The 72,089-nt window shown below is 40.7% G+C and overlaps 1 protein-coding gene across 1 annotated transcript; it reads left to right on the top strand.

Moving 5' to 3' along the window:
- Nucleotides 1–24,215: 24,215 nt before the first annotated feature.
- On the top strand, nucleotides 24,216–52,162 carry KIAA1210 (KIAA1210 ortholog). The gene is made up of 11 exons (XM_009587422.1): nucleotides 24,216–24,282; nucleotides 29,249–29,417; nucleotides 34,053–34,182; nucleotides 36,687–36,845; nucleotides 37,896–37,962; nucleotides 41,866–42,053; nucleotides 43,126–43,228; nucleotides 44,309–45,907; nucleotides 46,669–46,832; nucleotides 47,511–47,616; nucleotides 52,005–52,162. The coding sequence occupies exons 1-11, from the start codon at nucleotides 24,216–24,218 to the stop codon at nucleotides 52,160–52,162; spliced, it is 2,910 nt and encodes a 969-aa protein (XP_009585717.1).
- Nucleotides 52,163–72,089: the final 19,927 nt, after the last annotated feature.

Raw genomic sequence — 72,089 nt, 5'->3', positions numbered from 1 at the left:
CAGTGGTTATTCTGCAATATTCAATGGCATTTCTTTTGGGTGTTTTTTACTAACATCCCATTATATTTAGCAACTACATAAGAATTCATGGTGAGAAAACTTTGCACAATCTAGGAAAAAAATCCAGAAGTCTTATTAGCATTTAACATTTGTACTTGGTTACAGTTGCCGTCGTGAAATATTAAATCTCATCTGCAGTGAGAAAATATTACAGTATAGGTATTGAGTAATCAAGAAAGCAGTGCAAATCCATCTTGTAATTTAGCTCACCAAACTTTAGTTGCTTTTAAATACTATCTAGTCTTCTGTTCCTCCTCAGTAGATGGAGGGCTTGCTTAGTATTTTCATGACAAAGGGAGCTCTCTAAGTGCAGAACAAGCATAGCTAATCTTTAGACTTCACACTAGTCTATCTCCAGGCAATATATAGAGTCCCTTGAGGACTCAATTAGTACTCAATTAGTGTCAATGCCAGACCGTATCAGCTATATTAGCTTGTATGTTATATCCAAAGGAGCTGTTTCATGAGAGGGTCTGCGTTTGTGTTCTTGCATAGGTGCTGATAAAACCTGTAGAAGGGTTAAGTGACTTTTCAGCTACATGGCGCATGGTGACAACTACTCCTCTTCCTGTTCGAACCTGCAGCATCAGCTGGTGTTTCACTGTATGGAAACTACCTAGATGGAAGGAACTGCTTAGTAGCAAGGATTCAATACCTGAAGACAATACTAGTGGATCTCAAGTATGTTCTGTTTAAAGGCTAGCAATAGGGGCCAGAGCGGTGGGGCTGAGAGTGGCATTTATCCTAGGAAAGCTGTAGGGATCCCCTAATACCTGTGGTAAAGCAGAAAGATACTAAAGCAATGGACTTAAGTTTGTCATGACTCTTAACTGTAGCTTTTTCAGATACCGCTGATCCTGGGATAATAGATAGACCTATCAGCTAAGTGCATTACTTAAGTGTATGCCCAGCTCTGTGGTTGCACTGTTTGAAATGGGAAGGACCAAGCAGAGATCCAGTTTAAGCATTTGATTATGTGACTTAGTGACACAGAACTGTAGTTTATTCAACAGTTTTAGGTAAAATTCTTCTGCAATTAGCTTATTTCCTGCCTCTGGATGTTTATTAGATATTTTCCCTTCCCCTTATGATGGGAACAGCTCCAGCATATTTAAGAGACAATAGGGAACACACTGGGATATTTAAAGATTCCCAGAACTTGAATCCGAGTAATGCGTTCGGCTGCTGTGTAAGGACTCTGCTGTGTTATGGGTCTGTTCTGGTGAAATTGGCTCAGTATGAGGTATTTTTTATTATGTGATGATTTTAAAACTCTGGACAGGCTGGGCCAAATCATGTAGTGCAGTCATTGATTTCTAATTTAACTCAGTATTTTGATGCCAGTGATCCTGTAAGAGTTCCCACGGCTGAAGGCTGGCTGGTAAACGTGAAGTTATCTTGGATATTTATAGGGTGCCTATTCTTGTAGGGTCTTTCTGGCTGCCCTTATTGAGCAAGGGAGGACGGGGAAAGACTCTAAAACACAGTTCCAGGCACCAGGAACTTTGGGTTCAGTTGCAGTTTATGGTTTCTGGAATAGTCACTGAACTACTCTGCCTCAGTTCTCCCAGCTGTATCTGCAGTACAGAGTAATACTATATTCTGTGCAGAGGGACACGTCTGGTGCTTGTGGTTAATCTTGCAGGTACCAAGTGGTAGGAGTAAATTTATTATTACTCAATACTTTCTACTTATTTTGCAGTTTGTGGAATGAATCAGGTACTGTATTCCTGCCTTGATACAGAGGAAAGCTAATGAAGAAAGCGAGATGTTACCATTGCCTACTAATTTGAATTAAATGTCAAGAGTATGCAGTTTCGACTTTTATTTTTCTGTTCATTTCCCCTTGGAGCAATAAAGCCTGCAGGCAGGACATTCTGGGACCTCACTGCCCTTCTCTGAAGGTTAATGGTCACTTTATCTTTAGTCTTGTGTTTGCAGGCACTGGAGTCAGACAGCCTTTTCCCCAGAACTGCGCTTCCGTGATTTCCTGTATTATTACTTCAGCTGACAGCCAGTGAGATGGTATCAGAGATGACCTTCGCTTTTGAATTTTTATTTCAGTCGCAGTTGAAATTCAGGATGTTGATGGGTTTAGGAGTATTATTCCAGATGTGTGAGTCCCTGGTTCTCCTCTTGCTTATACCTGTACAAACAAATCAGGAGTAATTCTGTCGAAGAGGTGGGCCTACATTAGTGCAAAACTAATATACATGGGAAGTCATTAAACTTGATTGCTATTCACAGCACAAGCATTAGTGGCAATGTTGGTCTGATCTGTCTCCAAGGGAGCTTGGCAAGAGTGTTGCAAGGACATTGACTGGATCTATCCCTAGAGGGGAATTTGGGAAGAATGGGGTGTAGAAAACTCAATTCATTATTCACATCATCTCAGGATATTTGTTTAGACTCAGTAACTGTTACCTCTGATGTTCGACATCTAGACTAGGCACTGGTCCATGTGCCTGTAGCTACATACTGTGTTCTCACATTTCTTTCCAGATGGTCTTGTATATTGGTGCCTGCCTGGACACCGAGAAGGAAAAGTTGTGTTGTTGGAACTTAATATTTTTTAACATGGTATTTTCTTAAGTCAGAATGTGTAGAAATAGAGCTCTTTTGTTCAGCTTCTGTACTACCCCCCTTTAGATAAAAGAACCACAGTTTCCCAGTATATAAAATATTGACCGTGCTAGTATTTTCACAGGAAATACCAAGCTCTTCCACTGTGTCAAAAATAATCTGCTTTTCATTCAGACTCATTAAAATCTTAGATTTTAGATTTATGATCTTGGATGAAAAAAGCGGGTACGTGAGAGGCATGCATCCTGGCTATATTGTCTATATATACAGGAATGCGGTTACTTTCTTTATAAATAAATGCCATATTTATATGCAAATCAATCCTTGTAGATTTGTAAAATGTCGAACAAACACTTCTATCTCTTTATCTGTATTGTTTGTTTGGCAATTGATATTTTCTGACACTGAAGTCTGAGGTTACATCTGTGATCCTGCTGCAAATCTTGGGGAAATTACCTTTTGAATGGCACATAGCCTTCATCTTCAGATAATCCAGGAAGAGTTCACATTTGACTGTGGGGACACAAAGGACGGATTTAGCATACCAGTATCTTTTTGGCCATATTTTAGAATTCAGTAATGCACTGGATAGCCCATACTGAAGTTTATCTTCACTGCTTCCTCAGAGGTGAAGACAGCGTGTTTGTGGTAAACTGCAAGAAACGATTTAGACTCAGAATTACCAAACATTGGAATCAAAGAGGTTATATGTATTGCTGCTTTCTTTGAAATATTCTTTCTATTGAAGGAGCTTGCAGGAAGTCCTCTAACAGGAAATAAGAACAACAAAAATCCCCCAAATCCCACACATTGTACACAAAGTGTAAAAATAGACCTAATTAGAACAACACACAGTAATTAGACTCCAGAGCAAGTATCATGGCAAATTCTTCAGGCTTATATGCGTGAATAAAAAGCTGATATAGTATAGTTAGAGGTCCCTGACTACAATCTCTACTTTCAGTTTCAGAGATAGGCTTTGACCCTCATTTTCCACCTAATATTAATCACAGATGCATGTATAAACTCTGCGAGGCAGAAATCCTCTTATCTCCACTTCTTCATTTTCTGCAGAGTACTGTGTTTGATTCCAACCCTGTTTGTTTAAAGCTCTGATACTGTAGCTTTTAACAGTGATGCATATTTAGTTGTTTCTTTAATATTGAAGGGTTTTCACTGAAAATTTCCAAGTCAGGCCCATTTGCCAGCCTGGGAATCTCACTTGTAAGAAAGCTGAATCCATTTCTGCTTCAGGAAAGTGTTTCCTGAGGGTCACATTTATGTTAGCATACAGGTGAACAATCCACATGACAAATGCAGAGAGAATTGTGGTATAGGAAGAGTGACTTGCAGTGTTACGGTTAGATTTCTGTGCAGGGTTTATTCCAGGTTATAATGGAAGGAGTGCTTCACATGCAATTCAGCTGGAACGCCACATTTTTATAAATACTTGGGCAAGATCAAGTGCAGCATAAAATCTAGTCTGAAAGTTCTCAATTAACCTAGGCTTCATTGCTCAATGGTAAAGACACGAGAACTGGAAGCTAGACTTGGATTCTGATGGATTTGCTCCAAATACCTCATCTGATGTCCAAACACTGACAGGGTTTTTCAGAGTCCACAAATGAATAGAAAATGTCAGTTGTTTGGGCGTATGCAGCCCTGCCCTAGAAGGAGAGGAGGGTCTGTGCAGCTGCATAGCTTCAACTGCATTACAGGATGCAGGAGGGCACGTGGTGCTCAGGCTGACAGTAGCTGGGAAAGGTGAAGGGAAGCAAAATAACTGAAAAGTGCAAAATGTTATTGGGGGTACAAATGCAACATGTATGTAAGAAATACACAGAATCTTCATTATATAAAATTCAAGTGCATATAGATCAGTGTCTGACAGCTCACCCCATCGCAATGGTGATTTCTCACCTGATTTCTCACCTGATAGACACTGTGTTTTTCACAAGAATGCAGTCAAAATGTCACTTTGTCACAGTCACTAGGAGAGAGGGGAGTGGACTGGATTTTGGTAGAGGCTAAAGGCTAAAAATGAGAGACCAAAGTCTGCCTTTTTAACAAGAAATCAGCTCAGAGACACCAAAATATACAGGAAATCTGAAATGCTGTGGTCTGTCAGTTTGCTGTAGGATTTCTACTCCTACCCCTACATTTGTTTGGTGAAAAATTCACATGAAACTTTTGTCCCTTTCTGAAAATAAGTAAAAAAAAATATAAATCAAACATCCATGTTTAAACACAGTTTGTGAATCATGGGATTTCCTAACAGTGTGACATCTGGTCCATCGTTGCTGCTTTCCTGTGTATGTGTCTTGACTGCATGCAAGCCAGCTTTGAATGGACATTTTGTGAAGTGTGAAGTGTTCACTATCTGAAAGCAGGGGAGGCAAGGACATGGTTAGCCCTTAGAGATCTAGTTGCAAGAGACTGCAAGAAAAGCAGTAGATCTGTCGGACACGAAACATATTTTGAATTGCTGGTTGTGTGTGTAGCTCCTAACACCTCTGCTGTCAGGCTGCTGGCATGTACCCTGTGTACGTGTATATGTGTAGGAAGTGACTGTGGAAACATGCCAGTGTTTTTTTAGCTCACATTGAGTTTCCCCCATTGGATTCCTAGTTGCTGTTGGTTACTTACGTTGAAGAGGCCTTTTTTGCAATGACACAGATGAAAGTGCATGTGAAACAAATAACTCGCTGATTTTAGGAGATATATTTTGGTGCAAGCATTTCTCAATGATTGGGTTGCCGGGCCTTGCTCAGACTTGCCTCCCTTATTCCCTTTGGAGAAATTAAGAAACTTGTTGGGAAGTTTACCAGGCACTGGGAGCTCTGCTGCTACCTCTTCATTGCTGCCGGTACCACTGCGGGAGGGCAGCTTGCCACCTGGACGGCTTGTTCTGCCTGCAGACTCAGAAGATGAAGTGAGGCGGATTTGGATGTGCAGTGATCACAGGGGGGTGGTGCAATGTTGGGCTGTTGAGGGAAAGCAGTAACAGTGAGTTTGAAGAAGTCAGTGGGGAAGGACATAATTTTCAAATGAAAGTGGGCCTAGACTGGACTATTTCAATCAAGTCAAGCCACAAACTTTAGAGGAAATCCAGATGTGATTCAACTTCCAGGTGTTTAAACTTGCTGTCTTCCCTATCTTTAAAGAACCATCTTTACTTTGCCAAAGTCTGTATTCTATGGTTATTTGGTGTTCATCTACTTTCCAAGCTGAAAACAGCTTTAGTTAATTAACTGGCAGTACAGCAGCCCATTCGCTTTAGCCCTTGACAAGTGAAGAGCTAATGTCAGCGCAGCGACTGTTTGGCTCTCAGACTTGGGTACAGTACATAACTGCTTACTTGCACTGATTTACCTGTGGATGTAGAGCCGTGATGTTTATCAACATCTAAGATTTCAGATCTGTACCCAAAAAGCTCAGTGTGTAGATATTTGGAGCTGTGCTAGTGATAAAGAGGCAGAGCAGTGAATAATAAATGCTACCATGAAGTGGCTTGGAGACTGATATGAAGATAGAGAATCAAAAAGGATTAAATCCTGAGGTGGAGTAATTATTTTTAATGACTGTTTACTAGTCTGTGCTTCTTGGAAAGTAAGGGGGTTTCTAGATGGTGCAATGTGTGTTGCTAAACTGCCAGTTCCTGGGAACAGGACTATATTTGACCTAAATGGAACTCAACAGATGAAGATTTACATGTTCAAGTAAGTAACTTCAAGACAAAAATACGTGAAAGAAAAAATAATAATGAAAGGAAACATTCTGAAGGCAAACCATCTGAGGAGGTTAGGAGACAGGGAATCTGCTTCATGTTAGCAAAAAATCTGATCTTTTGAAGCTTGTGGGCCATATTCTACACCAGTTGATGAAATTCTTCCAAAGCCATCAGGTTTACACCCTTTCACTGGCTTCGATCTTCCTTGCTTTTAAATACAAATGCAAATTTCTCATGAGGTCTCCTTAATTTCTTACTATAAATGTTTCCATTGGCAGCATTTTCTGAACAAAATGCCAGGCAGATTTCAGATGCAATCCTATGTCCAAGATTTTGCACATTAAGCCAGTCAGAAGATTTCTCCAGTAATCTCCAGGAATTCCTTCTTGGTGGTTGTTACCCAATAACCGGAGCCTTGATTTTGACTTTTTTTTTCTGTGGGCTTTCTCTGATGGGTGGAGACTAATGCTCTCTAGCTAGCCTTTTTCTGTTAGGATTAGGAGTTCAGCACAAAGTCATCATGACAAATGCAGTAATTCAGGACAACAGCAAAACTCATTTGGGTAAAACTTCAACTAGTGTTACTGTATTTTTGCTTCTTTGTCTTTTCCCAAGAGAGAGAAAGTATATCTGCTAGAGATCAGGTTTGATTTGCAGTCCTTCTGTGGATGGCATTCAAGTTGGCTGCTTGTAGAGGCTTTCTCTTTCCTGCTAAGTGGGAAACTAGACTACAATATGATTTGGTTCCTGTTTGTTATGGCCCCTGCTCTTGCTGTCATTTATTATTGGTGTTATGGCTCTCCTTTGTGTAGGGGGCTTTATAGAAAATAGAGAAATGGAGTTGTCCGTTCATAGATTTCAAAGTTCTGCACCATTATGAAACTGCTGTAGCTGAGTCAGTTATGGGACTCCTCACCAGAGGTGCATTTCTCAAACTTTATATCTCTCTTATGGGAAAGGTGTTAAAATAAAATATTTTCTTCCTAGTATTCCAGAAGAACTGCTCCACCTTAGATCTGGTCTTGCTACTCAACGCCTTTAAGAGAAACTCATATAGAAATACTCATATAATACTGGCTTGCCAGACCCAACTATTCAAATATTATGTACTAGCTGAGAAATACAAATAAATGTGGTTTTCTTCTGATCTTTTAGGAATGAGTGTAAATCTTTCCTTTGCAATTATGAGAGTTATGAACTTACTACGTTTAAATATGCATGCATTTTTTTTAATCAAGAGCTGAGATTCTTACCAAGACATGGGACTCCAGGAACAGGCCAACACTTTGTTACTGGCTGCTGATACTCCCTAGTTGTGTGCAGGCAGCACAAGCAATGTCTTGCCTCACCTCTCTGCTCTTACCTCAGTTGAGGTCATTAACATGATGCAGATTCATTTCCATGTGAATTTAATGCAATGTAATGTCAGAAATGTGTGCAGCTATGTTGTCCCCAGGGCTTGGGTCACCCCTGTGAATGAAGCTGCTTGAGGTTTATGTTCCCCAGCTTTAAACCATAGCCATTTTCCTCCTTCCACACCCAGTGAGGGCCTCCTTAGTTGTGGTAGTGAGTAACAGCTGTTGGTGTATTGTCAGAAGGCATCACCAGGCAGTATTTTTCTCATATAGGTGTGCTGGCTACTTTAAACTCCAGAGCTTTTTGCCTGACCTTGCAATATTGCAGGGATGTATTTTTTTTATGTTAATGTGCAGAATAGCTTGTTAGAAGAGATCGTGATTTACAGTAAGATGGGATAATGCCTGTTCTGGAAGGTCCCGTGCACCCCTTATATGCTGGAGAATGACTACAGTTTTTAGTGGTTATTTCAAAGATGTTGCAAGTATTTTCTGTAGCCTTTCTCTGTCTGAAAAATAACAATAACAATTAATCTCCTCAGGGCTTCTTCACATCCTAATTACAACCAAACCTCTCATTAGTCCCACAGGGAGACAGAATCAAATGCCATATGGTATTTTACACTTAGGATGCTGTGCTTACCAAGAGCTGGAAGGAGACAGGAAAAGGGGGAGTTAACAATTCATAACCATTTATGGAACAGGCACAGCCCTCCTTGGACCCAGTTCAGCAGAGTCTGAGGGCCTCAGATCAGGAACTTTATCTGGCTAGTAATTGCATCGGCATGCTGGCTTTCTTGTGTGCGTGTGTGGGCATTCGGTGAGCAGGATACAAAGCTGCAGAATCTTTGTGCTGGCATCCACACACAAGGATGAATTAAATGCACACACGCCTCCTGGGAAGGACCATGGCTGGATTCTACGGTTGCCTGAAAAGTAAAAAGTAAGTGCCATACTGAGCCCTCCCCTCCACCTTTCCAAAGTGAGCTGAATCTAGTGGGTACTTTGGAATTCTGTCTTTGTTGTATTTCAGCAGCAGCACTGAACAAAATGCTTATGCCTTGAGAAGTACCATTCTGAGCACAAAAGTGCAAAAAATCAATCCTGTTGATTTTCACCAAATTGGTGAAAATTGGTCATGTTTTTTTCCTTCGGATGTATAAACATGAAATATTGAAAAAGGAATTAAGAACCTTTTCCTGTCTAATTATAGCAAGAGGAAAAATGTCCTCTTCCTTATTGATTAGCTATATTGTTTATATATTAATACATAAAAATGAGAAATACAGAAATGCACATTGGCTTTTAAAAAATGTTCAGCTAGAAATCTGGCAGTAAATGCTCTTTGAGAACTTGATGTGCTCAGTTTTTGTATGAGCAACCTGAGGTTTGTTTCTGTAATCGCTCCCCGTTGAGAGATTTGGTTGTATGTAAGATAAATACTTTTTATTGCTTCACTGACATACTCTGTTGGAGCAGACTATAAAGGGATAAGAGAATGGGACAATGCATGTTAGTATTTGTGCTTTAAATCACCATGAAGATACATTCTGTTTTTCCTTTGACATTCTCCCTGCTAAGGAATGGAACAAAATTTTCTTCTGCAAAAACTGAGCAGTGGTTTTTGATAATGTTTTGCATCAGCAGACTGTAGAGGGCTCTATTCTTGCATACAGTATGGGATTACAGAAAGTGAAAACGCACAGTGAAAGGCAAGCAGAGTTGTATCTTGAGGCTTAAGATGTGAATGCTGACAGTTAAATGTATGGGTAAGTCCTGGTTAGTGGAGGGGAAAAAAATAGTTCAAAAGTGAAGCTGGCAATTCACTCCCTCTCCTTTTCCGTTGCCTAAAAGTTGTATCCCTCATAGCAACAGTTTGTCTCACATTACTCTGGTGGAAATGTGCATTTTCAAAAGCACACAATTCCTATTGGATTTCAGTTAGCATTTCCATCCCATATTGACTCCTTTCCTCCTTTGAAATTTGTAACAGTGTCTATGAGAGGCAATTAATATTTGGAAAGTAAGTCTGCCTTAGATAAAGGAGGAGGATGCGATCAGAACTAGCAAAAGGGCTGAGCGAGTCCTGATGAAGGTAGGAGGATTGGCACTTGAATTGACAAAAAAAATCAGTTTACATTGTTTGATTTATGCTAAGTTGGTTTTCCCCCAAATCCTCCAGCATCTAATGCAGTTAAAACAAACTTGGAAGTCTGAGAGAGGCTATAAAGGCTGGGCAGATGAAGCTTCTTTCATGTGGCATACGATCTCTTCTTCCCTGGTGTATCACCACCTGATTTATGAGGAACAGGGTTTTTTTTCTTCAACAAATCTTCTTTCTTGTTACTCTTCAGTTATGTCTCTACACTTGATATATATACAGATTATATTCCGCAACCTGTTATTTCAGCCCTGTGATGTGTTCCCAAATGGATTAGTGCAACTATTTATACTTTGCAGTCTTTACAAATTTTATATGCTGTTTTGGCTATGATTATTGGCAGTTAAAATGAGTCTAAGACACCAATTGCAGTAACAGTGATGTTTTTAGCCTGAGATTAATTTTGGATGAAATTTGTTGGGAGTTTGATGTGAAGTGTTTGTCTTTCTGGACAAATGGGTCATTGGAACAGCTTCCCCAAATCCTCATGTGGTCATTCAGCCTGTAGGAGTTGGTTTGCTTTCTGAATGAAAGCTATTTTGTAATGAAATTACTTTTATGTTTTAAACAATTGGCTTGGGTACCAGTAGGGATTTAGCCAAAGCGGCATAGAGCTCAGTGCAGGCCATGAAACCTGCCACTGACACTGGGGAAGGGGTCCATCCAGGGCTTTGAGCTGCTGGGTCCAGCTAAAGCACCTGGGCTGTTTTAAAAGCTGCTTTGGGTAGCGCTCTCCTGTGCTGCTGTCACATTTGCCTTCACTCCTCCACATTTTGCAAGGGGAAGCAAAGGCTCTGCCTTGGTACGCTGCGATAAAGTATGGCTGAATCTGATCTTTCTGCAGAGTGTCCTGCTTTGTTAATGTTCTTTCATGAGATGTCACATTAAAAAAAAAAAGCCCAAAGCCTAATCCAGATAATTCTTCGTCACAGCCCCAATCTTGGCTGCTATTCCACTGAAATAAAAGTTGTACATTGCTTTCATATTTCTCTTTAGCCAACATCTGCAACCTGAATGATCTTAAACTGTTCTTCCAGTAAGTTTGTAGCTCATCATCCTTGTTGCAAAGTTTCCTGTGCTTGTCAGAAAAAAATATTAGATCTGGACAGATATGATGAAGTTTTCTAAAGCCTGTGGAGGAGTCTTTTCATATGTCTTTCAGTTTCTGGTGCTAGCCAAGTACATAGTTATGAGCTGAAAATGTGGTTGCTTGAATAGTAAGGTTCACTAATGGTCAACGCAAACTGCCAGTTTCCAAAGACAAATACAGTGTCTTAGAAGCTATATAAAATATTTGGCTGAAGGCTTTGCGTGCCAGCTCAGAACTGCTTTCTATAATAGACTATAAGGAAATGTGTTTAACTGGTCTGTACTTAATGTGGTCACTTGGGATTTCATAGTGCCTTTCACAAGCAATCCCAGAATTATGGACATATTTCAATTTGAATGTCTTCTGCTATGTCAAGCTCTGCACTCCCAGTGGGATATTGTATTCTTTTCTTATAGCCCAAAATCTTCAAAAAATGCTGATGTGCACTCTTACCCTGCAAACAAGTTCAGCATTTGGGTAAAGCAAGTTGATCAAGGGATGCATCAGTATAATTTTCAATATATTTTTAGATTGTTTGAGATGAAAGTCATTGCAAATGTAAAACGATGTTATGACCATGAAATCGAGTAAAATGAATTTTCTGGGTTAGGTGCTGTTGCTCTGTTGCTGTAGCTTGCATTGTTGCCTGTTCAGATGAGTGTCAGGAAAAGATTTTGGTGTTTACTGGGATTATTGCAAAGATGGTATAGTGCTGTCTACCCGATGGATAACCAACTAAGCTGACATCTCTGTTCACTGCCTCCTGCAGTCTTGCTCCAAGCCCTCTTGTTGGAGAGGCTCATAGGGGACAGTGGAAGGAGTGCCAGAAGTCCCTTCATCCTTGGTGCATAATACACTTTTTACAGCTTTTGTATCTGTGTGGGGCCCTTAGAGCCTTTGGTTCCCCATCCACAGCAAGCAGCTGCTGTTTTAGCTTGGACACTAGCAAGTGAATTGGAAGTGGTTTAAATCTCCACCAACTGCTACTGAAGTAGCAACTTGGCACTGTGGGGAACGGGGTAGTGTAAAACTGTTGGCTCTTCTCTGTCAGCAGCTCATTCGCCTCCTGTGGCCTCTCTCACTTTTTGAAGATCGCCGTGGGGTCTAAGTAGCTGTGTTTACTGACTGTCCGCAGTACCCGACGCTTTGCTCTTTGGCACAACTTTAGACATGGAGTCAGGACTCACAGGCTGTTTAAAGTGAGACACTGAGTTCCCTGGCTATCCCTGCCTGTGGCGTGCCCCAGCATACCTGGGCTCAGCTCGGCTCAGCAGTGGTCTGTAGGCTCAGTGGGGCTGGCAGCTGTCAGGAGGACGTGCGGCTTTGGAGTCAGCATGTGCTGCCTGGGAGCTGTGGCAGAGCTAGTGCTGCGGTCCCATGCTGATCTGGGGGGTCTCTCTGTGTGGCTGATGAATTCTGGTGAGGTGAAATGCTTCCCATGAACACTTTGGTATCCTGAAATATGTTTGTTTACCTGTCTTTATTGTATACCACTTTAACACAGTATTTCCCAACAAGGGCAAGAACCACTCAGTAAGTTTTTCAGTGTTTTTTTGGAGATGAAAACATCTGAGGATGAAGGGTGGTTCCTGCCCAGCAAAGCAAGTTCACCAGTGCAGGAACAATCCCTGGATCCACACAGGGGTGACAATACCGGGTTTCAAGAAATGGCTTTCGGAGGGTGCAAGAGGCAAAGTATTGAACAGGAGAAGGGATGTGCTTTTGTGGAAAGTGGAGAGCTCTCCCATCTGGGCCCAAGTCAGAGAGAGTGAGCTGAGGTGAAAGGACTTCCCGGGCATCGTGAGTCAGGGGAATCTTTCAATACACAACCTATGAGCATGTTCCTGTACATGGCAATTATACAGAGTATTTGGAGATTTGTGAGCATTTTGTCTTCAGCCCACAGGGATCATTCAGTGCTATGCCTGGTATTAAATGTGTGCAGGCTTAAGTCCTGTTTTCACTCAATAATAGTAGAGAGGGTGAACAAAAGCAGTCAGGAGGTGACAGAGCCATGGCACTGCAGGCAGTTGAGCACAGTTAGTACAATGGTGCTGTATTATTAACAAAATGATCAACAATTTATCTTTGTTGATTCATTCCATTTGACTCATCTCTGTGCAAGAAGTTCAGTTCTGGCTTAATACACCAGTGAGTCACTCCACGTCTCCCATTCCTCCTCGTTTTGTTCGTGCTTCTCTCTGGATGGTGTTTGTTTTAGCAGCCACAGTGATGCAGTGCATTTGCTGGCTGTAGGCAGAGGAATTCCAAGCAGGCATGCCCATTTGTTTGGTTTCAGCAGAGCAGCCCTTTCCCTATCACCAAGGTGCTGAGTATTTGACAGATGTGTACCTCTAATGCTGCCTGACCTACTTCTCTTGCACTGGAGCAGAAGCTTCTTGGTTTGGGACAGTCTGTTTCTCACTCTCCTGCACCATTTGGCTGTCAGGTTTTTTGTCTCCATTATTTTGCCAGACTGAGCCAAGAAAACATCTTATCATAGTTTTGCCTTGTGTTCTCTTCTTATACAGAAACTTCTGCTGCTCAAAGTGTCTAGCTTTGTACCCTTACAGCCAACTGGAGAGATTAATTTGTCATTTCCTCCTTGTGCAGAGGTCTAGAAAGTTTAATAGCTGTGATGTGAAGGCCTAGAATTGGCTTTAGAAGCTGAAATCTGGCTATAGATACATGGGAGAAAGATGTAGTAGGTCCAAGCTGTACTTCCAGTAGATAACCTACCTGAGATGGCTTAGGACAGCTAGAGCTGATTACCAGCCAAACTTGGGAAAATCGGAGATAAGTCTGTCTGTGGGGAAACAGGAAAAAACCCCCAAGGTAATTCCAAGGTTGATTTCCGCCCTCCCCCAAATTTCTGCTAAGGGTTGCTGCTGGAAGAAAACAGTTGAGCACAAGGTGCTCTACTCTACCGTGATCCAAGCTTATAGTTCTGTGTTAAACCTGTTGTAGTTTCAAGGTTGGTAAAACTATTATGGATCAAGGAGTTTTAAGCAGTATTTTGAATACAGCAGATACTAACTGCAGACTTTTTGATTTTTTTTTTTTTTTTTTAATCTTGTTGTTATATTATTCATAATTCTTTGTATCAAGATAGCAGGTGGCCCTCCAAGGCTCCATTGTGGGAGTCACTGTTTAAACAAAAAAAAAAGTCGGTTAGCTAATATCCTGTCTGATTTTGCTTACAGATGCTGAGCTGTCACAGTTCGTCACTGCGTTAAGTCAGGGTTGGGCTAGTAGCTCAACATTTCCAACACAATATACATGAAAAAGCTGAGACCTGGGCCACACACATCATTATTAATTTTTTAACTGTATCATTGTACCGGTCTGTGCTGCTGCATTCATATAGGTGTACAGGTACCAAGGTATTCTGTGGCCTGTTGTATCCTGTCACCATGCTATAGCACATTGGTATCTTTGTGACTGTTAGAGGGGATTGTAGCACTCTCAGTCAGAGCAGGGTAACTTGGCTGTGCAGACAAAGCTGCCTGATTTTGCTTTTTAACCATCCAGCCAGAGCTAAGGCGGCATTCCAGCTTCAAATTTTTGTGGTCGTTGTTTCTTTTGGCCTCCGAGTTTCAAGGATCTGGTGCTAATTAGTGAACTAAATGTTTGACTTTTATTCATGATGAATTCGTTTATGCTTATTCATTCTCAGAAATATGTAACTGTGTGCTTTTGCCAGGGCTTGTAAGTATCACACATCTAACAACGCAGTTCTGATCCACACAGTAGTTCGGATGCAAATGGGATGTATTTGAATGCTCTAGCTCAGAATTACGATGCAGACATCATGTTAATCATCAAGCTATCTGTGTACATGGGAAAATACAGATCTAACAGAGGTGCAGAGGAATTGTTTGCTGGTTCACTCTAGCAGTCAAACTGCTTTCCATCATCTCAGTTTAGTGAAAAAAATGTTCCAGAAGTTGAAATTTCATTGCTTTCCTCCAAAAAATGCAAATTGTCTTATTGCTTCTTTTCTTGCAGCTTTGGCCTGTGAAGACCTTACAGAATGTCTGTCCCCATCTGATTCCCCCCACCCCCCTTGCCTACTTGTCAGTACCCAATCTTGCAGTCCTTGTGGTCTTTGGTGTCACCCTCCTGGGTTTTTCTACTGTCATGTACCCTTTGTGCTCCCTGATGCTACCATACCACCTTCTTCAAAACACAGTTGAATACAGCTTGATATTCTCTTGGTGCAAAACAGCATTAGCTCATATAATCTTATTTTAGATGATCCTATTTTAGAGAGGTATTTGTGTCTGGAATCCCGGAGAAGTAGGATCTCTTTTTAGTGGTTGCTAAAGAGAAACGTCAGTAAGTGCCCTTGGGACAGAAATGGCTCAGGGACTGCTTTAAGCACATGCATGATCTCCCTTGGCTCTAACTATTCTCCATATGCTTCAAGACCGAGTGTACTTCAGAAGCTGCCTAAGTTGAGGCTCCAGAGAGAGCAGCCAGGAGAGAAGAGCAGGGACAGCAGCAGGTTTCCTTTAGAGCAAAAGAAGGGAGACCCTCAAACTCCACACACAGCTCCAGAAGAGCTCCTTCTGCAAGTGTGGAAGCCGCCCCAGGCCTTTGATCAGCAGCCAAAATGGGGTCTGAATTCCAGAAATACCCACAGGCAGTGGGAACTCAGGGGGTTTAGCCAGCCAGATCCAGTATGTTTCAACACAGGAGGGAGCTGGCCTTGTTTTTATTTTTGTGTACAGTCAGTAGATGTTGCCCCAACTAGGTTTTGGGACTTCACATGAAGAGAGATTTGCTGAGCTTCCTGCCAAAGGCAGCCTCTGAGACCACAAAGCCTGCATTTTATTTGCTTTCTTATAGCCAAAAGATGGCTGACTGTTTTTGTGACAGTTTGATCTTCAGAGTGAAAATTTGTAACACAGTTCGCCCTGGAAATTTCTGTTAGCCTCTCCTTTTTTTTAGTGCACTTTGAATTCTTGGGCATTAAATATCTATATTATCTCCTCTTGGAAGAAACGTGTCCTGGGGAGTTTGATCTATCTGAAGATTTTTTTTATTTTTTCCCATCCTTAAGCTGCCATTTAACCCACAAACTGAGGGATAAGTGACTGTTTTGGAAAAACCTTGAAAAAAAGAAAGCTTTAGATATAGCCTAAAGTCCCATGTTTCAGTTCTGGCATTCAGTTCGCTATTGTTTCAGCCTCATTTCCCCTGCAATATTCAGACAGTTTAATTTGGTAAAAATGTCTCCAGACTCTTTCTTTCAGGCCCAGGATGTAATGATTCTTCACATTTTGTGAGAATAAGATCTTGGAAATCAGTGTGAGACTCAAATACAGGGGCATGGCAATATGCAGGCTACTTTTGTGAAATTTTATGGTTTTGTTATTTATCTTTTGTGTAGTGGTAGCACTTGATAGCCGTGTCAATTGGTACGATTCCAGCATGCTGGTCTCCCATAGCGGAGATAGAGCTTAGCTCCTCCGCAGGGCTCGTTAAGCTTTCCAGGCGTTCAGTGTGACCATCTCGATTCCACAGTTAAAAAAACTCAAGGCTGAGGGATAAATAAGTCGGCTACTGTCAGCAATCCAGTAATTTGCCCTGTTATCCAGTGATGGCCAGGAAAATCGGCCAATTCTCCCAAGTCCCAGCCCAGTAATCTCCGTCTGCTATGTTTAAAAGATGATCTCTGTCTCAAAGATTTTACTGTCTAAACTAATAATTGTCACCTTCAGAGTTTGCAGGTATTGGCAATATCCATGGAGTTTTCTCAGATGTGTTTTTTTCAAGCCCCTGTAGAGCATGTTGAAGCCAGCTGACGGTAAACTCCTTTCCTTGGCTACCTTTTGCTGATGCCCGCGAAGCAGCCCATGGACTCCCAGGGTTCTGCACACCACAGGTCAGATATCAGTCATCTAACTTTATGCTGGGAGGCCACAGGTGGAGCAAAATTAATTAGGAGTTTGGAGAGAGGGTAAAAACCACACACACAAGCTAGAAAACAGTGGCCAAATATGCCCACCACCCAGGTCTGGGAGGAAGATTACGTATATTTGTTGAATTTGCCACATGAAGAGACAGAGACAGTAAACTTTACTTTTATTCCCATATTTGACTCTCTGACATCTTGACTCTGCTGGTATGAGGCATGTCTGCTGTTTAGTGATAGTGGTTGACATTTCCTGTTGCTTTGCTTTTGAAACTGTTTCCAAAGACAGTTATGCTTACTGGGTGTAGCTCCCTAACTGGCAAAGGCAGCCTTTGGTTACATCCTTGTTGATTTTTTAAATGCATGTTCCCCCTCCTTCCCAACTATTCCAAATGTATCTGTGTCAAGTAGATCTGAGAGTGTCTCCTACTGCTGGCAATGTATTAGCTCCTTAGCGTGGTCGCTGAATGACTCTGCTGCTTCTTTTACGTCTTTTTAGGAAGAGTGGAAGAAGATCCTCATTCCAGCTGTTTCCTGAAATTTCCCCAGTGTGGTAGTGTAAAGAAAAAGAATTACTACATGGGAAAAGCTCTGACTTATTCCTATGCTAACGCCAAATGGTGCAATTCAACTGGGTCATTTAATGTACATTCCTTTAAAATGGAGGCAGTCTGGGCCCAAAATATTGGCTGAGCTCTTGCGTGTGCTTAGATCATGACTATGTTAGTGCCAATCTTGATTTGAGCAAAGTTCTGTCACATTTCTCCTGGTTGGTGCAGACCAGAAAATGCACTGGAAAAACTATGTGATAAATTATTTTCAGTGATGAGCTATTCAGAAACATTTTACTTAGCTTTTGGCAAACATGTAGATACTTGCTCTATTGTCTGAGCAGATACAAACTTGCAGTGGAGATCTTTGCACTGACAGCAACTACACAAGGTCATGCTAATAAGCACTGCAGAGTAATGAGGTGTTTGAGGGCAGCTTGAAGTGGCATGTCCAAAACAGGTTAATCTGTCTGGCATGGGTGCCAAGCGTTGCAAAGCTATGGTAGCTTGGACTTCAGTTAGGCCTCTCGAGCTGAGTACAAACTAACAGCTGTTCTGCTTACTGGTACCTGCCTCAGGTTTAAGGTAACACAGGTCTATGATTCTATGCTGCAGTTGTGTCCCCACGTGCAGGGAGACGGTTCTGCAGTGATTTAGCAAATGGCATGACTGCTCAGAGGGAGTGTGTCTGTGGAGATGGGGCAGGATGCAGGGGACAGAGGCATTTACTCTCTCAGTTCCTGGACTGGTAACAGAGTGCATTTCCACTGTTTTCTGTAGTAGCTCATGAATGTTTTTGTCTCATTTGCCCTTCCCCCTTCTTATCCTTTTGGCTTCTCACAAAATTACAGACTGAGCTTGTGTGACTGTATGAAAGGCATTTCCTCCTGTTACTTTTTTTTTAAGTCGGCTTCAGCCCACCAGCTGCTTTCCATTAGTGTTACACACACACTCACTAGGAGGGCAGCACATAATGCTTCAGGCACTGCTGAATAGCAGAAATCCTTCAGAATCACTGTCAGAGAGAGGCTTCTCAAAGCAGATTGTAGGTAAAAAGAGTTCAGCATATTGGGACCTGTCTTCTGGCAAGCCTTCTTGGAGAAGCCAAGGTGTGGGGACAGAGGGTGGTAAGGGGGTGTTGTCTGAATGCAAAGTGTGAAAGCTGTGAATAGATCTCTTGATGTGAACGGTTGTTTGCTCTGGATATCTCGTCAAGGGTAGGAGCTGAATGTTGTCTGTTGCTGTGGGGAATTATGACTCCATACTTGATCCTGGGGGAGAGTATTTTATTGATATTAAATATTATCTAGTTGCTTATTCAGACTTCCTGATGGCTACTATTGCTGTATTATTTGTGATTCTTGGAAAAAGACCTTAAACTTTCTTAAACTCTCTCTTCTTCCCTGAAAATTACAAGAGGTACAGTATATTCATTATATTCATTAACTTGGTAAATTCCTCCCCTCGCTGTTATCAGAGGCAGTAGGAAGAGTCCTCATGTAAACTGCTGTTTGTGCTTTTCTCTTATGCCTACTTAAAACGGTCACGGTCTGGCAAGGGACATACCAGCTAGGGGCTGGCAAATAAACCTGGGAATTTCATCCTAGAAACACTACACTCTAGAAGAGTACAACGGGATCAGCTGTGCAAGGTCAGATCCCAGTTCCTGCTGTCATGTTGGGTCGTACCCTGTTTCAGCAAAGTTGTTTGTGGGATCCCACACTATTCAGCGTGTTCCCTGAATGTGGACCTTGAAGTGCAGTTCACTCAGCTCATTGCATGGAGAGCAAAGGGAGCTTTGTTTGTTGAGTTTCTGATATGCTCAAGGGATGTGAAAATTGAATAGAAATCTTGCTGGCTCTGCTATTGCTTTATGATTGACTCTGAAAATCCTGTTCTGTGGAGTTGCAGAGGGTAAACTTTACTTCATTTACTGTTCATTGGATTAACGAGTTCATTGATAGTTAGCTTGTAGGGTTCCCAAAGAGGAAAGCAATCAGCCACATTTTGTCAGAACAAAGTCCTCTAATGTGCTTTAATAAGACAGAGTAAAAATTTAACCTGTCAGTCACCTTTTGCTGCAGAATGTAATCTGAATACTAAACCATCCTGTATTCTGTGTTTTTTTGAAACTCGGTGCTCAGGAGAAATAGAGGGGTTTTCTCTGAGGTCCTACAGTAGCTTGAAGCGTGTGCTGGGGGGAGGCTGGCTGCTGGATGGTGGCCTGGAGGACCAGATGAGGGGCATGCATTTCCCTATGCTGATCCATCTTGCGGTGCAAAGTGTGTGTCCTGAAATCTGGAGCATAAGCTTGATTTCAAAAATTTTTGTAGCCTGAAGGAAATTGGTCTTTAAAAGCTCCATGCAAAAATTTCACCTCTTTTTCTTGGCTGCTTGCCACTCTCTGTCTTCTATAGGCTATGAAGATGCTAACTGAATGCAGTGCCTCGTATTCTTGAGTCTTTATTTCCTCAAGCATTTATTTGTTAGGAAAGAGGCTGTTCAGAGTTCAGCATCTCTTTTGATCTCTCTGTCATAAGGCCTTCCGGAATGCTTATACAGAAGCATGGGACTGAAGCTGAAGAAACACTAAAGGTGGGGTAGGAGCTTGCTTGCTGTGCAGTCTCCAAGTCTTCTGCTCTGCTGGAGGGACAGCAAGGAGGCTGTGTCCTTTTTCTGAGGCTGAGCAGAAAGCGTTTCTGTTTGTCTTGGGCCTTTGTTAAATGCAGGAAACTTGAGTCCTGTACAATGTTAACTTCCCAGGAGTCCTTAAATACACAAACCAAGCAGTGAAAGGGAATTGTCTTTTCTTCTTTTAGCATTCCGCTCCCCCCCATGATGTACATATTCAGTAATGTACTCAGCTGGGAAAAGGGAATGGTGAGAACACCCTCGGACTTCATTTCTTTTGCCCTATCGCTGCCCTCCCATAGACCACTCCAAACAGCTGTCCAGTTGCCCCAGTTTGTAAAAGGGAGACAAGGATATTTCTTCTGTTCCCAGAGATTCCTTTTTTCTTTTAAGACTCATTAGTTCCTTTAATCAGTTGAAGAGCTCCAAGTGAATGCAACACAGTAGGATTATTAATGGAAGTTTTGTGTGGGATAGCAGGGAGCCTAGATCTAAACCATCAAACCAGGTGAGGGTAGTGATGATTGCTAACTAGGTCCCGTTGCCTGCTTTGAAAGTAAAGCAAGCCCTGCAACTTTGTAGGAGTTTTATTGCTTTAAAATACACCCTGGCAATGCAAATAGGGTCTAGTAATGTCAGTTTTATTGTTGTGATTGCATCTGTATAGGAAGCCACTTCACTGTTTGCAAATAATTCATTAATTCACAGGTGTAATAATCCATAATAATCCAGCCCGTCGCCCCATGCAAGGAGAGGTGAACACCGTGTAGTCAATCCTTGCTGCTCTCAGTAAGCTTTCAGTCTTTCCCATGGCCTTACACAGGAATTGCTGCAGTGGACTTACTGGGCAGTGCCAGGCCTGGCTTTCAAGGTGTCTAGCAAAGACTCAGCATCTTGTATGTATTGTACCTCTGCAGCAGGAGGCCTGTGCGTATGCAGGGAGGATTAAGAACATGATTAGAAAGTTGTAGACTGGAGAAATGTGCCCACTGTTCCACTTCTAGTGGGAAGCAAACAGGAGCTGGGACTTGACAACTCTACTCTACCTTGGCCAGCCATAGCTATCAATCTGTCACTGCTCTGCCTTGGCTGCTCCACCATGAAGGAGGCAGTCTCCTTCATCCCTCTGCGAGCTCCTTCTCCCAGCTGTCTAGCATCTCCTAGCCTGAAGAGTATCAGAAATACTGCTCCAAAAGGCCATTTATTTAACCTGATATTTTTATCACTAAAAATCAATACGCATACAGTATTTGTTTAAAACTTTGTCTCTGATGGCGTAGTGCTCTGGGAAAGCTCACAGGGTGCACATGGTTAGTACAGCTGATTGAACTGAATGTGCATGGTATTGATACATCTGGACACTGCATCTGTCAGCTGTCATTAAGGCCTGGAAGTGGTGAATGTCTGAAGGTTCGATCCGTTAATGCCTGTGCACTCACATGTATTTGTATTGATGGGGTTTTGTCCTCTTTTTCTCTGTTAAATTGATCCCCAGGCTAGGGTTTGTTGCTCAGAACATTTGCTAGCTGTTCTCTATAAACTATGACTCACTGTCACCAGAATTTGAAGGCTAAGTGTCGTCTAATTGCTAACTTTCTTTCAGGTATTGCATCGAGCTTTTAGTGATGGAACTTACACTTCGCTGTAAATATACTTTTTTTCTTGTTATTTAAATACTTGCTAACTTAAAGCTTGGACAAATCTGTGATGGTTTCCCTCACTTCAAGTCATGGTTCAGTTCACTGGAAAAAGGTGATACTGTGATGAAGTATACAAAGGCACCAAACCATTAAGTCCTAAGTGGGGCACATTTGCAAACAACAGATGCACCTTTGCAATTGACACTTGACCTCCACAGGCCCTAGAGAACTCAGCTATAAAATCGAAATAATGCAGGAGCTGATGAAGAGACTGCCTCGGAGCTGAACTGCTTTGCAATTGTAGTTCTACTTGTATAAGAGATACACAAATTGGAAATAAATGCTTGCAGTTGTAATAAACACAGCAGTCAAAATATCTCCAAAGGCTGAAAGGATTCTGAGTGAGCAGCTGAGATGATTGAGTAATATAAATAAATGAAGAGCTGGTGAAAACAAAGCTGGATCTGAAAGCAGCATTTTCTCTTTGATTTTGTTGAAGGTGGATAAAGCAGAAGTTAGAGGTCTAAATGAGCCAAATGTCAGGCCCACTCACATTCTGTGAAAATAAGTCTGGGCACTTGCCAGTTTGTCCTTGTAAATTTATTGAGTGCTTTCTTGATGTTTTATTTCAAATGCATTTCCCTTTCCCTCAAGAAAAATCTGACATAATCAATATGCATGGTGTATAAAGCCGAGGGGGAAAATTGGAACTGAATTTCTCTTTAATACAGAGAAAGAGTCTATGAGAAAGTCTGCTGATGACCACTTTAATCGAAATATGCAGGAAATGCAGCCATTTTCATAGATAATTGATGAGACTTGGGGAAAAAAGGGAGAAGAGTTGAATGGTTATGATCATCCAAAAAGTCTTATTTTTTGTTGCTTCTCAATATTGTCTAACAATTGCTTCAAAAACATCCTCGGTGCATCCTATTTAGAAAAGGTATAATTAAGTCCTGGTCACTGCAATGACTTTTTTGCTGGTTTTAGCAAGTTGAGATGAGATTGTTTGGAACTACAGTGTGTTAATGCACTCTTGTGTTCACTGCTCACAGATGATCTGTTATAAAACAGAAGAAAACTGCAGTCTATCTCCTCCGTTTCTACCTACAGTTCAGCAGCATGGCAGTTTGCGTACCTGTGTGGCCAGTACAGGGAAAGCTTACTCCCCGGTCTGTTTTTTCGCAGGAGCCCTGCCTATGTTACTTCCATGGTCTGCTCCCTTTTTTTTTTTTTTTTTTTTTTGGCAGTCCCATGGCCTCTGCCTCTGATTTTGTGCACCTTATCTTTTAAGGTTATCTGAGAATGTGGGCTCATAGGAAAGTCCCAGTGCTTTTGGGCATGTCAGATTATAGAATGTGTGGGTGATAAAGAAGAAATAGAATAGTTTAGTGATTGGCCAAATTAGTATAGAATCATAATCTTGCTTGCTGTTGAGATACTTTACTTGGCAGTATTGTTATACCACTTTGAGGTGGAAAATTGTTAGATGAGGTCTATGCAGAAAAGGGAGCAGGATTTGTTTCTGGGTATTTTCATTTGTTTGTAAAGATTTCTTACTCTTTAAGTCCTGACACAGCGTATTGGAACTGTTAACTATGTAAACGTATCACCTAGATATCTTCCATAACAAAGGACAGTATTTATGAGCTGCCCTGCTAAACTGTCACATTTCCATTGTTGCTTGACATTTGTACTGTAACTCTTGTGGTCTGCTGCTTAATTCCTTTGTCTCTGACAGACACCCATTTAGGAGTCTTGGAAAATACAAAGTGGAGCCAGTTAACATTGAATGATCTTAAAACTAGGCTGAACTTTTGTTTTCATCGGGGAGGAAGATGATGCCATCAGCTAATTTGGTTGATCAATAGCCCTGCTTGCGATAAGGTTTCAAAGCTTGTGGCTAAAAGCTGATTGCACTGGATCCAAAATGAATTTGATCTATTGGTTTCCACAAATGTAGCATAGCCTAGGATGATGCTTCAGTGCTGATGCTTAACTAATTTTAATAATGCTGGCAGATTAGCCTGGAGCCTGCTGGAGGACACTGTAATACATGAACCCTTGGCAGCAGAGCACTTACTTAAGATGTTTTTTACAGTAGCATGGACCTGTCAGTCTCTAGCAAAGAGCAATCATAAAGGTTCATTATTCTGAGACTGGGAAGCATTACAGTCTTTGCGGAGCAAGTTTAATGACATCTTTCATTGATGCAAGCTTTGATCCTGGTTTCTGAAAGAGAGAGGTACTGGCAAGAAATTAGACTAGTTTGTTAGTTTTGGCTGGAGAAATAAATGTTACTGAAAAATGAGGAAAATTTCTGTGGCTGAAGTGCAAAAAAGTGTGCAAGCCATGTTTGTGATAAGCATTTGGGTATGCAGTTTCAGAAAGGATCCAGCCATATTTTTTCTTCATGCTGGGTGGGACCATATTCTGCTGGGAAGGTGGACTAAAATTTAACTGATCCTTTAATCTCTATTTCAGTGACTATATCATGGCTACGGGGCCAACAGAGGTCACACAGTCACCTGAAACAGGAGACACAGTTGAAGAGTGCACAGGTAAGCAGTTGTTCTCTGAATGTATAGCTGATTTGGAAGTCAAGATTTATTTTCGTCAGATCGGGGAGTTTGTAGTGACTTGTTTTGCAGTGTTGTTTTGTTTTTTGTAGTGTAAAAAAAATGCTGTGTGGTTTTGTCAGCTGGCAATATTAGGGGAAGAATCTTTTAATGTGCAGTACTGGAGGGTCGTAACCTGGTGGAGGATTTTTTTTTCCGATTCTGGCTTGGATTTTCAAAAACAGGACATTAGAGCTTGAAGGGCTGATTGTTGTGCCTGCTTTGATGGATCTTACAGAGCTGGGAGCTGAGCCTATTAGCCAGCTTCTGTCTGTGGGAGCTGTATCTGTACCCCCACTGCAGCCTCATTCTCTGCTTCTGGCCACAGACAACCATTTGTTACTTATTCTTTAATCTAGTGGCATGGGCTGATGCAAACAGTCATGACGGAATGGAATAATAGGCAAGAAAGAAAAATACCTTACTTATGCGAAAGAGTTGTCTTAATTAAAGGAAGTCCCTGTTGCCAGTGTTCAGACTATTCTTGAGGAGATAGGTGAATATGAAGAATAGCATCATGGCTGAGGCATTTCAGGAGAAATGACTGTCATATCACTTGATTTTTTTTTTTTTTTTTTTTCCCCCTCTTCTTTGGCTAATGTCTCACAATCGTCTTAAGTGTTTGTGTTTCAAAGGTATCTTGCTTTATCCTTTAGAAATAATATGTTTGCCACCATCAGAAGATTGGTAAAAGAGAGAAGCAAATGGCAAAGTGACTGTTAGTTGAACTCTGCATGGCAGATAGATAGGGGTGAAGAAAGTGTAATGATGGATGCTCAGCAGCGGCTGGTTTCTTAAATTTATAATCTGGTTTATCACATAGTCCAGTGCTATCCATGGCACACTGGTGAACTTGTGTGAAACCCACGCATGCAAATTTTGTACTTGGGTTCACTAGAAGATTCAGAAAATGGATCAAATTCTGACCCAGGTGACAGGGAAGGCAGGAGATGGCTTGATATCTTAAGTGTTGGCTCTAAAACCACCAGGAATATTTCTGTCTCTAACTGAACCAAAACTTAAAAAAGTTAAAGGCTGCTTTGCTATTGCTGAAGTATTCAAAAGACACTTGACTGGACCTGGATAAAGCCATTTCAGGATCTTTTGTTTACTTCCCATGTAATGTAGGATTGCCTCACCTCTTCCTCTTCATAGCTTTAATTGGCTCGTGATGTAAAGGCTCTAGGAGGCTTAAATTCCCAGCATTCACAGTCTAGTCAATTAGATTAATTTCTTGAGGTTTACCTTATTGTCTGACTAGTAGTAGAGGGCTTCCAGTGCATGCTGCGCCTTCTTGATGGCAGTAACCAGGTCACTGTCCAAAAACTGTCAGCACCCAATGTTAGCCTTACTGAATTCCATGATTTAATTGCCTTTCTGGCAACGTCAGGTATTTTTTATTAACCTAGAATCATGGTATTTTCCGAGAATCTTGTCTGTGGGGTTTTTTTATCATGTGTTTTTATTGGTGAAAGTATCTAGTCCTTGGATTTGAGAAAAAAATGGAAAATGTGTCCTGAATGCCCCTTAGGAAGTCAGAGAGCATAGGAGATCCCACAATTAACTGTTTAATTTGAATATGATGAGCTCCCAAATCAGAGCTTTTTTTTTCCCTATGCTTTTTACAGTCTCAATTTGGCACTGGAAAAAGCATCTTTTTCTCTTCTATCTTGTTATGGGGAAGAACCATGCAAAGAGCAGAAAGACGTGCATTAATTCTCTCTGTGCACAGCAGAAACAATGAAATAGGCAGTACACAAACAATAAAAAATACGCAGTAAACAAACTTTACAGAGAAAGCAAAATGCTTACTCCTGCTCCTTTTCTGTTATAGTGGGCTAAATCATAGTTAGCATAAGCAACTGATTTTTGGGAAGGCTTTTGCTTTTCAGGGCAGTAGCCTTTAAATTTAATCTTTTATTTCTAATGCCATAAAATAGAATATTGGTAACTGTAAGAATTCAAAAATCATGAGTCATTATTCATCAGTGGGTGAAGGGGAAATAGGCATAGTTGTCTGAGCTTGGATTTTCTCTCCTTGCTTTGACTGGATTTTTGTTATGCAATGAATTTTTTCCATTTTAAGTAATAAGATCCTCTTGTATATTATTAGTTCAAGTATCATAGAGCACTTTACCAATTTAGTGATATGTTGGGCTACTTCACAGTGCACTGAAATGTAGGCACCTTTAAATTAAATGTGGCATCCTTTTAACGGTATGCGAAACCAGTGCACAACTGTTCACAGCGGGAATGAACACGAATATGAACACCGTCTTTCTGAACAGTGTCTTTATTGCCAGATGCTCTCACATAGAGCAGTCCCACAGTTTTCATCTGCATGCAGCACTAAGTGTCTAGTAATGATTTTATCTTTTTTTGCGTAATACTATGGCAAGTGCCCATCTTCTGGAACTGCAGGGAAACTTACTGTTTTTCTCATTCATCTGAAACAGCTGAAGGCATGCAGCTGAGCAGAGCACAGCTGAAGAGGAATTATTGCTGGAGGGGGTGTACCCTGTACTTCAGTAATAAATTAGAGGCTAGAGAAGGCAGTGTCTGCATCAGAGGACTCTCGGTTGCACAATGATACCCGAGTGTTGTCCCGTGCCAGCTGAGGTTTACTCATTGGCAGTGTTTGCAAATCCTTTCCATGGGCTCCATTCTAAAGTTAGCACCACTTCTGACCTAAACAAGTATTTGGAGTAGTACCTTGGCAACGTTATCCTTTGTGGTAGGACTTATTTCTGTTTCTCTTAAATGTCCTTAGGATCACTTCTTTTTTTGTTGTTACTGTGTTGTGGGTTTGGTTTTTTTTTAAACATTCCCCTGGTTCTCTTGAAATACTAGCATCTAATTAGGCTCATCAGTAATACTTGCACTTGAATAGAACTTGCTTTCTGTCAGCTGACCAGTGTACATGAAAATGTCCTTGTTTTTCGTTTAGACTGCCCTTAAGTTGCAGAGCGCTCTGCATGTAGCAGTCTGCCATTTTGTTCTTTGAGTCATTGGACTGTGTTAGCAGACATTGCTGAATTGATAATTTTAGGGCACTTTTTAATCTTTTGTTTTGCTTATCTAAAATAAACCAAGTCAGTTTTGACAAGTTTCCTGGGAGAATACCATATGCATTGTCTGATTGCTGATATGAATGGCAGTAATGGTAGGGAGGCATTTCTAAAGACTCTCTAAAGAACACTCAACACACTTGTTTTGTTTGAGAGGCACTGTGGTCTTCCGGTTGCTGTGTGACCTGTCTTCTCTTACCAGTTCTTGCTATGGGCGCAGCATGAAACTTATTGAGCCCCGTGAGAGTCTTAACAAATCCAAAAGCCTTGGGATCAGCTCTGTAGTCTGGGGCAGGCAATATAACCTGTATGTTTTCTGTGACTTTCTCATTCGCTTACTGCCTGATAAGCAGCAGTGGAAGATAAAAAGGTCTTCCGCTGATAAACCCTCTGTAGGAGCGCCACATCCCATTATTATTCAGATGAGTGGGTCTCCATTGATAGTTTTGCTCTACATGATTTGAAAGATAATTTAGTCTCAGCGACAGCCCAAGTCACTTGAAAAGCAATGTGCAGGTCTTCCCTGGCTGCTACTGCTCTGCAGAGAGGTAGCCGTTTCATCAGTCCGTGCTGGACAGTGTAGCAGCATCCTTGTATGTCCTGATGCAAGGTGCTGGCACTGGTCTTGAGAGCAGGGAGAAGACAGGGTGAGTAGATCTCAGTCTCATTGTTTATTTCTCAAAGTGGCTACTGTCTGATGCAGCTGTGTGGTGGCACAGTTTCAGCCCAGATAAGGTCCATTGGCAGAGATACCTACACGTACAGGGCACACGTTGAGACAGAGCATCACCAACTAAATCGTTGCTGGGAGAAGACAATAATTGTGTTGAAATAATGCCTTGCTTATGAAGGAATCCCCCAGCTGTGGGCATTTATTATGCCAACTGCTGTAAAGCATTAATTGAACAATGAATTTGGCTCGGATATGCAGTGATGTTATTGCTCTGCATATGTATTTAAGTCAATCACAGGTGTCTTAGTACAATAGTTTGGCCCAAACCACTCAAAACTGACCCCTCAATGTAAGGGTCAGTGACAAAATGCAGCGCTTGTGTGCTGAAAGAAAATATAAGTAAGCATGTTTAAGTATCTTAGGTTATTAAAAATGAAAGAAGTCAGAGATGTTTCGTATGGTTTATTTTGTTATTTTTGTATTTCTTTTCATTTGGACAATGGAAAATCTGAAATCAGATTAACAGTTTTCTAATTGTGTTCTTGGGCTGCTATGTTTGGAGGTTTCATGTCTTGCAGGGCAGTGTCTTAATTTAAGTTTGCTCCATTGTCCTTGGAGGAGTTGTTGATTTTTATTTTGGGGCAGTGGTTTAATGTGGAAACAGATATTTTGGTTTTAGAGTTTATAAATTCTTTTGCCAGTTTCAATCTTTTTCCCAAATATTGAATATCCTTCAGGTGTTGTCTCCTTACAGCACCACATAGAGAGAAAGAAGAACTAAACTGAGCTAAGTAAAAAACGACGAGAATTAGACATTGACGTCAATTTTTTTTATTGAAAATATATCAGATATGATTGGCATGATCACTGTTCAGCTGTAGGTAGATACATTCTCTATATAAGGTGTATTTTTCATAAACTGGAACCTAAGTAGGCGCCACTTGTCAGCTTAATGCCAGTGTTGCTTTATAGGCAGCGAATGTAAGAACTGCAGAACTGCAGCTTCACCTTTCACTGGACTCCAGCACTGAATTATTTACAAAGGAGCTGACTAAAACTGAATGGACTGCTCTAGCTTTGAGGCTTCCTCCAGAATTTAAGTGATAACATTCTCCAAGCTAAGCAACACCTCCAACTTCCATAAATTTTCATTTTTCTCATGTTGCAGGAAAGAAAAAATCAAAATTTCAGACTTTCAAGAACTTCTTTGCCAAGAAGAAAAGGAAAGAGCCTCCACCTCCCAGGGGGGAGAGTAATTTAAAACCTAGCCAGTCCAGCAGCGATGTCAGCAGCTCTGTGCTCGACACTACTGCACTTCATTCACCGAAGGAGGCTGGGTAAGCTGGCGGGGAAGGAAAATAAATAAATATAAGCGGACCTCTCACAGCAGTAGGATGAAAGCATGAGTTGGCCCCTTAGGAGCAACCTCTGTTCAAGTTTGTGCAAAACAAGCCCTAATGCTGATGAAGGAATTCCAGGAATTTCCTCTTCCTTTGCTAGTGCTTCAAAAGCCAGCCTGGAGAGGAGGGGGAGGGCAGCCAGGGGCAGGGGTGACCCAACCTCTTAGTCTAAAACTGCAGATAGCCGAGATTGTTTTGATTGGTTTTAGTGTTAGAAATCCGTCCTGGAAGGTCTGATCAGCAGCAACTTCACAAGAGGAGGATGATTGAGTAGCACTAGTACAGAGAATATGTGTGAAGTTGAGTTGCTATTTTTTAGCATAAATGATGCCCTCTGTCATGGCTGGGTTAAAGGGAAAGAAGTATTTTTGTATTATCAGTATGAGATTGCTGCTTTAACTTTCTTACGTAACCTTTTAAGTATAGATAACAACTGAAGGCCTCTAGTTTTGTGTCTGCTACCCCTGAAGGGCTGTGCATGTGAGTGAGGTTTGCAAGTCCTTAAGGTGTGTCCAGAGCAATTCTCAGATCCCTGAAAGATGTTAGTTCAAAAACTTGTCCTTTTTTAGTTAGTGCAATACAAGCTATTAGCTTGCACTGCTAACACTGCTTCACTGATAACCTTAGACCATCAAGCTACATGACATTTCCATTGTTCATCTCTGACTGAATCTGGGGTGGGACAACCCTCTGAACATGGCTATGTCTCTTGCCAGGGGAGTCATGGATCAGTATCTGGCAACCTATAATTTGGCTGTTTTCCAACTCCTCACCCTCTTTATACTGTTAGCTACTCAGCCAGGCCTCTCTTTGGATTACTCTAGGCCCCGGGTTTTGGAGCTGCAGATTAACAAAGTGTGACAAAACACCAGCCACATCCTATGGTTTGCAGTATTTTGTTGGAGGGGACATTGGACAGGTGTGACACTGGCAGAGGACATGAATAAGTGACTAGAGTGGGACATGCTGAAATCAGCATTGCTGCCAAATGCTTTGTATCGTCAAATAAGGCATTTGGTGGAGCTGGACACTACGTTTCTTCTGGTGGAACAGCTTATAGATGTTACTTTCTCACGGGTGCTGGTTCCTCCTTGCCCCACCTTTTCCCACTCTCTCTGTTGTGTTTATGCAACTGCATCATGGAAATGATCTGGGAATGAAACAACAATCTCTTTATTTTGTTTGTTAGCATAACAGCAACAGAGTAACTGACCACACAACCAGTCCCCTAGGGTAAGGGGAATTAGAGTGACTCAGCTAACCCAGTCCAAAAAGCTTAGGAACAGCTGAGCTTACCCCATCAGCCTGTAGGAGGGATCTGGCTTAAAATCAGCTGTCTGCTCCAGAGGCAGTGTGGGTGCGAACTCTTTCTCTTGCCCTTAACCAAATACTTCAAGTCCAATTGCTGTTTACCTCAGCACTATCCTCCAGTGATTATGAACTGTTTTGCAAGATCAGAGATCAGGAAGTGATTAAAACCCTTCTGTTTTTTCCCTTAGAGGTAGGATTAGATGGACTATCTAAAAAAATGAGAAGATATGTTTGTGCTACTTGAAAACCCTATCATGTCCAGACCCTGCATGGCATAAGTACGCTTTGTGAGTACCTAGAGAGACTGAACAACATAATCCTTTGGAAAACCTGATCCTGAAAGCCAGTGTAAATACAACTTGTGAAGGGTTTATAGCAGGGCCCTGAGCTTTGCAATTTCTGGCATGCAGAATATCAAAACCTATCCTAGAACAATGCTGCTGTTTGTTTGTCCTTGAGGCAGAAGCACTGGTTTTCTTTTTTCCTTTTTTTTTTTTTAAACCATGTAATCTTTTTAAAATTTAACTTTTCTGAATACTAACCGGAGACCAAAACCCTAGATGTGCCCATCAAGAATGCTTCTTGTAACCGCCGAAGGGATGTGCCCAGATGTCAAGGGGCTGTAGGGAATCAATGGGATTGGGCATCTGTGAAGGGGAAGGGGTCATTATGTGCCACACCCTCTTTATCTTCTGAGAGGCATGAGTTTTGAATGGAAATGGAAAAACCTTGATGGCAAAGTTAAAGCCATGGATGACTTCATGTCTGTATCACCAAAAGGATAAAAGACCTTACAGAGAGGAAAATTGGGACCCAAACTGGGTCTTATTCCAGTTAAAAAGCTTTGAGCAGGAAAAACTGCTGGGACAAGATGTAAAATTGTTCTGGTCTTTGTAATGAACGCTCACTCCTTTGGCAGGCTGCAGTTGTTCTTGAGAGAGCGGCTGTCTGAAGGAATTGTGTCACTTTTCTTCCCCCTACCTCAAACACTAATAAAAGGAGTAGGGTTGCAGCAATAAGAAGTGGAAAATAGCACAGGCCATGGTGAGTTTAGGAGTAGCTTTATTGCTGGCTGTAGGGTCCCATCATTTCCTCAGTCATAGCAGCTCAAGTGTTGCTACACATGAATGAATTGAGCATTTGTACAGGGAAATCAGTGTGGAGATACAGTGGCTAAAACATCTGGGGGTTTAGCTAAAACTGCATCTTTAGCTTCAGCGCAAATATACACTGCCTGGAATTACACATGAATGTATATTTGCACATAAGAGACTCATCTGTACTAAAGCTGCAGTTAATTCTATATTTAATCCAATGCTATTTTTGTGACTGCCAGAAGAAAATACAGTAATTCTCTTGAAAACACATATTATACATATGCAGAGAGAGAAAGAAAGAAACAGATCTGGCAGTCTCAAGAACAAGGAAACCTCAGCTCTTATTGCTGAAGAATTCCAAGTAAAGGAAGTGAGGAAATCGCCAATTAAAAAGGTTAATACATCCTGATGCACATGCATTCTTTGTAGTAAATAAAATATGCCAACTAATAATGAATATACATTACCGTAAATAAAAGTTACATGACACTGTCTTTCTGAATGCAGTAAAATTATGTCTTGCCCATATAGAGTGTCTTTCATGCTGAAAAGGACTCTAAAGTCAAACACACAAAAAAATGGGATGGCTTCATTCATTCTAATGATGAAATAAGGCAAGTGCCTTACTTGTGTGTAGAAGTGCTGTCCTATAAACTAACACAGATATTAACTATTACGTACAATGGGAGGAAGCACGAACTCTGGCCTGTCCTGTGAGCGAAAGAGCTCAGATTGTCTTCGACACAACATAAACATAGAGCAAATTTATTTTGCTCTACTGTGAGACTCGGCATAGCTGTACACTGATTGACTACACCTTTGGGGCAACAGGAGGGTTAGTCAAGCAGACAAAGGAGATGTTGTCTCCAGAGATATAAAGAAAAGAGATGCAGGAGGAAAAAGAGTAATTTGTTTGGGGTTTTTTACATGATGTATTTACTTTATGAAAGTTCACAGTCTTTCAGGGCTTTCTTCTAAATAAAGAGAGAATCTGCGATTAAGCAAATAGCAGAGACCTCTTCTATTTGATTTCCTTGCAGAAGAGTGTTAGACTTACTGGATTTTCCTTGTCAGAGTTCTGTTCCTAATCATCCCGTTACCCAGAGTCAAACTTTCAGAGGCAATGAGCATTGCCTGCATGGTTGCTGAGCCAAGGAATCCTTGTAACTTGTGGATTACGAGGCTGGCAGCCAACAATATGAGAGTATTGTCTGTGGTTTTCCAGTTAAGTGCTAGAATGAAATCCTGGTAGAGGCCATCCTTATGGTCTTTTGGACAAAGTAATGTACAGACAGTGCCTGCCTATGCTGGTGGAACTTGGTGAATAAAAGATTTGAAGCCTTCCTTGTCGTGCCACCCAAGTGCAAAATTTGCCCTGCACAACCTAATAGCCCAACCCCAATCAATCTCCGTTGATTACAACTCAGTTAACAGCTGAACACCCAGTGGCCACAGAAGCAGAGCAGGAATATCTTACCTGGGTACTTTAACTTGGCCATGGATAGGTATCTAACTGTGGCCATGGACACTTGCCCCATCTACATTTTTTAATATGCTTGGGATCTGGCGATGTTCATGATACAGGTGAACAGAACTGTTTTTATTGCTGGGCCTGAGAGGATTTGAATCAAGTTTGTTAATGTAGTGGAATTACATTTTCTGCCCGCATTTGCAAGAAGAGGAAAAATAATCCACAATCTTTGGCAGGTATGACACACACCAGGCTGCAAAGGTTGTATCCTGAATGTCTCTTGCTAAGCATATTCCCACTAAAGGAGGGCAGAGGACTCCTGTCGTCCCCCTCTGCACTGTAGACATCTCTCAGGGTGGCATGCATCCAACTAAATCTCAGCATCTGACCTAATCACCCTGGACTCCGTCTCTAGTCCACAGAGACTGGCCTGTGTGTTCAATGCAGATGCTGAGTACATCTGAAAAGAGACACCTGCATTTGATCAGCATCCTAAAAAGTGTTTCTTCCTCCCTTCTGAGTATAAAAGGAGCTAGCAGTGACTACTTTGGACAGCTAACATGCAGAAATCTGAAGTTAAGCGAGATGCGTCCCACCCTGGCCTCTTTATGATCCCTCTGCCCTGGTGAAGCAGTGCAGGGAAGTGTTGGAGGGCTGTACCCAGTGCATTGACCACTGTTCCTTCCTTCCCAGGCCCAAAGGAAGCATGGGAAACAAAGCCTTGTCCCATGACAGCGTCTTCATTTTTGAGTCTGCACCAGGAAACGTGGCAGGTGACGTGTTGTCTCAGGAAAACATACCTGGAAGAGTGAAAACTTTGCAGGTGAGAACATCTTCCCCTCATTCATGGTGCTGCTTTGTAATAGCTGTCTCCTAGGAAACTCTGTTGCTTGATTCCTCTGCTGTGTGCCTTAAGACTTTCTTGACTAAAGTGTCCAAAGCCAGGTTTACTACTTTTGGGTCTATTCTGCCTCTTGGAAGCTGCAGCTTTGAGCAGTCCTGGTACCTTGAGCCTTGCCCAGGTCTCATAGTGTGCGAGTGACGTGAATCCAGTTCATGGACTCTTGGAAACTTTCCTTAATGAGCATGTCCTTTTCCAATGGGATTTCCATTCTTCGTAACTGCTTCATACTGCTTTTGGGTTAAGGCCATTTATTGATCCCATAGCTTGTCCCTTACACTGTTATCCTTTTATATATTATTTATATGTTACTCTTTTTGGCAGTTCTGGCTATGATGTTTTCACTGTACATGCTAGCACCAGCAGCTGTGTAAGTGTGTGGGGTGATGGATATGTCAGGGCACTCTTAGTGACAGCTTTATTTATATCGTTATTCTTCCGATGTCTGCCAGCAAAGGATACTGTATTCTGCTAGGTCATTTCCTTCTTCCAAGGCACATACTGAACCCTCCTTGACAGCTCCCTTATCAACTGTTGGTTATATTAATTGCATTTAAATAAGTGCCCAGCTCAGAGCACTGAGATAAAAGTTTAAGATTTTTCCAGAGACTGAAAACAAACTGTTGATAAGGCAGCCAAAGGCCATTGAAATTCTTCCTTTGCTCAGTGTGAGCTTCATGTTGCAAAACACAATTGCATCACATGTTAAGAAATAAAAGATGCACAGAGGGACTTGTTCCTCCATAAGACTGCAAAATAGGCTAAGCTTCAGTTCAGAGTATTTTTTGTATAACAATAGGAGTAGCAGGAGAAATCATGTTTATATATGACAGAACTTGGTTGGGGAAAAAAGCTCTTTTCATGCTATCTCCAGTCCACTGTGCCCTCTCTTCATCCATCCGTCACACTGCATGGTAACGTAATACTGCCAGCACTATTTTTATAGCCATAAAAGACAGCCTTTTTCTGTGAGCTTGACTCTTCTCAGAATAAAAGCCAGGCACTAAGAAAAGCTGTTATTTTCTTAGCAATGTAAATTAACTTCTACCAGAAGACTGTAAATTCAGAGTTTCTCCCACAACACTTTGCTGTCTGCATATAATAAATTTAATAAATCAAAGATGGGAAGTTGTGAAAAGAGGGAAAAGCAAAATTGACTTTCTGTATTTTCCTTCCCATGAAGTGCACAGGTATGTTGTATGTCTTGTTTTGCCCATATATTGCAATCTTCGTGCAATTTGTCATCAGTCCTGCTTTTGCAGATCGTATTGGTGGTACTTCTTTGTTGTGAGTAAGAGGGCAAGAAAACTGTTTGACTGCTGTATAAAAGGTTGACATTGTGCTACCCTGTGTGGCTGTTAGATCTATAGGAATTACATTCCAAGTGAATCTTGCTGAATAAGAATGCAGCTATTTAGATCTATTTTACAGAGATATAAATGATGCAGAAGAGCACAGAATTAGGCCTAGAATTTCCCAATCTAGTTTAATAAGCAAAGAAACAGAAAAACAAGTCTGCATATTTAACTTGGGAATATTCAGTAGAGATGTTTTTAGTTGAAGGACAAAGTTTCTGTTCAGACCTTGTTTCTGTTCCAGCTTTGACATAGCCAACAGACTTAAGCCAAGAATTTTAGTAATGGTGTTTCCTGAGATCTGAACTTTTTTAGTTTGAGGGAACATCTGGCTGCTTGTGAGGTTGCAGACTTTGTTTTATTTTTCTAGGGTCAGGGCCTGCCAGAGCATTCTTTTGTGCAATCTTGGAAGAGAATCCCCATACTCCTTTACAAACAAAGTTGTTCCTGGCTTCTGTTATCATTCTTGCTGTAGACAGGACCAGGATGTGATGCTGAGGAAAATTAACGAGCGATTCATTAGGGTGGACCAGAAATTTAATTAAATTTTCTTTGTATAAAAAGTGGGACTGAGCTACTTGTGCAGGAGAGGGTGGTGACAAGCTCTCAATATTTGGAAGGGCTTTGTGAAGGAAAGCTGACCACATAAACCTGGGGTTGGGAACTGCTGACTGACAATACTTCTGTGACTATTTTGGACATCTGGATACATCTAATTATTTAAAGAATACTTAAACCTAGAATTTTTAAAGTTTTAAATTTAAACTGAGTTAAATTGCTGCAAATTTTCTGGAATGGTGAAATTTCTGTCTTCGGTAACTTACCAAGTAAACCTGATTTTGATTTTAATTTTGTACCGAAGCCAGTTCTGATGATGGGTCCTTGATGAATGTAACTAAATAAAATTTTATTAATGGCTATTTTCTGTAAATGGCCTGTTTCTTCAAGTATTTCTGTTAGCTAAGAGATTCCTGCATGCCTAGTGGGAGCAACTGGGATAGAAGTGTCCAAAATGTCCCCTATAAATAATGCCATTGAAAGTTTATATTCTAAATTTCTTTTCAACCACAGCTTCAGTTGCAGCAAAACATCAGACTTGGATCGCCTCCTCTTGTTATAACTGGAAAGAAACTGGAAGATGCAGGTGCTGTTTCTGAAGACGATGGTTTACCTAGAAGCCCTCCTGAAATTTCAACCCTTCATGAAGTTCTGACAGATTCACAAAGCAAGGTATAATGTTATGTCACTTTAGTGACCACCTGTGCAGAAAAGATAAAATCTGCTTGGAGAAGGGGAAGACCTTTTTGCTTGCTTGTGATAAAATCTGATGGTACAGATCAGTCAGAACTAGAAAAAATTAGCTAGGTGGATTGTGGACTTTGTGACTGTGAGGGATACCTAGGGAGTGGCCTTACAAATACCCCTTCTGAGTACAATTTTATATGCTTTTATGTAGACCAGTGCTGGGGCAGTTGTGACCTGAAAGAGGAGAGAAATTCAGTTGATATGACAACTCTCAGTGCCTTCGGGCAAGGCAGTCTTTCCTGGCAGGGCTGTATGGCAGAAAGCATAAAAAGTGAATTATTCGCAGGTGAGTGTTGTGTTACTGTGACTGTTCCGCTTCCAGTCTGAGAACAAGCTGAGGTACTCACACTGCACAAACTTCCCATGTCTTCCAGGTTTAAAGAGCTGGAGAGATTGGCAGTTTCCTGCACCTGTGAAAGGGGAAGAGGTTTTGAGTGTTTCAAAGCTAGTGAGGAAAACAAAAATAATGAGGAGAATTTTTGCAAGGAGGAAATAATGCAAGAGAATTTTAAACAATTACTGTTTTTTGAATTAAATAGCCCAAAACCAGGGCAATATTGACAGGAGGGTAACAATCCTGAGGAGAACAGGTCCTGATGGGACTCAGAGAGGGTTTGGGTTACATGCTTTCTTAGGAATTGCCTTCTCGCAGCAGATGCGTGATTTTTGACTTGAGTGAGCATGTGAGCATTTGTAAGTTTGAAGATCTTAAAACAATAAGCCAAAATAACTTTATAAAATGTATCGCCTCATGTGATCAACCTTCATGGCATATCTCATAGAAGGATAAAGCTCCCCTACTTTATGTTTGATCCCCGATGAACAAATGAAACCTACGTTGTGAGGCAGGGACTCAGTAACCCTTCCTTTATCTTTCCTCTTGTGTTTTTTCATAATTAGCACTGGATATCCAGTCCCAGATAATTCAATGTGATACTTCCCTTGACTTACCCTCTTCCTTATTTTATCCCACAGTCCTCCAACCCTGTTCAGCGTCATAGCTCTTTGAGTTTAGGCGGGACAGACAGTGAAGATGAACAGGTAAATAGCTACTTTTCCTGCTAATAAACTTTCCTGAGACAGCATGTGTGTTGTCTGTATGGAGCCAGTACAATAATCTTTTTTTTTTTTTTAATCTATTCTGGGTACAACATATCCTAGCAAACAATTCATGAACAGTCCAGAGTGATGCAAACGATACTGAAAATGTACCTCTCACAGAGTTTTGAATAAGAACCAAATAAAGAGAGGCAGAAATCTACTGGTAAGTGGTTTATGCGAACAGCATAGTCAGCTCTGTGACACAGTATGAATCTGTAAAGTTACACAACAGAAAATTGGACAAGGCAAAGCACTTCAATTCTGCTTCTATGTCCCAGGGTCCCAATACCCAACAGCAGTAATAGTTTAATAACACCTGCCCATCAGCAGTGGCTTGTGAGGAATGCCCTGCATCTCTCTTATCATGGGAAATAATTGCAGGATTAGCCCTTTTTTGACACCAGATATTCCACAGGAAAAGGTCTGTGTTCATTTGCAGTTTTCTTTGGATGATAAGTGACCATCATCATCAGTAGGTTCTGCTGTCAGACCAACACAGTCTATTCCTTGACCAGCTCGGGAAAATTTGCAGAGGTTATATTTTTGCAGAGGAGCCTAGGAGACCTTCACCTTGACTGTCTCTGCTGCTTGAAGCTGAGTTGAGTTCCTGCCCATCTCATGTTTTCAAGGCAGGACTGCAAGGTTTGCTTATATTGCCTTTCTCCAGTGTTAATATAATGTCTGAAAGACCAGTCAAACCACAGTTATGCCAATAGGGTCTTCAAATGCCAGTGACAAAGGCAGCCACCACTCCAACAGGGCTGATTGGATTCATGGGATAGCCCTTGCAGTTGTATAAGCAAAGTGATCTGCCATTTAGCTGAGAAAGGGAATATTTATGGGTCCAGAACAGCTATGGGCCATTTTGGCCCAAGCTTTGCAGTCCTCCATACTGAATCCCAGTTTGAGAAGCTCACCAGAGAGAACTCAGTTTAACCCTTTGTGAAACTGAGAATAGCCCACAAATAAAGGGAAGGTAACAGGGTACTAGAAGATTCCTTCCTGATAAAGAGGGCCTTAAGCAGCCAGGGCAACATCCTGAGGGTCAAACAGTTAGTGCCAACCCCACTGCTAAGAAGGCTTTCCCTTTCACTCTGTCTTTGGCCAGCCTTCTCAAAGGGAGAGAGCAACCTTTGGGCAAGACCAGCTCAACTTCCCTGTCCGTGGTTGAGATCAGACACTCTCCTGCTCAATCATTCCTAGATCTTTTGCTTTTAGGGATAGAAAGATAAAGCAATGTCTCCCCCTCGTAGTAGACTACTAGTCACACAACTCTAGAAGCCCAAGTGATCTAGGTAACTTGGATTGTCATTATTTTTAATAACTTCTAGTATATATTTTATCATTACTTCAATGTACATTTTATTAACTCATCTCCCGTTTTATATTTTGACTAAAATGCTCCATTTTGTAAGCCTGCATACTGTTTTTTTCCTTACAATGCAAAAAGCCCTTTTCTATCCAATTCTGAAGTCTTTGAGCTCTTTCAGTCTTACAATCTTATCTCCTATGAGAAAGAAAGACAGGGACAGGAGAAATTTTTTTCTCTCTTCTCTATTGCACAGAATTCCCCACTTAAAGGATTTTCCTTTTTCTCCCCAACTCACTGGGAGTCTGGCTAGCTTCTCTACAGTACCGTGTATGTTTCTTTACCCAAATATGTTTCTTAGTCAACAGTTTGGCTTAGCAGAAATCTTGCCAATATGTTTACCTAAAATAAAAAACCTTTTCCTAAATAATCATCATTTTTTTTCAGTAGCTTTTGAAACTATTTATGTAATACCAGGATTTGAGCTAGCAGAACACAAGTTGTTAAACTGAATAACCTTGTCCCAACGATGAGGAAAATTGTGAAAAGCACCAAGAAATGTATACCAGTTATTCCATTTAACAATGTTGTATAGTTAGTAAAGGAAAAAGAGGATTTGATCCTAAGCAGTCTGAAGTTGCACACAGTGTAGTGGTTTACATTGATCTTGCTGCAGATGATAGTTACTTCATTTCTTTGCCCTGTGCTGCTTCACTGGATTTTCCAAGAACTCGATGCTACTGTCACCTCTGTGTGAAACCCTGATGTGTCACCCATGTCACTTCTCAGTGCCTTCCACATTTATAAATACCCTCTTTTTGACTAATCTAAAGCTAAATGTGAAGCTATCGCTCAAAGCGAGCAGCAAGTGACTTCACAGAGACATTAACCAGCATTACCCTGCCTTTGCCAGACAGCCTTTACGGAAATCTAACTTCCTTGTTGGCATCTTCAACCCAGATTGATTAAAAGCAAAACAGGGTCTCAGCTTGTGGGGCTGAGGACAGTGCTTTGGCACAAACACTCTTTAGGAAATGGGCCTCCAAGCTGCAGCACTCTCCTTGGCAGGGTCCTGTAACTGTGCAATAACAAACACCAAATTTAAAACACTTAAAACACTGATGTGGAAATCCTGTGTCTGCTCCACTGTCTTTGAGAGAAGATACCAAGTGTCAGTCGGTGCTCAGAGAAAAAAATATCCTGAATCCTCAGTGGAGTAGGGAATTTGCCATTTATGTACAGCAGTAGCTCAGATACTAGCTTCAGGTGTTTTTATATTAAATAATTACAACTGTAATTTTATAATTGAAAGGCAGAAGAACTTGTATGTAGAAATGAGTAACAATAGTACTATTTTTATAAGTTCTAGTGATCCTTACAGGTTTATCATTAATCTTGTAGAATTATAACAATAGCTAGCTTATTTACTAGCTGTGTTCTTTCTCTCTCTCACAATGTGTAAATTTTTCATGAGAAGAGTCTGTGTCTGTCATAATACATTCTGTTGTGGTTTATTTCAGGTCTAGGAACTAAAAAAATTCAGTTGAGAATAAGGAAATTAATTTTAGCTACCTTAAACACAAAGCAGTGTACCTAGACAATTTTTGTAGATCAGATGGGAATATGCTTTCATTATCTTTAAAACTTCATCAGCGTAGGTTTTAAACGCTGTGTTATATCCTAAGCTTAAACAAAACTAAAATCTGAATGCCAAGCACAGTTAAATGGCTTTGTTTCACCTAGCTTTATGGCCAAAGCCAAAATAGTGGGTATGTTATACTGAATGAAGTTTGTTTGGCATGTCTGTGAAATTTTGCAAATGTTCCAGAAAGTCTGGTCTACATTTCAAAACAGTAACAGTAACAAAACCAGTCAAACTGCATGTTTAGGGGTTTCTCTACAAATACTTCTGTAAACCCTTTTTTTTTGATAGCATAATCTAAGTTACTACTGTTTAGTTCCCCATTGCTGCGAGGGTGAGATCCACATCACTGTCCGGAAGATGGTTCTGGGATACTTGTTGGAGAGAAGCATTTGATTTTTCTGGGAGAGTGGATATTAAAAGAGCAAAGTGGCTATGGTAACTTTCTTAGAAATAGAGATAATGAGGAGCAAGTATCCGTGCTACTTTCGTGGCTTTTTAATAACATATTCCTGCAATGTGTCACATTATTGGGATGAAAAGGAAGCTATAAAAACTGCACTAGTGTCTCCTGCTGGTGCATATATATATTGCAAATGGTTTTTCAGATAAGAACTGAGAAGGGAACAGCTGAGGCTCTTACTGTGGGAGAGGGAGAGACAGGTATTTCTCACTTTTGTGTGACATACAGCTGAACATTGAGTAACCTCTATGCAAAGATGACATTCCCATGCATTTTAAAGTGAGGATTTATGTCCAAAAATACATCCATTTCAGGCTTCTGAAATGGAATGAGCTAGCAAAGGAGTTGTTTCAGAGGTGTGGGGAAGCTAAGCAAAATTTACAGTGATGCGTTTGTGTTTTACAGATACCTTCTGGAGCTTCCTCCAGGCCCATCAGTCCTTCATCCTCTGCCACTCTGGGGGCCCCCTGCTCACGAGGCAGCAGCTTCCTTCCCGTTGACTTCACCATCCCTGCCAGTCCCCTCGGCTGCCTGGACACCTCAGCAGCCAGGCACAGGATTGCCATAAACCCCCGGAAACAGAAAGGCTTTACCAACAAGAATCAGCAAACCCCCCAGGTAAGCATTTTCTGGAAAAGAATCACTGCACAGAAGAAAATGGATGTGAATTTTTAATTATTGTTTTAAATATTTTTTTCCATTTTTCTCTTTCCTATCCACATTCCTTTCCTTTTTTTGTTCTTCCATTGGAAGAAGGGAAACCACCTATTTTCCACCAACCAACCTAACAAAAAATACTCAGAAAACTTCGATGTCCTGGGAGCCGAAGAAAAGTGCAACTTTAGTTTTTCATATTTAGCCAAAAAAGTTGCGGGTTACGCTTCATTTGTAAAAACATTCCTTTTGTTTGAAAAGCTAGTTTTCAGTTTTAAAGAAGCATAAGTCTATTTCTACAATTTCAGATTAGCTTTAACTTAATTCTTTGTATGTCAAAGGAAAGACTGAAGGACTTTGGGAAGGAAAGTGGCTCTGCATGTGGGAAGTTAGGATGAGGTGCTTTTCATCCTGGCTTCTAGGAAACACATTGTGAAGATGAAGTTGAGCTGGAGTGTGACAGAGAGAAGGAGTAATGCTTCTGTACTGTGTGTTCCCCTCTCCATCAGAGAATCGTGTGAAAATCTGGCCTGGAGTTAAAAGTGCCCTGCCCTGCGAAAGGGAGCGGGGGAGAAATTCAGGATGAGTGTAATACAGGATGAGGTTTTCTTGGAAACTTGGGCCCTACAGCATCTTTGTTGGATATTCTTTGTGCTGCAGCTAGTACAACTACAGTGCTGAAGGAGAAAAGCTAATTGTGGAGCGTCAATCAGAGATACCAGAAGTGATGATAATGTATCTGGCTTGGTCTGTTCTGTGCCAGCAGGTAGCTTGGGTGATGTCTTAAAAACAGACTCGTTCACTCAGAATATGTCAATCCCAGGATGTTTCAGATTCAAGACAGATCAATGGGCTGCCTTTGACATTTTAAACATTTCTAGGTTCTTATTTGGAATAGTACAGTACCCACAGTGTTGGTGAATTACAGGATGGGGGTTTTGTGTCTATGTTTTGAGTATTCATAAACATGCATGTGTATAAAATACAATTTTTGTGCATTATTCTTTAATTAAAAGATCTTACTGCACCTCATTAGGTGGAACAGCTGGAAAATGAAGCATGTCTTCCTGCAACTCCAGAAGAGAAGGGAAATTCAACAGAATTACTTGAGAGTGACCAGCATAAAAGTGATTGGGAAGGTAATACAGACTGATGTATTGCTACTTTGGGTCCTTGAACTCTTATACCTAAGGCTGACAGGACCTATTTGAATTGTAAGTCCTTTCAAACTAGGCATTGTTTGGTTTTATATCATAAAACCAATCCTGGCTGCTAAAGTGTTATGATGGAAAAAGTCATGTACTCTACTCAACGCAGTGGTGCTGAAATGGTGAACTTTGAGGGCAGCGTTAAAAAAATACATGAGGTGAAAGTACCATGTTCAGAAGCACCTGTGCTACACAGTTGGCTAGATCTCATTGGCTGGGGATACGAGTTCCCTGAAACTAAGAAAAACCTTAACCTCAGCATTATATCTGTTATGTGTTTAAGGTGAGTTTAATTGGTTTGTGTTTACTAGATTTTCCTTTGCAACCTCCCCCCTTATAATTTGAATAATAGCTAATTGCCAGTGGTAACACAATTGTAATTGTAAATTGTAAAAACAAATCTCCAAAACAGCACCGAAGACTTTTCTCTTTAGCACTGTATTACAAATTCACTGGCTGGTGGTAATGCTGTAGTGTAGTGGGAATGTTGGCACTTGTTGTCAGGGCAGACTCAGGACCTGATGCTGTCATGTGTCAGAGTTACTGTGTGTGCAGACATATCTAAGCTATCCAGATGTTCAGCAGCCCTGTTGGAGCTGCAGGAGGCAGAGGTACCTGATGCTGAGATGTTCTGCTTAAATACAGAAACTCCTCCAGATCATTCTAAATAGCCTTTCTAGGCACACACATGAAGAAATATCTAGGGAAATCTGGCTAGTAGTCTTACAACTAGAAAAGAAATAAACAGCAACTGATTTGATACACCTTAAGCAGACAACAACAACTTTCAGTCATTCCCGGGATTAGGTATGTTCAAACTAAAAACGCTATTAGTCTCCTCACTTGGACAGCCCATTTCTAAATATGCTTTTAACAGCCTTATTTATCAGACAACGGTGGCCAGACATGGGGAATTCATGCTAAATGACTGCACTATCTGGAATGAATTACTGATACGGATGGTGCTTGAATTGTAACCTTTAAATGCACACTCTTCTCTGCTTAATACAGGATTGTCAGCCCAGGTGGGATACTGTGCAAAGGGAAGTGGTTCTAAGGAGACGCCAGGTGTAAAAAGTCCCACTGATGCTGCCCGTGACTCTCGTGATTCCACACTTGTGGCAGAAGACTCTTGTGCTTTGCTGCAAGAGGATGCATGCCTTCCAGAGATGGACCATCACTATAAAGCAGCTGCACCCCTTCTGAGACCTGAGCCTTCTCCAGTGAACCTGGAGGAACACCACAGTGCGGAAGTGTTGTACTGTTCAGATGAGTCTGCTGATGAATTGAAATTACATCAGCAAAATACCAATAGTGAAGTATCTGCACTTCCAAAATTTCAACAAATTGAAGGAGAAGGTGCTGTGTTTCCAGATGTACTAGCAGCTGACTTGTTTAGCAGTGGTGTGGAAACCGAGGGCATAGATATATTGGCAGATGTTGCACAAAGGTCCTCAGTAAATTCTGTGGGCCCAAACATCAAAGACCAGGAAAAGGGGGATCCACTGTTTATTGGCAAAGTAGAAGCCTGCTTGGGTACTACTGAGAATCATTCCAACCACGCTGTCTCAGATACTGCACCAAGCACTTCACAGGTGGCGGTAACCGATTCAGAGTCGTCTTCTGGCATCAAGACAGTGGCTGTTTTGAAGGCTGAAAACAGTTCAGTAACAAGAAATGACAAAGAAACTTGTGAAATAACGGAATTTCAGTCATCCAAAGGCAATGCAGAAAAAAAAAAAGACGCTGCTGCATCTGTCTTGGAAGCAGGTTGCATGCTGCCTCCCAGTAAATTGGAAGTATGTTTTAAAGCAGAAACTGTTTCTGTTTCAAAGGGTAACCAAGGCGGTCAACAGGCCAACACGTCATACATTTCTGAAAAACTTTCCATTGGATGTCTTGCCTCTTCAAGTTTGGCTGGCTTGAAGAGTAATATGTCTTCTGATGACGACAGTAAGGAGTACCAGATAAGCAGTACAGCTTCTCACAGAAAAACAGTGGAAGACAGTCGATCTTCAGATGAAAATGTAAAAAGTCCACTGAAGACTGCTTCTGCTAAACCGGTCAGATTTACCATTGCACCAGCATGGCAAAGATCTCTCTCAGGGGGTTCAAATTCAAAGGAAGATTCCTATACCAGAAGTTCCCCAACGTCTCCTATAAGACCAGAGTTGTTTGAAGGAATGACAAAAGAACACACACATTTTGATGCAGTCATCCAGGAGTCAGCAAAAATCAGCTCAGATAGATTTGATCGAGATTGTAAGGACAGTGATTTGCATTTGAATTCTTCTGTGGAGTGGGCTGACCATGAAGCACAAAATGTTGAAAACCCGTTTGGGGTTAGACTACGGAGAACATCTTCTTTGCTAAAATACCAGAATGAAAGCCGTGCTGAGTCTCCAAAACTGATCCCCTCAGCTGTTCCCACTGCGACTTCTGCTTCAGTCAAGGAGGACCAGAAATCGGTGGGCGCTGGGAAGCCACTTCCAGGCCTTCCTGTCAGCACAAAATCATTTGTTAAAAAACCAGATCTCCTAGAAGACAAAAATCCTCCCAAGACAAGATCAGAAGAAGTGGCAAAGAAGCAAAATGGTCATAAACCTTCAGGTATTTATACTGTATTTTTATCCAAATATTGTAGAAAACAGTGATCGTATAAGAACCTTGGCAGAGTGGCAAACAAAAGATAAAAATCCTCTTGGCGAGGACCAAATTTAGTCTTGAGTTTGTCAGCACCATAATTTAATTGGCTTGATGATTTGGCCAGTCAAAAGAATTCTTGGTTTATCTTAATGAGGGGTGTGTTCCAGCAAGAATAACAACAGAGTAATAGCTTAAGGGCCTCTGAAACATTTCTGATATGACCTACTTGTGCATATAGTTGGAGGTTTAACACAGCTTTTTAAAACTTGCTGCTATCTTGTAGTTAATTTTTCGGACTGCAGCAGCTCAAACCTTAACTAGGAGTTGCATTAGGTGTGATTATTTTTTTTTTCTACAATCACTTCATTTAAAATATTTAAAAAACGAAAAGGCAGCCTGTATTTTACTGCCTACGTGAAAAAATAATGGTTATCATACTCATTTAATGTGCAATGTAAGGATGTTGTTTCAAAGGCAAAATCCGGTTCACAATAATCTCAGTGGGAGTTCTGCCATTGACTTAAATGGAAGCAGAGTCAGGTCAAAAACTCCAGAATAAACAGAAAAACAGTTATTGCCAAGGACAAAATCATCAGGGAAGGTAATTTTATCTCCACAGTGTTCAAAGGGTATTACAGATGCTGAAGGATTTAAACCACGAAACACTAGCTTTAGACTGACTTGACCTAAATCCCTTCTTTACTTCAAAAATGCTTCTTTTGTAGAAAAAGTCTCTTCTTCATATTTGGAAACTGCTTCATCTGAACCAGCTTGGGTCTCCATGGCAAAACTAAAACAAAAGGGTTTCCAGGACCACCCTCTTGCCAAAGAACATAAAGCTGAAGACAAAGCTTTGATCAAAGTGGATCAAGAGCAGGTAGAGTACCAAGTAATGTTGCATGGGTGTGAATCCTGCACCAGATTGCCTGGGTACTTTTGCAAACTGTTCAATATCATCTTCATGGGAGGTGCATTGTGAGCACTACTCAAAGAGAGATTTTCAGGACTGGCCTCTAAAATATATTGAGACAGACAACTGATGCAAGTGAGCAAACACATATGTGACTATATCATCACAGTGATTAGTTTCAGAGCTGGATCCTCCTATATGTTCCTTTGCACTACTCAAACCTGAACCTTTTCAGAGCTTGCCTATTGCCCAGAATGTATTTATGTAGCCCAAGAGCTGCTTTGAGTTGCACTAGCTTCCTCACTGTTAGTGACCTACAGACCGCATTCACTGCTCTGCTCTGGAGACTGCGTACTGAAAGTTTGGCTTTTCCACCGCCTGTTGCACAAGTTTCTTGTGCAGCTTGGGCAAGTTCTTCAACTCCCCATCTGTAAGAGAGAGAGGATAACTTGCCTGCATGTGAAGTAACCCTGCATTTGTAGCAGCTGTCTTCCTTTTTGCCTTCTCCCTCCCTCCCACAGGTCCCCAATCATCCTTGTCTGGCTTTTGCTGCATTTCCACAGTCAGGTTTAGAGATGTTGCCAGGGCAAGCTTTATGAGTGCCAGTGGCTAGCGGGTTTCTTAGTCATGTTCTTTCCTTCTCTCCTCCTTTTGTAGCAAGGGATCTGTGCTAGTGAGAACATACTGAAGAAGAATATGCCTTCCAGCTTGAGCTCTCAGGACAAGAAAATGCAAATGAAGACCAGCGTGTCTGCTGCAGCAGGTATTCTCTTTCTTTACATCTTTACATAGTGTCTTTTACAGTAAGTAGCGTGGGTGGTGGGTAATGGGGGGAGATAGCTACCTTTCTGATAATCAGCACACTTCATATAAGGCCTGTTCGGACTATAGTTTGTGTATAAGTCAACGTATTGGCTTGCTCACTCAGCAGAGAAAGCAAGTAAGGAACTTTTATCTCCACTGCCAGTTCATGGAATGGCATATAAACATTGTAGTGATTTATTACTGGCAAAGGTCAGTACTAAAGAATAGCAGCTGAAGTTGGAGAGTGTCCAGAAAAGAGCAGCAAAAAAGGTCAGGTCTTCTAGACCTCCACTCAGCCAGGAAATGCTGATGGGAGTGAAGTTGTTTAGTCTCGAGAAGACAACTTAATTTGCTGCAGAGGACAAGACTAGTCTTTATGCCCTGTATGAGCTTCAAATGCACCAGGGAAGGTTTAGCTTAGACATTAGGAAATAGTTTCTAACAATTAGTGAAAGTGATGGTGGTGAAGGGCGGAGTAACATAGGTTGCTTACAGAGTATGTGAGGTTTCCATTACTGGATGTGCTAAATAAACATGTATCGAGAATAATTTCGGTAGAGTCAGTTCCACCCTCAGGTGGAACACAGAGGCTCAGTGGCCCCTCTCCTGCCCTGTTAGCTGTGATTCTCTATAAGAGGGATGCAGGGGAAGAGTGTGACTCAGACATCGTGACTCACGTACTTCTTCCAAGGCTACTGCTGGGCTGCAGCTTATCCCTCCCTGCTTACTCAGCATGGTGCCAAACCTCAGAGACACGCTCCAGCTAGATATAGATAAGCCAGTTCTTCAGCTGTAAAATCATATTCTGCTACCTGAAAGCTATTGATTTCAGATACTGCCTAAGAAGATAAGAAATGCCCCACTGTGTCAGAGCAGTGGCTTTTCTGTTCCAGGTTCCTGTTGCTGACACTGTCAGTAAGAGATGCTGTCTAGAGAGAGTGCATGCACCTGGCCATTTCCCCCTTATAATCCACCAGCATCCAGAATTGTTGTATTAGAGATATTAGGGGGTACCTCTGTTCCTGCTCCCTGTACTAGTTGTTTATAGAGCTGTTATCCATTTTTGAATCTACAGGTGCTACAAAATAAGCTTTCTCCCTTACTACAGGTAGCTGACCAGCTGAGGATGTGCACCAACACAGAGGCTCTGATGTCAGTTGCCAGCCTAACTGTGTGTGTGTGATTAAAATACAATAGTTATTAAAAAGGATTCTGTTACAGGCCAGCTTCGTCTTATGGTTCTTACGGCAAAGTGAGAGATGAAACGTAAACAGGCCAAGATATTTGCTCAGATTAGAAGGTCTTCCTTTGAAAGGCTGGCACAAACAGACTGGATTTCTGCGTGTTGAATCATCTAAACCTTGGAAGCTCAGCAGCCTTCAGTCGAAATTCAGAACTCCACAAAGTACTCTGCTACTCGTTTACTAGAACTTACACCACTTGTGGTCCTTGCAGTAGAATTACAAGTTTTTCTGCATCACCTCTTCCCAAGAATTGGCCTCGTTTCCTGACATCCAATGACTGTTTCCTCCCCTCCAGGGATAGCATTTATAGGCATATTCTAGTCTTCCCCTCCTTGAATATCACAAAGAGGTCTGACCAGCATTGATGTTTAAGGAAAATACTACTCCTCTACTGCTCAGAAAACCATGCCCTGTTGCTTAGGAAATATCCAGCACTGTCAGCACGAGTAGGAAATTGGGAATACCAAATGTAAACTCTCCTCTTCTCTGATTTGGTTCCCATTGGCACAGCCAGCAATTTGTCTAGTTGAAGGTGCTGGTGGTGGAAAGGATGTAGATTTAATATCCAGAGGAGTTATTAATTTGGATCATGCTTTTTGGCTTATGTTAACTGTTAGCAGTTTTCTTGATGGATGGTTGATGTTTTCTGTGCAATGCATACATCCTGCACACAACAGCAAGAGCCAGGACAGCTCAAGGTCAGCTAAGTTTGGAAGAGAATTCCAAGAAATCAAATCCTTACTTACTGAGTGTGACTTTTTTGTTACTGCTGCGTGGCAGCCCATGTCATAACCAATGAAAGATTACCTAGAATCATAGAATCATTTAGGTTGGAAAAGACCTAAGATCATCAAGTCCAATTGTTAACTTAGCACTGCCAAATCCACCACTAACTAAACCATGTCCCTAAGCACCACATCTACCCGTCTTTTAAATACCTCCAGGGATGGTGACTCAACCACTTCCCTGGGCAGCCTGTGCCAATGCTTGACAACCCTTTCGGTGAAGAAATTTTTCCTAATATCCAACCTAAACCTCCCCTGGTGCAACTTGAGGCCATTTCCTCTTGTCCTATCGCTTGGTTCTTGGGAGAAGAGACCGACCCCCACCTTGCTACAACCTCCTTTCAGGTAGTTGTAGGGAGCGATAAGGTCTCCCCTCAGTCTTCTTTTCTCCACACTAAACACTCCCAGTTCCCTTAGCTGCTTGTCATATGACTTGCTCTCCAGGCCCTTCACCAGCTTCGTTGCCCTTCTCTGGACACGCTCCAGCACCTCAATGTCCTTCTTGTAGTGAGGGGCCCAAAACTGAACACAGTATTCGAGGTGCGGCCTCACCAGGGCCAAGTACAGGGGCACGATCACCTCCCTATTCCTGCCGGCCACACTAGTTCTGATACAGGCCAGGATGCCATTGGCCTTCTTGGCCACCTGGGCACACTGCCGGCTCATACTCAGCCGCCTGTCGACCAACACTTAGCTTGCCTCTTCTCTTTCCCACTTCACCCTAAATATGGTGAGGTTTGTCCCAAAGCCCATCTTCCCTCAAATGGACATGAGCCACTGTTTTTGGGTTTTGTTTTACCTTGTGCTGTTGAGAGCGTGCAAAGGGCTTTAGACTCCCTTTTGCTTATTACAAAGAAGGAAGTCTCCCAAAATGTGAAAATTCATTTCCAAAATAAAAATTTCGGTAACACTTAAATTCCTACATCACCTTAGATACTTTGGAAAAATTTGTATGTAGAGCTGCAGCCTGTTTTTAATGGATGGTATACTTCCTCCAGTGTTCCTAAGTATAGCTTGCCTCCTGCAAGAACTACCAATGAGCCAGGATTTTTAAAAGACCAGAGACCTCCTGAGTGGAGACTGGGAACTGCTTTGGCTTTGCTCAGGAGTGTGACTGATGGAGTTGATGGACATTTTGCATTGATTTCAGTGCAAGCAAGATAAAGCTTCTTGTACTTAACATTGCTTAAGTCCCCATGTGGCCTCTGTTCTTGCGCTAGAGCACAGCAGCCTCATCATGCCTGCCACATGCCATGCACTGACTAATCAAGTATGAGAAAAAGTTTGAATTTTCTCCGTTTGACTTACACACAGAAATGAAGTACTGCCTGGTTTGAAATGGATGGAGAGAGCATGATGTTGAAAGAGTTGTGAACCGTGTCTCGAGAAATGAGAGCTGCATCTGTTCGGAGCTGCATTCTGTGAAGCCCCATTCCAGGCTGTCGGTCTGAAGACATTAATCTTGAAAATTTTCACGCAAGATGGATGGAGTTACTATTTTCTAAATAGTAACTCAAAGCCATACAAGGAGTGTTATCTGTATTCCTCCATCCTTTGTGAGGATGACAGGCTTGTGTTAGGCTGCGTGAAGAGGAACACCTAGTCCCACCAGAATCCCACCTTCTTGGCTTAGGAGTCCAAGAACATAAAGCACTGGTTTGATCCCTACCTAGTATTTAATAATATTGCTGGAGCAATATTTGTGCTGGCAGTGAAGACTGAAAAAAAAATCTTTAAGGCTCCTCAGTGTTGAAAAACATATACCCGTTACTTTTAACCCCACAGCAAGCCTGGGGTGATCTTTGCCCTGCAGATACTTTGTTTCCATTTTCATGCATACTCAGGAGTCTTATTCCTAGATTTTCTTGCACTCACAGAGCAGAATAAGCCTGTGGAACTCCTTGCTCTGCACTGTCATGGAAATTAAGAGTTTGAAAAGATTAAGAAGCGAGTTAGCCAAGAATATGAATTACAAAAATACCTGGGGCAATAGTCTCCATATGTTTGAAGAATTTTGAAGAATGTCTTCATTTATCAGGGCTTAGACACTTGCTGTTGGGACTGAGAAGATTCTTTTATGGTCAGATTATTCACTAACAGTTTAGTATCAAGTTTTCCGTTGCAATAGCTGGTCCTTGCCATTGTTGTAGCTGGACCAGATAGTGCTAGTGATACCCAGTTTAACAATTCCTCTGACTTATTTTTGAGTCACAAATATTCTGGGCTGTAAAACAATTGCTTTAGAGAGAAGGAAATATTATTGGCAGAAACTGAGTTTTTAACTCTATTCTGAGTGATGGATATCTTGTTGTTGGCAGGTAAAGTTGGACCTATTGCTCAGGAAGCATCTGTGATTTCTGCTGTTGAAAAGGAAGCAAGACACTCCTCTAACCTGCCAATTGCTGAACCACCATGGCTATCCCTGGCCAAGAAGAAAGCCAAAGCATGGAGTGAAATGCCCCAGATTGTACAATAGCAAATGACATGAGCATCCTTCTTTGTATTGCCAATAGCTGCGTTAACTCCATTTAATAACTTCTTTACTGTGACCAATTTTTGAGAAATAAGAGCCTTAAAACTTTTGATCAGACTGTTGTGTATAAATACACAATGAAGAAATACCATCGCAGGCTTAATTTTAAGTATTCGGAAGCTGAGCATTTCCTACTACCAAATACTAGGAAAACTTGATCGATTTGTTATATCCTTACACATTTGACAGTGATGTTCTAAGAAGACATGCTTCAGACTTTTGAAACATTTCCCTTGCAAAATATGTTTTTAAAGTTTCTGCAGACCATAGGGTATTTTGTGCAATGTGGCTTTGGCTAAGAAATTAATGTATGCTAGAAAATAGATATAATGCTGGGCACTGACACATCATGACTCATGGGCGTTGATGTCATCACACTTCTTTCTCTAATGCTCTGGGATGGGCAGTCTGACTGCTTCTGATTGTTAATGGATCTGTTTTGTGATAGCTATAGGATCTAAACAGCATTGTGAGTTGGAGTAATTCTGGCTTTTGGGTTGTTTGAAGTCACAATGCTGTCAGTCTTGTGCTTTGCTCATTGATGCCTACTGGAATGGCCTAGAGCCACGCACCTTCTGTTCTCTCCCATGCACTAGAAAACCACCACACTCTAGCATATACTCTGCTTTTGGTTACACCTTTGGAAATCTGGGATAATTTGGGCATTCTACAAAAAAAAAAAAAAGTCCTTTCTTTAATTATGGCAAATAGCGATTTATTTTTTGTGAGATTCCTCAGCCAATTGTCTATTTTACAGAGTATGTTGGGGATGGGAACTATTTGCTACCTAGAAAGTGGCATCTTATTTTCAACAAATGCCACTCTACTCTCCATGTTCATGTGGATGTATATTTAGTCAGGTGTATTTAATATTAGTGATAAAAGAGGCATCTGCTTTCCTCCTTGCCTCATCAGTCTTTAACCAGTAACTCAACATCAGTCTAAGAACGTGCAGCTGGGAGAGGATTATTCTCTCAGGGCCTGGCCTTGCAGTCGCTTAAGTTGACAGAAGTTTTGCCATTGACTTTGAAGGAAGCAGATGATTGAAAAAGTAGCTTTGTAAAATGATTTTAGTGGCTTAAGTGGCAGTGGCACTTACCAGTCCTTTTCAGTTTTTGCAGCATTGCACATTTATGTAGGTTTTGTTTACAGTCAGTGCAAAATTTGAAGGCTGACTTGGCCGATGGACACTTTTTAGCCGGAAAGTTGGTAGGTATTTTTAAGGAAAATATTATCTATTGATAGGATTAACTGCGAAACAAAAAATTTGGTTTCAGATCAGCTCAAGCAAGACTTTAATCTTCCAGTCTTGGCCTGAATTTAATATGTAGCTCTTGCAATTTGAAAACAGTATTAATTAGGAGCTAGACTGTGATTTTTTTTTTTTAACAAGGTGAAAACTTACTCACCCAAGTAGGCTCACTGAAGCTATAGATACTGTTTTTGTTCTAACACCAGAAAGAGTAAGAGTTTCACATTGACTTGGTAATCCACGCCTATTTTACTACTTGTGTTTGTCTATTTTAAGAAGCATAACTTCTCTTACAAAGAACTGAAACATTTGTATTTCTCTGAAACTTTTGAGTGTAATGTGAATGAACATACTTAGCTTTGATTCCTGAAGTTTTGTACAGCTGCCATCCCATCACAAGCTTACTGACCCTGTATAAAATACATGCATGTCTATATTCAGCAAACTCTTCTCTTTTTATTAGTATGGATTGTGATCCTTCACCCAAAGTACTGCAAATGATACTATTGTTTGCTTTTGATCTTAATATTGTTTCTGTCTTTTATGTTTGTTATGTATATATGTTTTTGTAATCCTTGTCTTGAAGGAACCCCTTTTGTATTCTATTCTTGTATTTGGTTTACAATTAAATGCTGTTGCCAGTGATGATGATATAATTCCTGGGACAAGAAGAGTGATAGGTGGCCCTCATTCATTGAGGAAAAAATAAAAAGAGGTCTTTGGTCAATATAGACTCTATATATGGATATACTGCATAGATCTTGTTTTGAGATGATTTTGTGTGGCCTAGGACTGATCAGCACAGCTGGTCAGACTAATGAGCTTTTCTAAATCTAGCTATTTAAAAGTGTAAAACATCACCAGAGCGCTGATGGCTCTCCTTATATTCTGGAGTTATTGCTCCTTCAGTACAGGGTTGGCTTAAAGGCTAGCACTTGTGGTCGTAGGAAGCCTTGTAAATACTCATTTGTATGTGTTTTGGCATTGCTAGCCAGCTGCTGTAAGATGTTTTGGGGTCGCTTTAAAAAAGAAAACCACATGAGAATCATGTGATGTTACATTTGAAATTCACTTGCCTTCTGGATTCCTGAAATTAATGTTTTCAAGTTTCTCTCTGCAACCGAGAGAACAAAAAGCGTGTAGAGAAAAAATCAAAACTGAGCCTCATGTGATCACAAGAGTTTAGAAGATAGAGTTTTAAGACAAACATTGAAATATCAGCGATTTATTGATGCATTTATAGAAGTTGATAGCTCTATTAGCATGGCTTTGATTTCCTGTCGTCCTAGTGTAGTTTTTAGGTGTTCGATCAGTGCAAGTAACTAATATAATAAGCTCATTTTGGGTAATTATTTCTAGGCACAGTCACTGTCTTTGAAAATAAGCTGTCTTGCAGTGCAGAGTTCATTTCAGAATGTCATTGTGAGGCTTTATAGCTCGGGATCTTTAGTGGAGGATCTAGAAAGCTGTCCCTGGAATTCCCTGTGCACAGTACAGCGACTGGGGTTTCAGCTGACTTTGGTGCTGCTGTGTGACAACAGAGGGTGCTAGTGCCATCCCCGCGGAGTGCAGAAGGGTTTTCGGTGTTATAGAAAGCAGATTTCAGTATGAATTTATATGTGCACTATTACAGTAAGGAGACTGGAGGCTTTTATTAATGCAGAGAATTATGCATCATTCCATTAATGCAGAGAGGTCTGAAAGAGAGGTGTATTTCTGTTTGTGATGTGACGGAGTGTTTGGAGGTATAAAGTATGGAAAAAATACTTTACCTTGTTGTTACAAGAAGCTCCTGAGAATTGTTGACGACGATGGGGAAAGGTAGGTTACATGGTGAATTCAGTCCTGCAGTGGGGCTGTGTGGGAAGATACGTGGAGGTGTCCAAAAAGAGCATTGCAGTTTGGCATTTTAACTCTGCTGCTTCGAACAACTGTTACCTGGCTAGAAGTTGATCTTCATCCCAGCCAGCTGTAGAATCTCATGATTTTACAGAAGAGATTAGAGAGACAAACAGCAACTTGGCGTGCACCTAGCTGTAGATTACAGAGATTCCTTTTGCTGTAACAGTGAGCTGTAAAGACTTGGGCTAAAAGGGAATCTCTTGTGTTATCATCCAGCTGGGAATCTACTTGTAATTAAGTGGGTTTGTGGACAAAAGGTAATGAGTCATTTTAAATGAGGGAAAAAGTCTCCAAAATTTCCAAAGCTATGCATTTCTGCTCTAGCACAACTCTGATAACACTTTTATTATGAGAATCTTGTGTACACATCTCCTTAAATAGACCCAAAGAATAAATTCTAAAATTCAGATATAACTGAGGAGCCAATACTCATTTCAATTACCATACTTAGAAGGAAAGTCTTAGAATAGTGAGGAAAGACTAACCATATTGAAAACACTAAACACTAGCCCTTTTCCTGTAAGAAAGTTTGGATAGGGAGGGCCCCACTAACTAGTATTACATTATGTCTTTTTAAGTGCTGTAGTCTAAAATATTAAATGCAATTTGTTTTGAAGTATTACAGTAGAAGTGCTCAGTTTAGAAAAGCTGTAATTCCTGAGTTAGTGCCACCTGCTCTGTTAAGTGCTTTTGAGATCAATACAGGAAAGATATTAGTGTGTGAAGATACTTCGTCCTTTAGAACTGCTACTGGAAGATGATACATCTGAAGGATACTGGTAATGAGAGATGTGATTAGCAGCCCAATAAATAAGGGAAAGATCTCTCTTTGTCTTTTCCTCTAGTGTGTGTTAGCCTATCTACATTTCTGTTAGAGATTTATCCTGGTTATAAGATTTGACAAACTTGTCTCATCAACCGTCACCAAACTGTTGGTGATGATGATGTGGACCCTCTCATATTTGGGGAATCTGAGCATCTGTTCAGGATTCTGACCTCAATTTCTTGCTTGCTGTAGTTGTTGCATTCTGTCTCTTCTATGTTGTTGGGAAGTATTGCACCCGAAGTGTCAATATTTGTTACAGGCTATTGTTGTTACGGTCTGGGTTAGTTCTTGGTGCAGAGGTTGACTGAAGCCTCTGTTTTTCATTGAAAATGTTTTTTAATGTCTTTTATGGAAGTAGGCAGGTGAAATAAACCATAAATTCTGAACTTGGAACACAAAACCATGCATCTGCCCAGAACAAAAAGGTTGCTCAGGTATTTCCAGCTGGATGGATGAAGGGGCATGGCTAGATGAAGGTGAATGACTAGGGAAGAATGACAGTTCAAGTTGAGAAACAAAAGGCTTAGAGTGGGAAGCTACAATTCAAGTTACTCTTCCATAGTGGGATGTGTCTAAGCCCAAGGAGAGGTATGGAAAGGGGCCTTTAAGCTCTTCATGCATCTCTTCTCTCTGCACATGAAGAAGCAGAACTTCATATGTTCTTGTAGATGAATGGAAATACATCAGAGATGCCCACTGCCATTTGCAGCTTTTTTTTCTTTCTCTCTCATTTGATGCAGTCCATGCATGTTCACTTTATTTGGTCCAGGAGAGGTAACGCTTTGTTACCAGACCTCATTCCTTATTCTGAACCACATTAAGCAGGTGAGCACCTTGACTGCACTGCAAATCATGTTGTGACCTGCTGGTCAAGTCCACAGCAGTGCAGCACTTCCATTTAAATTGCTGTATGATCTGTGTGTTAAAATGCAGCTTCTCAGAAGTGAGCTAAGCCAAAGTTTAGCAGCTTCCCCTGACTTGAGGGACAGATTATTGACTATAGAAAATGTGAGATGCTATTATTATTCTTATTGTGCTAGGAGAGATTTAAAAATAAGCTCTTTTAATAGCTGTTTATTTTTTAGAGGCAGTTAAAAGAAGAAAAATCTAGAGGCAGATTATCTAAATGGGATTATTAACTGTCAATTCTTAGACTAATCTATAAACCAAGCTGGTCACTAAACAAGAAACAGGTATGAAAATGGCTGAGGTGTGGAGTATTTAATTGATATGATTTTGTATGATGTAGAAATGAAAAGGCAGCAAGAAGGGATTGATTGACATAAATAACCTAAATGGAAAAGGTTGTTTGGTACCTGAAACTTGTTCCAGCCTTTCTTCTATCTGCCTCAGAATAGTTCTGTTAAAAAAAACATAGCTTCTCTTTCTAAGTATTCTTGCTTTTCATTTGTGGGATCAAAACCACTTTTTACTTAACCTGTTTTGTAGTCAGCCATATTTTACAGAAATCTAATGAAAAGCTGACAAGTCCAGGATCACATACCTATCAATACTGGCAACACTGCCTTGTTCAAAGTTCACCCTGACCTACTTTGTTAAGCTAATACTTCATTACATTTTCCCTATTATACCATTCTGGCTCCAAATTAGTTTTGATTTACAGGTATTTTTCCAGCACAGATGGGTGAGGTTGACTGCTTTAAAATTAGAAGCTTTCCACATTGCTCAGGAATATGTTTCTGTGGCATTGAGGTAACTTTTTCCACATTACACAGTAAGTTCATTGTAGCAACTGTATGTATGTATGGGAAAGGGCCGAAGTCCTGGGGCTGTGTTGTGTTTCCATAGAGTTTAAATTACATGCAGCAGCCTTCCCTAATGACGTCATCGGCACCGTTGAGAGCTAACAAAGCAAGAGGAGATGTTGCTGGCTGGCGTTTTTTTTAAATACCCACGTCATTAGTGACGTGGGCAAGTGGAGTAAAGTGACAGTCACTGAGAAGCAATGGAGGGGGTGATGTGCCCCTCAAAGGTGCAGCATTTTACGAGTTGTGCATGTGGGATGAAATAACTTCACTGGACTTCGTGAGCTGTGGACGTATGTTTTATTTGTGAGGAGTAAATAAAGTGACTTTTCTGTCACAGCTAGATGTACAAATTAGGATATACCTACATTAAACTAGAGCTGTGTTTTAAACACAAGAGACATTTACTCTGTTTGGATCCTGAATCATACATATTTCAAAGAGGAGGAATATATATCTGTTCTAGTAGAGCATTTCATCGGTAAAGGGAGTTCTACCCAAAGATGAGTGACCTGATCTGTACTTGCATGAAAGGAAATCGGAACAGAGTCTCGTTTTATGTTTGGTGGTTTTTTTTCCCCATTTTGACAGGACAATTTATTACATAAGCATTCTTAGTATTATGATCCCTTATAAAAATAACTGTCTCCTTACTTCACATTGTTTATAAAATAAGAGCTTTGGCTGTGAGAAGTGCTACGTATTGTGGTAGAATAATAACTGGGAATATGTACATTGCATGTAAAATGTGAGAATAATCAACATCACTTTTTACTTGCTATTTATTTAATAGTTTCAGAGCATGACTTGCTACTAAAGCCCAAATTCTGCAAAGTGCATGGATCAGTATGGGCCGGGACTTGGACTGACCATGTGTGGCCTGTTGAAAGGTAGATTACAGATCTAGTCCCGTTCTTGACTGGCCACAGTGGAAATTGGATTTGGTCCCTTCTAAGAGATGTTTAAGCAAAATGGAATAAAATCTTTCAGGAAAGTGCTTTTTTTTTTTTTTTTTGGTAGTCAATCGCATCATGCAAATTCAAGCAATATAACTTGGGGGTTAAAATGGCATGGGCTGTGGTGACAAAGCTTAATGTTGCAAGTCCAACACCCTTGGGTGGGGGGAAAGTTAGGTGTTACCACTTGCTCCTGGGAATCCAAGTCTGGTAACAAGGTCGGTGTGGCTCTGGGGCTGTGATCCGGCTAACACCTCTAGGAGACGTGTTTGGCTTAAGCTTGCTGGGTGTGAAGGTCTTCACTTATTCCTAGGTAATGCACCCCCAAATGGTGTTATCTGAAGGATCTGATGACGTCAGTCAGATGTTCCAAGCAAATGCATCTTCCCTAAAGCCAAGTTTGATAACTCACTTCTGAGAGTCTTTTAAATCCAAATGAGGAGTAGCTGCTCCGTGCAGCATGCTTGCATCTGTGCCAACAGGCTATGCTCTACAGAACATTTTGCTTTCCTTTCAGACAGAAGCTCCCTATGGCGATACAGCAAGAGAAATGTTTGTGCAGCTTCCGTTTAGGGACTCTCATGAGTGAGCTGCTGCCAGTCTTTGTCCAGATGTGATCTCTGGTGTCTTTCATAGTACGTTTAATTAATTTAGTTCAGTGGGTTTCCTACAGCACAGGTGGCCTTATGACTGCATGCCACTGATTTGGCCCAATATGTTCAGTTCACATGTAGCGACAGTCTCATTTGCAATTTCATCAAAGTCACTGGAACTGACTGGAATCAGGTGGGCATGTAATTTGTTAATGCTGGTTTGTATCTTATTCCATCCTTTTTCTTATGGATTTCTCCTTTGAAGGCAGTGGCTCAAAAGTGAGATGATACAGACATACTGCCATGACTAATTCATTTTTAGAGCATGCCACTCCTTTAGAAATATGGTTTGTATCCCTGGAAAGCTAATGGCATAGCAGAGGGATGGAGCAGTGGGATGCCTGGACCCCTCTGTGGAGACTTCAGGTGCACCAGAGCCTGTTCCCCTCCCTGCTTCGCCTTCTCTGCCCTGGCCAGCAGTGCTGCAACCTGGCTTGGGTGCAATGGGGTGAACCAGGGGCTTGGCACACCCAGCCCCAGCCCTGTGCTGGGGGCTGCTGTGGATACCAGAGCCTCACGGTCTGAGCCAGCCTTGAGCTCCGCTGCTGCGGGCGGGGGGCAGCGCCTGTGCTGACTGGGTGCTGCTCGTGCTCTCCCCGGCTGAGATCAGTGGCTCGGCTTCCTGCAGGCACTCTGCAGGCAGCTGCCGTCTCGCAGGCGCACAGCCTCGAAATTTATTTACTCTCCTCTAATGTTTCCCTTGCTGTGCTGATGTAACCAAGACCATTGCATAATAACCTGGTATTCAAAATGAATTTCTCATAGCTTTTACCATGTGAAAGAAGTTGAGCCAGCAATGTCCAGAGCCGGAGCTGCTGGAACATCTGATTTCTTTGCCTTGGACAGGCAGCTTGTCAGCTTCTCACTCTGTTTAATAATGGGAATTTTAGAAGCGTGCACACACACTTTTGTATTGACTGAGCAGATAAAACCAACAATTTTCCAGACAGAACTGATACTTTTGCTAGACTTTTGCATTTGTTTTTATTAACAGTATGGGTCTGTAACCACAGTACTGCAGCAAAGATTTTTTTCTTTCAGGGAGTGACTTAAACAGCAACAGACTTTATGCAATTTTCCAAAGAAATGTAAAATAACAAGAAGGATTTCAGTGCTAAGTGGCACTTCGGGCTTTCTTTCCGATCTCAGGATCACCTCTGTCAGTCAGGAACAAATCTACTGAAGCCGATGGAATTAGTCTGGTCTAAATAAGATTATAATTGGACCTTTTTGTTTCTGCATTGCTCAAAAATAAATCTCAGTAAATAACTTGGTGTCAAGTCTCCTCCTAGCTATGCCAGAACTATGCTAAAGTTGGGAGAAATTGCCCCAAATTCACACTGTCCGATAGTCTACAGTGAAAAAATGGTTGAATAAATATCTGTTTCCTAGGTAGCCCTTTCAGAACTTGACTTGTAATTAATCGCTGTTTCTTACTAAAAATACTATTTTATTGAGTTCCTCGATGTCACTGCAGACATTTCTTCCACTGAACTTTCACAAGGTGGGAGATTTCACAGGCCAACCACGGCTAGCTCGGCTCGTGTTCAAAGCTGTGGAGATGTGAGCTGGCACCAGGTTGGGTGCCACCATGTGTCACCTGTTGTACAGCATTACTGATGTAACGCAGTGCCTGTGATGTAACGGCTTTTAAGTTAGAACCGATTGACATCCGCCTGACTCTCAGAGAAAGCAGAGCAAGCTCGCATCTTCCTGCAAAACACAGCATAGGCATTTCCACAGTCATTCACAGCATCTTCTTCATTTATGTTTACATTGATGGTGGACCCAAGATAGAAAGCTACATTTTGAGCTAGATATAAAGTTCTCCAGAGTTCAGCAAATATATGAGTTAAGGTTTTGGTTCTGTGTGTTGTGGAACTGTAATTCAGATGCACTGCTCTGGTCCAGATCTGGATCTGAACTCCCTCAAAGCTTGGGGATCTTTGGAGGATTGTTTTTGTTTTTAAACCCATACAATTTTCTAGCTCTTATAAACTATTAATTTTGGACTCAGTCTGTTAATATGCAGCCTGATAGCAGAATAACTGCTACTATCAACAAGTAATCATAAATATTTCTACTAATAGCCCAAGCCTGACATTCTGACTTTAATTAATCTGATTATGTTTAATAATAAATTGTAGTAATGCTTTGGACGTATTTTTTAACTGGTGAAGCTGCTATCAGTTTTGCAAAACTGGCATTCAGTGGGCTAGGGATTTACCTTGCTTGAAGGCAATATTAATCCCTGGCTAAAAAGATGACTATCTTTGTATTTCTGGGATCATCAAACTAATCCTTTTTTACTTTTTTTTCCTTTTGTAGTGCTGTGACATATACCATTATTGGTTTGGAAGAAATTGATTTATGGGAAGTGGTTCATCTACCACATGAAAGGTGTTTTGAGGTAGGTCTTAATTTATTTTGGCTTTCTGAAGTCTCTGAATTGATCAGTTAACAGCTGTGTGCTTAAAGCACAGAAATGGTAGCTAAACTGATGAACCTGTGACTATTTATTGTAGCAGAAGTAGCAAAGTGCCTGTGTGTCTAAAGCTGGCAGGCCAATTTGTCTAGCTAGGAAGGGCTGAAAATAGGAAGCTGGTTTCCATTCTGGTTTCCCTGAGGAGTGTGTGTGTTTTGGCTCCAAAGAAGACAAGGAGTAGACATAGAATTTTTGCCTTGTTTTTAGGAGACGTCCCAATTCACTCTTACCTGATACCTTGTTAAACTTGCCCAAGGATGTTTCCTGGGACGTAGAAGGGCTGCAAATTTGCCTCCTAGCACTGGCCTTCTATAGAAGCTTGTCCAACATCTTTTCTGCTCTTGTGAGACAAGGCTTTGTAAGACATGCAGGTGCATGGAGAACTTGTGGGTGTTTAACTTTGACCAGTGTGAAATGATGGTTTCGCATTCAGTGCCTTTGCTGAACTACCACTGATGCAACCTGCCTCCACAGAACAAGCCCGATGTAAACTTTTCTTAAAGGATTGAGGAAAAAAGTTGGTCTCTGGCAATGAAATGCTGTTTTTATTTTAGGCATCTCGATGTATGAGTGAGGAAAGTAATCTGATTAGCACGTTTGCTAGAGAAATGAAGCAATGGGAAGGTGAAAATATTAATAAAAGATATAGTTGATTTATACTCAAACTGGCCTTTAAATTTGCAGTATATGCTGTAAGAATGTGCTTATATAACCTCTATTTCTATTCATAAAGGTTTATGTGGGTCTATATTGAATTATGCATTTAAAATTAATCCACTGAGGCAGCCCACTGAGATGCCACTTCTCATTTAGTAACTGCATTAAGGACTTTGTGCTTCATTTAGAAACTGTGAGAAGCTTGCTTTGTGCTGTGGAGAGGAACTGGCCTGCCAGATTCAGACTGGCTATTATAGGGGGTTTAAAACAACCATCTCTCTGTCTCTCTCTTTCTGAGTTACGAGAAGAACTCTATTCTTGACTTGTGTGACCCGACTCATGCAGCTTAGCTGAACCTGACAAACCCAACCAACTTGTGTCAGATTCTTAGAAGAGATTAATGAAGATTTTCTCCAGGGGTTGGGAACAGCTGATTCTGCCTTTGCAAGGCTGTGGGGACCCAGAACGAACAGACGCACCATTAGGGTTTTATACCAGCAGCTGTAATTCAAGTTTATTAAGTGTCTTGTTTGTGTAGTTTTCGAGTTCCTCAGACATTGCAAAAGGGTCAAGAGCCTGTTCTGGATCTTTACATGGATTTTGTTCTAAGAAATCTTAGGCTCTTAGCTCTTCTTATCTGCATTCTCCAAAGTGCAATTCTGCTTCTAAAATGGCTGCAAAATGGTATTGTGAGGCTCTGAGTTATGTCTGAATTAAACTTCTTTAGCTTAAAAATAAAAGCATACCAGTTCTGCATATTCAGACTGTGATGTAAAATACAAATTGAGATACCTACATGGCCTATCTCATTCATCACAAAAAATGACTTGTTTTGGGAATGACTGCCTTTATTGTCTCTGGGCAAACCTGTTGTCTTCCTATTCTGCTTTTGGTTGTTACTGTTTTTATTATTAAGATAGTGCTTTGTGGCCTTAGTTTAAAAAAAATTGCAAAATACCTAGCAAGTCTTTCAGTTTGTATTTCTTATTCTGTGAACTGTGCTCATATTGCCAAAGTATTCAAGTGTCTCCTGAATATTTAAGAAGTTAATTTTGTGAATGCTGAAATTGAAGAAGTTTGCTCTCATACAGAGTTGTGTACCTTCTCTTTCATATGTCCCACCGCATCTGTCCCCCCGTCCCTTGTGCCGTCCGCTTCACATTGCAGCTAGTCCAGAGAGCCACCTGGAAGCTCACCACCTCCTCTGTGTGTGTGTGCATGCTGGGTGTCTGGCTGGCAGTTTCAAATTTGAAAGGAGGTGGTAGAAATCTCAAAAAAATCGGTTAAAAATCAGCCACTTGGTTCAAAACTTATGAGAAATGATGGATAGGCAGTATGTTGCGAATGAGTGGTTTTGAGGCTGCTTAAAGAATCACTGGCAAAGGTATCAGCAAAAAGTGATTTTAATAGAAATTTATAAAAGCGCAACTTAACAGAATTCGATGGCAGGGTTCACTCTATTACTTATTACATGGATTAAGTATATACAGGGAAAATGGTGTCAGAATTGTGTTGGAATGATTTCTAGAAAGACGAGGACAAAAAAGGGTAAGGAAGACCCTCCCGTTGAGTCACAAGGTTCAGAGAAGACCCGGCTGGATCCAATCTTAGTCTCAGACTTGGACAACGGTTTGTGTCTAATACAAAAGGGATAAGGAGACCCTCCCATTGAGTCACGAGGTTCAGAATAGACCCCCTTGCTTTCTAAACTCCTTCTCAGAGAGGAGTCTAGGTGCGGCTGGATCTACCCCTAGTCTCAGACCTGGTCAACGGTTTATGCCTGAGGGATTATATGTGTTTAGCAGCAATTTAAAGTTCATTTACAGTTTTAACGTAGATCATAAGATTTTGACAGCACTTAATCATTGACTAATTTAACAGTTACAAAGTGAGCTGATCAAGTTTACTACAATTACTAAAGTGACTTGATTACAGATTATGCTTATTACTGGTTATCTAAATCAATACACACACACACACACACACACAAAAAATCTAGATCAGTTCACACATAAGGGCCTAAAGCTAGATAAATTTATAAAGGCTTAAAGCTAGATAAATTTATAAAGGTATACCTGTTAAAAATTCCCCTCAAGTCTTGTGAAACACTCACGTTGAATGTCTTGGCATTTCTCAATGGGCAAAGGATTGAGCCCCGAGGAGTGTCTTGGCCGAGGAGTGTTTCAGCCCAGGTCCCGATGATCCTCCGAATATCACAAACTCAAGAGTTTGCGAACTCTGAGAGGCGTCCCACTCAGCGGGAGACTCTGGGCACAGCCCGCTGCGGTCCAGGAGAGCTCAAAGGGTCTCGCTTGGGACTACTGTTTATAGGTGTGCAAGATGATTGGCTTTAGTCATCAGTAAATTTCCATCCTGGCCACTGTCCGGGGTGATCCAGGATAGTAATTATGGTATTGTTCCACAGTAACCATGGTATCGTTCCACTTGAGCTACGATCCAGGTAGGGAATGCTTCAGGGCTGTCAGAGATGACGAATTATCCCCCGCTTTTGTTCCCTACCTTGATCAGGTAGCTGGTGTACCTGGTACGATCAATGTCGCTCCCCACCTTAGCCATGCAAGAGTGCCTGGTATGGTCAAGGGACGCTCAACTGCCCAACTCGTTACACAATGGTTAAGGCTTAACAGGAGTTCCTGAGATCGCAGAGTGGCCCAGGGGAGGCGGGGAAATGCACCACCACACAGTATCGTATTTTAAGTGAAGCTTCCGTAGAAAACCAGGCTAAAAATATAAATAGTTGTAAGAAGAACATTCTCTTATTTTTGCATTCTGTCTCCATTTACAGTCAGCAAACAGAACAATTTGTTTGGTTTGCTTCTTTATTTTTGACTGAGAGAATTAATATTTACTAGAAGGAAGCTAAGCTGAAGAAAAGGATTTTTATGTAAGTACAGAAAGTGTTTAGTCCCCTGATCATTTTTATCTGCTAAGGGATTAAATTCCATAGTGTAGATTCAGCTGCTATAAAAATTTTTTCTCTTGCATGCATGACTGTGCTGTATTAGATGAGAGTTTCACTGCTGCAGGGTGTCATGCAGTCAGTCCCAGAGAGGACTTTGATTATCAGGGTAGACACTTTAAATGAGTTTCAGTAGGTAAGGTAAATAACATTTTTCTATAATGACCTTATTTTAAAATAGCCTTGCCTTTACCAGATCTGCGACAAAATTAAGGCTGATATCCTCAAAGTTATTTAGGTGTCTCATTAATGCAATGGAGAACTGGATGTCTGAGTATTTGGGGATCTGAAGTTAAATTAGAAAACAATGAACATCTTGAGGAAAGTGTTATCAATGATTAAAATAGATCAGAAACACCTTTCTTTAAGTGTCACCATTTTAAGGATCCCTTATGGGTTTATTTGTGTTTAGATTAAGGGTAAATAGGAGCATAAAATTAAATGTTCGTTTTAATATATGAAAAGCAACTGGTTGCATAACGGTCGAGTTATGAAACCTATATTTTTGTCTTCTGCATCCTGAACATCTGTGGCCTATATTTAATTGCAGTTTTCATCTTCAATTTGAAGAAACAATGTTTAGCCTGAAGACAAAAGTGATCTGTGTAGTGAAATCAGCTAAATAGCGTGGTCGAGTCTCATTTGTTAACAGAAAAGGCATTTTTATACCTGTTCTAACTTAGAAATTGTATTCATTTGATAGTTTAAATACAGTTAAGAGTACTCTGGTGTTCTGAGCAATGTGAAGAACGGAAGTATTAAGGCATAGAGGGATTGTAACTCAAGAGGAACAGGTGCATAAGGATAGAAATGTGGGGCCATATTGCGGTATCAATTTTTAAGCAGAAATCCATACTGATTCCAGCAGGGAGTCATTCTGATGAAATATTGATGAAATGATATGATATGGCCCATGGGCAGGAAATAACGAAATGTGGAAAGTAAAGCAAGCCAGTACAAGTAGGGAAAAGAATATGAAATGCAGAACAAAAGGGAATGAGCAACCTCAGAAGTAATACTTCTAAAAAATCTGGAGAATGATGTAGAAAGAAGGTTATACATAGAGTGGCAATGTGATAATCTCATCACCTTTCACAGAGCAGTGCGTACTGCCAGATAGCTTCAGCCCAGATTTGCAGCTGTAATCTATATTTTGCAGTTGGTCCATATAATGGACCGGATGAGATTTCTGTTTCAGTCAACCTCCGTTTTTTTGACTTGTAATTCAAATCCAAATGCTAATCTGCATTTGTGACTCAGAAATCTCTAAGTGGCATCTTTAGCATAGAGGAAAAAGATGGAGCCTTCATGTAGAAATAGAAAGGTGAGGTCTGAAGGATATTCATTACAGTCTTTTAAAATGCCGGTAGTCAAAAACATCTGAAATGTTTGCATTCAGTTTGCTTCCAGTTCATTGTAGCTGTTAAATTCAAGGTCTCAATAGGCTTCTTAGCCCATGTCTGAGTCAGAAATCAAGATGTCTGCAAGTGTACACTGATGAAAACAGGGCAAGTTATGCAGTTTTAGTTTTAAAATAAAATCTGTTGTTTGAAGTAAATCTTAGATGGGGTTCCCAGGTACAATCTTGATGAGGTATCTCGTGATAAAACTACAGTTTGCTCCAAATAAATACAATATGATTTATTTCCACACAGGTAAGGAATTCTAAACCTCCAGTTTCTGCCTGCACATCTCATGAAATAGATAGGTGGTCTGTCTGTCTTAGGATAAGCTGTTCAATAATGAAGGCTTGTTCGTAGCCATGGCACTAAAGAGCCTCATCAACTAGGTATCCCAGTTAACTGAATTGAAGGTGGGAATATTTCCATCTACTATCAAAACATAGCTTCTACTAGTTTTCTGTAACAGACATCTTAACTATTTTATTTTGAGAGTTTTCTAACACACCGCCATTCATTTCCCCACGTTGGATGTGTAGATTAAAAAGAACACAAAGAAGGAACCCTCAAAACATATGCCAATAATATATATATGTTGATGCAGCCAGCAGTTCCCTTATTTAAAGAGAATGCCCTAAGAATTAAATTTCATAATTTTCTGAAATAGCGAGGACATTTAAAGAGCATGTGTGGATTGGTCTGAGTAAGTTTGTTCTGTAAATTGCTTGAAAAGAAAACAGACTCTTCCTAGGTATTGCAACAAATTGTTCCCAGCACTTCAGCTTAATACACTAAATGAAAATGCAGAGGAAGCAACACAATATTGGATGAACCTGTTTCAGAACATTGGCTCAGGCCACAAAGCAAGTAATTAACAAGCTGAATGAAGCATTTAAGCCCACGCCTTATCATTTATGTAACTAACCTTTGAGTTTTGGACGGACTGGTATGCTGCAGTGAAGCCTACACAGTGTTTCTTTTATGTGTGTGTACTGAGCAAATGGGAAATGCATACCCTGCCATTTGTTTTTCACATTTTCAGCACTTGTCAGAGTTCTCTGGCTGAGTGATCTTATATTGCAAAAATGTACGCCTCTTGGTCCTTTTTTCTGTAGTGCAGTATAAATCTACATGAGTCTCAGCCTTGTTATGTGTGTGGGGGGATGTATTCTACTTTTAAGGGTGCTTTTGAGCTTATTTAAAGCATCATTAGTAGCACTAGAAAAGAATTGAATGCCACTTTTCACCAAAGAATTGAGCAACAAAAAGAATGGCAGGGGATTCTGCAAACCCCTTGTTTATGGAGGCAGCCTTCACAAACAGCTTTGAAAACGAAACAGGAATGTTGTGAACCAGTGAGGTCTGAAAAGACGTAGTTTCCATCCTTGTAACACATCTGTTTTTCCCATCCTGAGAAATATTGGGCATGTTAAGAATACTGAGACTGCTGGTGACAACATTAGCTTCCTATAGAGCAACTGAGATTTCAGTGGAGTGTAACATCACCTCTGCACTCAGGGAATGAGTCATTTTGCTTATTAATTCTCTCACTTTCGTCTCTCCCTCCTGCTCTTTTCCCCATCACTTTATAACCAGACTTATTTGGAACTCTTGTAAGACAAACACCATTTCTCCTTGGCGGGAGGGAAATAAAATAGCATACTTAACATGGTTATATAACACACTGCTACACATGCCTCAAAATGAGGTCAGTTTGATTAATATATTTATCTGGTGTGCAGCTGTAACAGGAGCTGTAACAATTGTGATTAAAAGAGCACCGTTTTATTTAGTCTCTTTGCAATAGCGTTCAGTTTTTGTAACTCATATCCCCAAACTTGATGGGAGTTATTCGTTAGTTAATGTCATAATTTGTGCCCTTGGGTTATGGTCCTAGCCCTCCAAACGTTGGAAAATCTTTATAGTGTGGAAACACAACTTCCTTTCTCTCTTCTTTCCTCTGTCAGAAGTTAGGTAAGAATTCTGCGATAATTATATTTATTAGAAGTAATCCAGTAACATATACATAGAAGCAGGAAAGAGAACAGAGGCAAACTGTGGAATTCCTTAAAGCTGAAGATGTTGCTGGATGATAGAGAAAGTAAAAAGACAAGAGATGAGTGACAAAGCCAGTTACAGGGGGCCAGGAGAAAAAGCTGAGCAGCACGCTTCAAATGACTCTGGTATCATCTATTGGAATGAGAGAACCGGTAGGATCTGCTTTTGGAATACAAGCAGATGTATTTTTCTTTTGGGATGTTGAATTACCATTCTTCAAAGTTCTGACGCATCCGGTTCTATTTCGGTTTGATGACTCCTAACTAGACACGTTAGGCGGCTGCTGCTCAGAAGCCAGCATTTAAAAACACTGTGTTTTTCTGTTCTACTCTTTCTGGCAAAAAGCTCGTTATTCAAGTGCTTGCTCTAACCTTTAGTTACCCTGGTTGCATAACTGGAAAGCAGCATCCCACCATGCACTTCTGTGACCCAGTTGTGCCTTTCCAGTAGTGACTTTATGAGTTATGAAAGGTGTGTCTGCCAAATTGCTACAGAAACATTTACTCTACTGACCCTGATTTCCTAAATATTATATAGTCATCATTCACCAAGGAGTAAAAAACAATGTAAAAGCATGTGAAAAAACCCTAATTCTGCTATGTTGAAAATCCCTGTGTATGGTCTTTAGCCTTGATAGTGCTTGGGCTTCTCATTGATAAAAGATACTTGTAGAAACCACTTTTAAATCATTAATGCTTCAGTAATCTTTCAAAATGAATTTTAGATGGTACATTCAGTACTAATAGTTATAGTACAAATCATTGACTCATCCAAGGAAGAGCCTGAATAACAATTGCTTTGTTGAACTAACTTAGTCTAAATTGTGATGTTCAGCATTCACATTTTCTAGACTGTCTGCAGACTTGCTAAAATCCTTCCACATTATCGTGTCATCTATTACCATGTACTTTACGCCTGATAAAACCTCCATGTGGATGAGACTGAATTTCTAATATGTCACATAGAGAAAACTATTTATTACTAGCATTACTTTTACAAAATCTTTCTGTAGCTCATAAAAAACACAAAACAGGCATGAGCTTGGTTTTCTTTTCCATCACATAATACAGCATAAGTCAGTTATATAAATAAAGTCACTTACATAAATAGCTTAATACTCCTTTCATTTATGGCATTATAAATCAAGAGCAGATCTACTGAACCAGAAGATGTTATACTGGCCTAAAATCGGTATTGACAGCATATGCAGGCTTTCATTATATAGATTCTTTCAGCCAATTTTTCTGCTTTAACAACTTGAAAACCATCCTATCATAAGATGTAAACTGTTCAGTATGTGGCAGCTGAAGGCTAGTCTTCACAGCAAATCTTGCTCTTTATGTCAGTGCTCTGTTTTTTCAGGTATATTAATTTTTGGTATCAATATACAATTTATCTAGTTAGTTAAAAACAACATTTCTGGTAAAGAGGGCCTGACAACATTACTGTTTTCTAGTAAGCATGATTTCATCTGTTCTTTTATTGTGTAGTTTTTGAGAACTTGGTATTAGTGACTGCTGCTAAAAATCTGTTTGAACTGCTTTACATGATAGAGATCATTAGCAGTTTTGGATGATCATTTTAATATGAAGCATTATGTAAGTGTAGATGACTTTAGAGTATTTCAAATATCATTTGAATAAATCTGCGTAGGTACACTTATAAAATGAGAACACAGTGAGCAAGTAGTTGGGAAATAATTTGCTATCCTATATTTGGTTTAAATTTTCTCTGCTGCTTTATACTGCATCTGAACACCACTTTATAATCATTCTTAAAGCTTTCAAAACTAAAATCATGACTTAAAAGGAATAGTTTAAATCAATATGTTCCCCAGCAAAGCCTCAGTTTTAACTATTTACTATTTCCTGATGGAAAAGCACTTCAGCCAAAACACCTCCTCTACTCAGACGCAAATGTATTTTGTTATAGAAAATAGCAGTCTTGACATAATTAGTTGTTGGCTTACCACATACAGTCTTAGCCTGTGCCCTGGATTCTAAAATAAATACAGGGCCTGAACAAGCTTATATAAGAGACCAGCAAGCCAATCTCTGATACCAGAGGTGGTTGGGACTTAGGCAGCAAATCACAAGCATGCCACATCTTGCTTAAATGACAAGGCAAAAGGAGCAGCCCATACATGTGTAACTTTTAAAAATTTTGGCAACTCTTACACATTTCTTAGTAGAATAAGATATGGAGTCACTCCTCTCAATGCTAGGTTTATGAATAAAACTATTCTCTAGCTTTTTCTGTGAAGTTAAGGACTTTGACAATCCTATGGAACTTCTTGTTAAGGGGCTTTCACTGAAAATAGTCCTTTCATCACCTCACAGATGCAGCTTAAATGCAGCTAGGATTGATTCTTGCCTGAGACTGTAAATTAAAAGGTATCCTGGTTATAGTTTTAAATCACAGAAACCTGTAAAGCAAACAGTAATGCATGAGAGGTACCAAATCCAGAGAAGTGCATGGTAGTGCTGTAAGCCAGGCCCTCTTCAGTTCCCATTATTCTTACTTTACTACAGCAAAGAGGGAAAAAAGCACTTGATGTCCTTTACAAGTGATGAGGTTTGGGCAACTTCATTTCTGTGGTTTGGTTCCTTCACATCAAGTGTTGTTGTGTGACTGCAGGATCTAGGATCTGTTCTTTATTCCTTTATCTAAAACACCTAAAAAAGCAGCTCACATGTAATGTTTTTTCACCTCTGTAGTTCTTTGTTATGAAGCCAAAGAGTAAAGAACACAAAAATTTTAATTAGCAAACAACTCTGCACACAGACTTTGTTGGTACAACAGTTATAAGTACATCTACAAACACATACAAGTTCTTTGGACTATGATTTTTTAAAATATATTTTATATGACGATGTGAACAAATCTGGAAAAAACAAATTACTTCAACCTTATGTAGAGGTAGCTGAACAGTACT

The sequence above is a fragment of the Fulmarus glacialis genome, unplaced genomic scaffold, assembly GCF_000690835.1.
Source record: "Fulmarus glacialis isolate BGI_N327 unplaced genomic scaffold, ASM69083v1 scaffold9421, whole genome shotgun sequence".
NCBI lineage: Eukaryota > Metazoa > Chordata > Aves > Procellariiformes > Procellariidae > Fulmarus > Fulmarus glacialis.
This window is presented reverse-complemented; position numbering and strand designations above follow the sequence as displayed.

What these genes read in the sequence shown, in the direction of transcription:
- KIAA1210 (XM_009587422.1), top strand. Translation starts at nt 24,216, where the DNA reads ATGGCTACGGGGCCAACAGAGGTCACACAGTCACCTGAAACAGGAGAC. An exon ending in CACAGTTGAAGAGTGCACAG is followed by an intron (nt 24,283 to 29,248) that starts GTAAGCAGTTGT and finishes CTCATGTTGCAG; the next exon opens with GAAAGAAAAAATCAAAATTT. An exon ending in AGAATCAGCAAACCCCCCAG is followed by an intron (nt 42,054 to 43,125) that starts GTAAGCATTTTC and finishes GCACCTCATTAG; the next exon opens with GTGGAACAGCTGGAAAATGA.